This window comes from Phragmites australis, chromosome 21, assembly GCF_958298935.1.
Source record: "Phragmites australis chromosome 21, lpPhrAust1.1, whole genome shotgun sequence".
In the NCBI taxonomy this organism is placed as follows: Eukaryota; Viridiplantae; Streptophyta; class Magnoliopsida; order Poales; family Poaceae; genus Phragmites; species Phragmites australis.
In genome coordinates, this window is record NC_084941.1 from 3,583,148 (window position 1) to 3,655,236 (window position 72,089).

At 42.6% G+C, this 72,089-nt stretch overlaps 3 protein-coding genes and 1 pseudogene across 4 annotated transcripts; all 4 read left to right on the forward strand.

The window, feature by feature from the left end:
* The first annotated feature begins 8,095 nt into the window (after positions 1-8,095).
* On the forward strand, positions 8,096-21,522 carry LOC133903461 (kinesin-like protein KIN-7K, chloroplastic). 2 transcript variants are annotated; one of them, XM_062344847.1, is made up of 25 exons: positions 8,096-8,582; positions 8,686-8,783; positions 11,121-11,210; positions 11,501-11,553; positions 11,881-11,946; positions 12,629-12,682; positions 13,123-13,182; positions 13,757-13,835; positions 15,189-15,256; positions 15,444-15,500; positions 15,604-15,708; positions 16,072-16,176; positions 16,316-16,423; positions 16,510-16,641; positions 16,806-16,979; positions 17,091-17,255; positions 18,088-18,228; positions 18,533-18,652; positions 18,743-18,793; positions 18,900-18,947; positions 19,031-19,162; positions 19,685-20,365; positions 20,840-20,969; positions 21,063-21,163; positions 21,252-21,522. In XM_062344847.1, the coding sequence occupies exons 1-24, from the start codon at positions 8,245-8,247 to the stop codon at positions 21,143-21,145; spliced, it is 3,138 nt and encodes a 1,045-aa protein (XP_062200831.1). In that variant the 5' UTR covers positions 8,096-8,244; the 3' UTR covers positions 21,146-21,163; positions 21,252-21,522. The 2 variants fall into 2 exon arrangements, with proteins under 2 accessions (XP_062200831.1, XP_062200832.1); XM_062344848.1 differs by having other exon boundaries at positions 20,840-20,914.
* A 13,131-nt stretch (positions 21,523-34,653) lies between these two features.
* LOC133904037 (uncharacterized) lies at positions 34,654-36,924 on the forward strand (annotated as a pseudogene).
* A 4,411-nt stretch (positions 36,925-41,335) lies between these two features.
* On the forward strand, positions 41,336-45,358 carry LOC133903910 (SH3 domain-containing protein 2-like). Its single transcript, XM_062345395.1, has 10 exons — positions 41,336-41,663; positions 41,863-41,979; positions 42,072-42,141; positions 42,243-42,394; positions 43,093-43,194; positions 43,999-44,199; positions 44,303-44,365; positions 44,481-44,636; positions 44,733-44,807; positions 45,014-45,358. Exons 1-10 carry the CDS (start codon positions 41,604-41,606, stop codon positions 45,128-45,130), a joined length of 1,113 nt encoding a protein of 370 aa, XP_062201379.1. The 5' UTR covers positions 41,336-41,603; the 3' UTR covers positions 45,131-45,358.
* Positions 45,359-45,725: 367 nt separating this feature from the next.
* On the forward strand, positions 45,726-59,115 carry LOC133903950 (uncharacterized). The gene is made up of 3 exons (XM_062345448.1): positions 45,726-45,886; positions 53,980-54,326; positions 58,798-59,115. Exons 1-3 carry the CDS (start codon positions 45,799-45,801, stop codon positions 59,101-59,103), a joined length of 741 nt encoding a protein of 246 aa, XP_062201432.1. The 5' UTR covers positions 45,726-45,798; the 3' UTR covers positions 59,104-59,115.
* Positions 59,116-72,089: the final 12,974 nt, after the last annotated feature.

Consider the following 72,089-nt stretch of genomic DNA (forward strand, 5'->3'; position numbering starts at 1 on the left):
TACTAACATGGTGATGATGTGGCAACTGACTAGGATGACACGTTAGCAGATCTGCTAATGTGGCGCTGAGGTGCATGATGGCGTGTGCAGACACGTGGCTGATGAGGTGGCATGGATGATATGACACTGGGTTGGATTTTTGGACTAAATTGGTGCTGATGTGGAGACCATGTGGGATGTGCTGACAAGGTTGGTGGATTGGATCTGGACAACCGGATTTGGATCTAATAACTCCAAATCATGGATCGGGTTCATAGTGATGGTAGTTCGGCGGTGGGCTTGGCTCACGGTTGCACCACGGACCAGAGACGGTGGCACAAAATAGAGGCGGTGGAGAGAGCCTGAGCACGACGAAGGATTCGCTAGAGTTGGCCGGAACGGCACTCCGATGTTCAAGGAGCGACGACGAGCGACGGAGAAGAGAGTGGAGAGCACGACAAGCTCATCGAGGGTCTCAGGGAGCTCGGAGAGGCGACAAGACGTGCTAGCACCGAGAGGAGGTGGCAGCGGAGCTCAAGCGTTGATGAAATGGGTGCTTCGGTGGTGGAGAGTCGACGAGAAGCGGTAGAACTGATTCCTCATGAACTTGCGGTGCCGAAGGGCTACTCAGAAGGGTGGATATGGCTTGGGCACGGTAGATTGGAAAGCTCAGCCACGGCATCAATGGCGGGCGGCAGCGGCTAAGGTTTTTTACATCTCGGCAAATCAGGGCACAGGAGGCGATGACTTTTAGCGAGATGGGACCGAGGTGCATCGGTTGCCCTATATAGGCAGCGGACCGTGGAATCCGTAGCGTGCATGCCAAGAAAGGGGAGAGAGGTGGCAGTCAGAGGACTCGACTTGGACATGACGACGAAAGAGTCTGTGGAGACGACGAAGGGTGTGGGTCCGAATGCAACAAGAGGTGAGGGCGCCTTCGGTGCAGACTAAGGCAACGGTAGCTAGGCCAGCGGTCGCGTGTGGGTAGGGCGAGGGAGAGGAGAGGGAGAATAGGCCAGCTTGGGCTGGGCTGAAAAGAGAGGGGAGGGATTAGGCCGGGTTGGGCCGGACTTTAGGGAATAGGTTAGGACTTCTATTTTGTTTTAGAGTTTCTAAAAGAGAATAAAATCCAAATAAAATATTAAATAAATCCTAAAAAATTCTAAGAAATTTCAACAATCTTTTGAAAACATTTAGAAGTAATAAAAAATATTTTCAATCATTAAAACATTTTGGTATTTTGAAAATTAAATATAACTCTAATAAATTCAAATAAATCCCAAATAAGATTAAATAAAACCAAGAAAAAACAGATAAACTCAACAACTCCAAAATAAAACCTAAATGCCTATTTTCAGCATGAATGCATACAAACATTTATAACTAATTCAAATTTCAATTTGAATTTAGAAAATAGGCCTTTTCTCCTATTTTAATTGTTTAATCTATAATCTCATCTTGAAAAATTTTAAAAATTAAAAAAATCAGGGTGTGACATAAAAGCACCTTGCAAAGACGTAATTAACGAGCGTCTGTGGGTTTTGTTCAGTGGTGCTCCATTGCGTCAGGATCGCCTCCTGTCTCTTCTTGTAGTACTCTCTAAGGTGACCACTAACATTGTCTAAGTCGACCTTCATTATTCACTCGTCTTGATCATTTACTCGGACATATGCCTCCAGACGCTTGACCAAAATCTGCTCCTTCTTCAACTCCACTATAACCTTCTTTGTTTCACTGAACTCAGCAAGGTGAGTTGCATACATCTCATCCGACACGGTAGGCAAAGACGTACTGGATGCTGATTTTTTAGCACGAACCGCTTTAGCTGCCTCCCTTCCAATGGGCCTAGGAAGCTCAGTAGATGCATTTGATGCTGTCGTTCGTCACCTCATTGCACGCTGCTACGCTGGACTATGCGTCGGCTCTCTCTTGCATCTTGTGCGCCTTCGCGGACTCATGCACATGCCACTTGGGGTGGTCAGCAAGCTTGACCTAGCAGTGCACATATGCAAATGGCTTCTCCTCAATCCCCTTATACGTCGTGCAAGCTCGAGCCATCTGCAAAACAAGGAAAACAGGAGTGAGTCGAAAATGTATGATAGGTCCTTTGTGATATGTGATGCTATGTAAAGAGCAAAATAGACTTGTCCAGTATCGTCAATATGCCAAAAACTTAACAGAAAAAGAAAAGTGCAACAAGGAACAAAATATTGGCAACCTAAATATAAATATTTTTGAGTTTGTCCAGAGTTGTTCCATTCTAGAAATTTATTGCAAGGTTCCTAAGAAATAATCTAACTCAAGTAGTGTAATTTAAAACGATGTATTCAATGAATTGTGCAGGGTTTAGAAGAAATATGTGTCGCTCTGGCAATATGGCTATTGGAAGAAAGGGCTAGAGGGACTTAAAAGTACTGGTATAAGCCTTAAGATCTTTAGGAGCATTTTTTGGATCATTCAAAGTTGCATATTACGAGACATTGCAAACCGTAGTGAGCTAATGTTTGAGAATCTCTCAGGCTACAACTCAGTTAAGTACAAACACTAGAAATTATTTAAGAATCTACAACTAATATTGCTTACTAAACTAGAAAACTACGAAAAATATATAACTGACTATTGTGGTTACACGCTTCATAGGGTAATGTCATGGTACAATTTTTGTAAACATCTAAATAGTTGGGGTTTTCAATCTTTGTGGCATCATATATTCACAAAATTAAAGTGCAAGGTACCATCATGTTCTTGCAGATCAAACAAATCAAACAAAAAGGGACAGACTGCGGAACCTTTTAAAGGTCTATCTGACCTCTCTATGGGAACGCAATCTGGACAATATTGTATAAGAAACAGCAAAGTGCAACACCAGAGTTTAATCTACTAAACTATGAACATATTATGTGTTAGTTAGCTTGAAGTTGTTCTGTCTATGTTAACAAGAAAAGCTTAATTCAAACATATATCCTGAAAGAAATTAGTTAAGTATACAATAGATCCAACTCTCTGTTATTGTTCTCAATGTTAGCTACTGGCGGTGAAAGCTTGACGTAGCAATCATATTAGTGATTCCTAGATCTCTCACTCACCACATGACATCATATCTTCTTTAGTGGTCAACATTAATAATAAGTGCATACCTTGTCACGCTCGTTGGTCCTGCTAGGATTGAGCTACTCCACCTTCCTCATGTGTATTGCAAACTTACTAACTGCATCCGTGACAAGCTTCATGTGGTTGATCAAAGCCTTGTTTGACCTTGGCATCATAGACGGCTTCCTATACATGTTGAAGTACTTGGCAATCCTGCCCCAATACGTCTCCGCCTTCTTCTTCCTCTTGGAGGTGGTCACCTTCTTCCTTCCCTTGTCATCACTACCCATGTTGAACTACCCCAGGTCCTCATCGGGTATGGGGTGCAAGACAGGAGTATCCGTAAACATGAAGTGGCCCATCTCCATCGTAGGTGCAACAGTGGATGGTCCCCCTGCATATGTGGTTCCGACCATGTCATTAATTTCTCTAAAATGGATCCATGAAGCAATTGCACAGCACAAGACATGCATCAAATACCTGGAAAGAGTAATGCAAGGGTGAGATATAAATCCCAGCAAGCAAACTTGTTTTGACAAGTTATTTAAACCACAAGTTGATTAAGCATCGATTTAATACAGTTTTCTCAAGACATAAGACATGTCAGGATATTATTAACAACATTAAAGAATAACTTCAAATAAAGATCACAACCACATGTGTAACTTCATATCTACAATGACATATAAATGTTATTAATTTCTAAGAATGTATATGAATGCAATGATATGTCTTCTTTTACATCGCATCCCTACTCGGGCAACGTACGAAACGTACCGGTACAGTCGTGATCTTTACAACATAACTTCCAATGCATATGTAAATGCAAGTGCACATGGTAGAAATATGCTACAATTGCATTAAAGTATACTACCAATAATACTTCAACTTCATCCTCACGTCAAATAACAATATAGCTCACAGGAATTGTAGCAACGTAAGGATAGATATAAGTCAAAGATTAAACATGCTTAAACATAAAGCATAACCTAAAATTCAGATCACAGTTAAATTGTCATGGTTCTGAAATAAAGGTGTAGGTGATGAAAATAACAAGTCAAAACGGTAGCAACAACATAGCTACTTTTACTTGCCTTCTACCGACGATAATAGCTAACTTCAAGTGTGAGACGAAGAACCACCACCTAAATATAACCATAACTCAGCACCAACACTCCTCATAACATGCAAATACATAAAACAAAGCGCTCCTACGCCTGAAACCCTCAATCAAGACATATCGACCAAAAACAGCACACACACATTAGTTTGACAGGAGCAGCAGTACTTATCTTTTTTATATCTATTTTTCTACCACATATATAATAGCAAATGAATACATTTTCAGAAACTACAGAACAATGGCTACAACTTTCGTTGTGACAACACAATTTTCTCATGCCTCTAAGGTCTCCTAAATGGCATAGCAAAACAGCTCTAGAAACCTGTTGTCAATTTCATACAGCAGCCACCCAAACCTGTTTATCTCCAGAAATACGCAACGAAAAATTCTAAAATTTTGTGGACATGTAGATCATAACACAATATTCAACTTTTGTATCATTCGGATCTACATAAAACATCTCTAACAAGGCCTAATCAAGTTCTGAACTTCGACAACGAAATACGTCAACCATTAATTACAGAAAAGTTCAGAACAGCATAACTAGAGCTACAACAATGAAAAATTGCATTGTTTACACCATTGGAAATCTTAATAAATCCTCTACAACCTTCTAGCATTCTGAAAAATTAGCTCGGCAACTAAGATACTCAAAAACAGAATAGATCCAACACTGACAGAAATATCTCCTAAACCACATGGACAAAAAATCTGAAATTTCACTGGTAGCTAGTTTTCGACGTTAGCTACAACTTTCTAGTTGACCACTTCTACAGGAAAAATCATCTAGGTCACCGAAATATCAAGAACACGCACATTGTTCAATCTGCCTGCGCGCAGAACACTCAGTTCGACCCCAAATCACAAATTCCCCTAACCAAAACCTCTTAAACCAAGATGTACCGGCCATAATCATCAATCAAAATATGAAAAACAGCAGGAGAATTGTTACCTTAGGGTACCACAACAAGAAAACCCTAAAATCCCTAGCTCCAAACCCCCTTTTCCCCTCTTCTTCTTGCTTTCCTTGCTGCCCTTCCCTTCCCCTTCTTCTCCTCTTCTTGGCCAAATCCCAGAGGCAGCAGCCACCTTCAGCAGGGCAGAGCAGGGAGCAGGGGCGCCACCAAGGGGAGGGAGAGGGGCGGCACAAGGGAGAAGGCAAGCTAGGGCTGCCGGGTGGAGGCAAAAAAAAAAAAAACAGATCGGGTGGAGGGTCTTTGGCTGGTTGGAGGAGGAAGAGGGAAGGAAAAGAAAAAAAAGGGCGCATGGACCTAGGGGAAGGGGTTGGGCTGACCGGCCCAAGCCTAGGTTGGCTCAGCCTACTTCCTGGTTAAAGCTTCTCTATTTTAAAAGAAATACACTGCTGCAATTTGCTTCAATTTTCTTCTCTTTTTTCTTTCCCGACGAGAGCGATTCAATACCCAAAAAACCGGAAACGACGACTTCTAATTTCTTTCCAAAATTTTAGGGCATTACAGGAGTTTACATATTTTATTTTCAATTGCATAGTTTCCACCTTGTTACCAGCGAATCGATCCCGTGTGGGTGGCTTTCTTGCCCTGCCTCCCACTGATGTGAACTCGTCCATTTGGTTATTTGGATTTATTTTAATGAAAATAGGAACCCTATTTCTCGATCAAGTATTTTAGACTCCTCTATTACTTGATTTTTGGGCCATCTGATGTGCATCCCAATTCATTCTTAGGTGAGTCTTCATGTAGTTAGGGTTCAAGGCTTTGGGCTTCGGTGAGCTCCCCTAGTTCTAAGGCTTAAAGAGATGTCTAAGGAAGTAGACTAGCACAACAGTGATGACAAACACGAGGGTGGGGTGGCGAGGACACGTGGCGGACACAGGATGCGGAGGATCACAGGTTGGGTAGTGCTGTGGGGGGAGTGTTACGGTAATAACTCAGTGAAGCTGAGTTAGTGCGAAGATGGAAGATGGTGACGGATCCAACGTCACCAAAGATGGAAGCAGGAGGACAGGCTAGAGCGTCATGCAATGAAGATGCTTGTTGGCGAGCAAATCGAGGGGAGAAAGAAGTTGTAGGAAGAAGAATAGAGGAAGATGACAATCTCATGGCCATCGGATTTGGATCTGACGGTGGAAAATCGAGTGTGGGGTGGAAAAGAAATGTTTGAGAGAGCTATAGACTGACCCCAATAAAAATTATTTTCCCACAAGAATTGAACCTGACCGGGTGGCTTGGTAGCCTTGACCTTTACCATTGACTACTCATACTTTTCATTATTTGTTACAAATTAGTGAACGCCTTTCTATACAAGTCTATGAGCAGTAGTGACTATGAGCGTGATGGAGCTAGATTGAGAAAGCTAGCACCAACAATTTCTGCTTCCAAATATCTCTAAACACAAGTTCGACGGCCTGATGTAATATGTTATGTACTTTCTCGGATCCAAAATATAAATTATTTTAGATTTCTTCATTATTTGTTAAATATAAATCGTTACACTTTTGAGCAGCGATGGATCCAGAGGGTTGGATGGGCTCAAACCTCCCCTACTGCTGCCCCATTGGAAAGAAGGAGTACAGTAGAAGAAGGAAGCGGAGGCATATTTTCATCTTGTTTTTCCCATTTTACTCTTACTTAATTGTCATTGATTGAAGACAGTGCACAAGACTTGCATTAAAATAACTAGCATATCATTAACTGAAGGTAACATGATCATCTTAATTCTTCCTTAATTCTTGTGACAAAGCACACAACAACTTATATTTTGAATAAGAGGGAGTATAAAGAATCTAGTACTTGTATCTTGTGATCTTGTCTTTGTTCTCAGTTTAAATAATCTAGTCCTCCATCTGTTTGAAATAACTATCATTTTGATATTGATATGTTTCCTAAAATATAATTTTGACTACTACTTTTTATTATAATATATTGATAAAAAATAACAAAAATATTATTATAAAAATATTTTTGTGATAAATCTACATGTATTATTTTTAAATATCCAAACTCAATATATAAAAAATAATTTATATTAAAAATTTAAAACAGTTGATTGCACGTGACACAAAATGACATTTATTTTGACTAGAGAGAGTACCCGATAAGCACAGCTCTCTGTCATTATCACGAATTCAAATTCACATTTCAAACCACATCGAAAACCACAACACATTAATCAAATAAAACAATGCCATAAATAAGCCAAGCGAAAGCTGGTGCGGCATGCCACCAGCACGAACGGCAGGATCGCTTGTTTCCCTGAAAAGCCGCAGCGGGCCAGCGGCACGGCGAGCTCGTGTTTACGGTTTACCCATCCACTTTTTCGTTTTTTCACCGCAACCCCTTGCCGCCTCCCGCTTCACTGGCTTCTGGACCCCACGGGCCCCGCGCTTCACTTTTCCCTGTGAAAATTTTAAAATTTCCGCAAGAAACTAGACACACCGCAGTTATTCCCGCCCACCACGCGCGCCCCCCACCCCACCCCGTCCTCCGATTCAAATTACCGAGACCCACCGGCCGCGCCTGGCGCGTGGGCCCCGCGAGAGAATGGCCCCGCGCGTCAGTGAGGCTGCGCTCACCACATGTTCTTCGCAGTTCCCACCTTCGCGCAACCCCTGTGGTACTATAGTAACTGCACATAATACAGTATATAACAATTTTAAAAAGTACAGGAGATAAATAATAAGAAATTAAATATATTTTAGAATATCTAGAAGTTAAAAATTGAATGTCTAAAAAAGTACAGGAGATAAATAATAAGAAATTAAATATATTTTAGAATATCTAGAAGTTAGAAATTGAATGTCCAGTTATATTTTGGAAGATTAAATATATTTTTAAGGAAAAACAAAGTCTAGCTTTAGATGAACACTACAGTGTCGCCTCCCACCGCCTGTGCGCTGCGCTGTGGTCGCTTTAAAAACTCGCGACGCCGTGGCCGCTCGCCTCTTTTGGAGCAGGCCATGTGAAGCCTCTGACCTCCCGATACCTTCCCTTCCGCTCGCCTCGTCCTCGGCTCCTCCCCTGCTGCAGCAGGGCCACCGCCACCGCCACCGCCGCGTGGAGGAAGGTTCCACGATGTCGTCGCGGATGTCGTCGTCGTCGCGGCGGAGCAGCTCGCCGTTCTCGGCGGGGAACCGGCGCCCTCCCACCGCGTCGTCGTCGTCCTCCTCCAGCTCCTACCTCAGTGCGGGCCGCCTCGTCCCGCGCTCGTCCCCGTGCTCCGTCAGCTCCCATTTCTACGGCGGTGGGGGCAGTGGGGGCTCGAGGTCCACCACCCCCGGCCGCCGGGGCAGCTCCGCAGTGGCCCTGCCCCCGGAGCCGGTGCCGTTCCCCGACGCGGACGAGCTCGTCATCGAGGATACCTCCCGATCCGGCGACAGCATCTCCGTCACCATCCGCTTCCGGCCGCTCAGGTGGGGATCTCGGAGGGGGTTGCGCGGATCTGCTTGTGAGGGGCTGTGGGTAAAGTTTGCGAGTGCTTGAAGTGGTTTTGAGCTGGATTTGGTGTGGTTGCAGCGAGCGGGAGTTCCAGCGCGGCGACGAGATCTCGTGGTATCCGGATGGGGATCGGCTTGTGCGGTGCGAGTATAACCCGGCGACGGCTTATGCTTATGGTGAGTAGCCTTGCTTCAATTCCGTCTTCGGTCAATTGGGCAATGCAGGTTGTGGGATGGGCGGTTTGGGTCAGTTAGGCATTGGCATAGTACTCTTGACCTTTGTGTGAAACTGTGAATTTGGGGCTTCAAAAAATAATTATGGACTCGGACAATTTAATGTATTAGTTCGTTTGTTGGAAGCAATGTTTATGGCATGCTTATGGATATGGCTCATGACTATGAATTTATGAGGATATGCGATGCACTGCTGAAACTGGTGCTCGTAGACACACATAAATGCATAGGAGCTTCGACGGGGCTTGCTGATGAAAACCAAAATGTAGGTTCCTGTCTGCATTCTTGGGAGATTCTGAAAGACGCTTGTTACTGTGGAAATCTGGAGTTAATATCTAGTCATTGTTGATGAGGTTTACACTGTTTTATTGCCGCTTCAAGCTGACAGTAGACGACTGCTTGCTGCTGGTTCTTGATTGGTTAATTTTACAGTATCCTACGAGTTTCTGTTATTCAGACTCCCTGGGATGACGAATCAAGCTTTCTGTTGGCAGCATTAGTTCATCTGCAGCCACCCAATTTGTTTCAGGACCAGTAGGTGTTTGAAAGCTTGGTCGGAGAAGTAATCATAAAACTAGCTGGAAAGGGGGCATTTTTGTGTTCATATCTTGAGGAACAATTTAAGAGATGGCACCTATAAAATTGTCAGGCTGATTAAGATCATAGATAGCAGTTTGTGGTGCATGCAAAATTGTTGTCGGTACTGCATGCATGCACACTATCAATAAGAAAAATGGTTCAACTCTCTCTGTGTCATTTACTAATGTAGTATGCATCATTTGAAGTATAAACTCATCCATGTCAGAAAGTTCTGTTCATAGATGAGATGCACGTATGTTGTTTTCATGGTGAACTAGGACAGTAGGACGTTGTCCTAATTTTTTGCTTGCAAAGGAACATCATTTGTATATCGATACTTTGACCTTATCTTTGTTGACTGTGACTTAATTTAACTAGTGTTGAGTACAGTGAATAGTCTGGAGTATATTTCCTGATCAATGTCAACATGAATTGAGTATTTGAGTCAGCACTACAACTGCACATATGAGTAATGACTGTTGGTTTTAAAATTCGTCCCAAAGAAGTCATTCTTCAAAGTTGCACATAACTTAGAAAGCATTGGACTCAGATGGGGTTGGTCGGATCCTTCTTTTGCTTACTAGAATGTGTAGGTATGAACCCATAACGAATATTATTCACAGGCAAAGGTGCATTTTCCCTTGAGATGTGGATATGCCAAAGTAGGTACTGCAGATCCCCAAAATTTCTCAAAAGTCTGATACACTGATTTGTGGCATCATGCGGACATAGTTGCAGTTCAAACTTTCAAGGTCCTGTTGATGTGCTAGTATGGAAATTGGTGCTTCTGCAATCATAGTTTCTTTTAGGAAGTATGCTCATAGGTATACAGAAAGTTTTGCACTCTGCAGTAGTCTTTAGGTACTGGTGGATTTGATCCTGCGAGAGATGGGTCATATGAACACACACGCGAGCACACACTGTTAGTTAAAAACACCCAAAAGCCTATAACTGCTAACAGTATCTAAGATATAGGAGTTTTCTCGTTATCAGCAGCTTCTGATGTTTATTCAAACACCCAAAAGCCTATGGCTGCTAGCCTCTAATTGGATTGAAACTCATCCAAAGATGTACTGAGGCTCTAAAGCTTTTCTCTTACTATTAACCGGAGGGGAGGGGGGGGTGCAGCCCAATATATAGGCATAGCAACCGTCCTACGGTTGCTACAGTGCAACCGACCTACTGGGCTGACTCTAACAGGTAAGGTCACCTTCTGGGCTGTAGAAACCTTCAAAATCGAGTTGGAAGGTGCTACAGATATATCTTTTTGCAAAAACTTGTGGTTCACTGGCAAGATGCATAACAAATTGGTAAGAATCCACAAGGCTTTATGTGCTCTTCTATGGCTCTGTGATTCTCCGCTAACATGAACTGCGGGAGATGGATGGGCCTGAGGCCTTGAGGTGCAATCTTCACAAATGGAAGGTTTATGCATGAGCTGAATAAAAGGAGATAAAAAAAACTGTCATAGTGGAATTGATAGCAGTATTTTGGATAAGTTCAATTGCTACTTCCTGCATCTGTTACTAAACATTTGCTCTGATGTTTTCGGTTCATTGTAATTTATGTTCCTGATCACAATCAATCAATCTGATCCGAGTCCACGACACGTTGCACTGTTTATATTTTCTTCATCTGTTATATCAACCTGGCATCTATTTGATAATTAATGGCCGTTTTTCCCTTGTTTATTTTTTGTAGATAGAGTTTTTGGGCCTTCGACGACCACTGAGGCTGTTTATGATGTTGCAGCCCGTCCTGTAGTGAAAGGTGCTATGGAAGGCATAAATGGTATGTCACTTTTGGCTTATTCAGATCATCTTACACATTTTTTATGATGTTATGCCACTTTGGCCTATTAAACTGAACACATTTTCTATGATGAGTTTTAGAATCATGTCCACGCGTAATATTACTCTCATCATGATGAACTGATGGCGTACAGTATATTCCTAACTACATTCATTTTCTACCCTTGATTGCAGCACTGGCATTTATTTCTTATAGAACTTATGTTTTACCTTCTATATTGAACTGTTAACTTATCAAAGTAATTGTATTTCCTTTGCACTAACCTGTAGGGACAGTTTTTGCGTATGGTGTCACAAGCAGTGGGAAGACCCACACAATGCACGTAAGTTCTTATATCCAAAATCTGTTGGAATAATTAACAAGATATTTTCCTAGGAAAGCTGTACCTATACGAGCCTGTGGTTAGTTTATCCAGGTTCCAGCTGAGGTCCTGAATCCTCCTTCTAGCACATTCCTTCCAATGCAGTTCTACTTTCAAGATATTTTCTAGAACTGTTACTGCCAGTGATAGCAACTATTACTTAAGAGTGTTGACATGTTCATGTTCATGGATATTGTTGTTAAATATTTGTTCCTGCTTGATTTCCGAAGGCAGGATCAATATTTATTTAATTATACTGATCCATTTATTTTTGCTGATCTTTTGCAGGGTGACCATAATTGTCCTGGAATAATTCCACTAGCCATCAAGGATGTCTTCAGCATGATCCAAGATGTATGACAGTAAATACTTTAGTTACATAATATTAAAAAATCATACTTTTATGATTTTTTCGACTCATAGAGTTTTTGTTTCACATATATATTTCTTAAATGTTTAAATGGAGGAACACTTTACTTTGGCTTCTAGTCAATAAAGAATACCTCCTAATACCTCCTAAATCTGCACTGATGTCCTCTTGGTCACTCGTGGCAATCCTGTGAGTGTATCGATAATACCGAACGACATTGTTTAGAACACTGTGTATTACAGAAGCAAGCCATGTTTATGCAACTTAGGCGTGTGTTTTCTTGTAGCCGAATAATCTCCATTGCTAGACCTTCAACTATTGGTCTGTTTAATTGTGTGGTGCCTTTTTTTTTTTTGGAAAACTAGCTGCCTGCAACATTCTGAATTTAGGAGAGTTTACTGGTTGTTGGTTTTATGCAAGAGACAACCCTTGCTTAGTTCTTATTCAACCTGGGGGGGGGGGTGCTCATTTGAGAGCCTGAGTGGGAAGACTGACATCTCCCAGAAGTTGTGGTCATAAAGTTCAATACGTCCCAGTTTCTTGTAAATCTTACTGTTTTGTCAACTGTACCGGGTGCTCTTTTATGCTCAATGCTATCCCATATCTCATCATCTACTCTGTTTATCACTTAACTTTAACCCTTGCTTTTCCTATCTTTATCGACAGACTCCTGGAAGGGAATTTTTGCTCCGTGTGTCATATCTTGAAATCTATAATGAGGTATACTACCTCATCCAGTTTGAGAAATGTTTCATTTTCATAAATTTCTTGCAAGGCATGCATTTGTTCTTACTTTATTTGTTTAGTTGACAACAGCTTTCCTTAACTCACCTTATATTTTTATCTTGATTGGCCCTTCACAAAAAGGGTTCTTGCTTGATAAAGCTACCCGGAATGCGCACCCACTTTGTGTAGTTATATATCCTTTTTTGTTTTGCTGGCCACAAATATATCTAGTTATGCAGAATTTATACCTGTTCCAATAGTAACTCCTATGATGTACAAATACTGGCCAAGTGCTACTATAATCTATGGGCATATTAAAAAATTTGAGTCTCCTTTTCATTTCTTGGAGGCCTAAGAAAAATTTTGGATGTCATATTCTATTGGAAAGTTACATGTACTATATGGATATATTCAATATGTATATCTCATTGCAGGTGATAAATGATCTACTTGATCCTACTGGCCAAAATTTGCGTGTGAGGGAGGATGCACAGGTTTAAATCTTGACAACTTTTGGACTCTCTTATGACATGCTGTTGAATCTATGCTGTTAATTCCTGTCTGTTTCACATCTCTTCCTGAATTGTTAGTCATATACTCATATCTTTGGTGCATTCTTCTATTGATTTTGTTCTGACCAATTATCGCCCCTGGATTTTGTTGTATTAGCATGATATAATTAACTGACTAATAGTTCTAACAGAGTGTTTTAGTTGCAAGCTATGAAAATGAATGATCTGATTTGTGTTATTACTTGCGCATAATGTATCTAAGTCTTTGCCCCAGAATTAATGCCTGGATGCAATTTTGCCTTGCATGGTTAATGAAATTGTCAAGTCAACAAGTTCACTATTTCTGTTGAGAGCCATTTGGTTCTGAGAGTGATTAACATGATATGATTTTATTTGTCTTAATCACTGAATAAAACAATATTTTCATATGTAACCTTCCTAAGTTGTTTCTTATTCATTTACTACCCATAGTATGTGCGAATATAGCTTTATCGTTGCAGTGACTATTTTGCGTATGAGCTTACCTAATAACTGCCCTTTTTTTTTCTCTCTGTAGGGAACCTATGTAGAAGGAATAAAAGAAGAAGTTGTTTTGTCTCCAGGACATGCTCTTTCTTTTATTGCAGCTGGCGAAGGTGATTACATTATTGCTTTCCCCGTTATTAGTATGTTACTAGCACCAGATTTCTGGGGGCATGTTTTACGCTATGTCGTGTTTACTGAAGACAATTCTTCTTGTTGTGGTCGTTAGAGGTGACAATAAGTCTTGGGTATTATCTCATAAGATAGTCTGATACTTCCTGTTTCATTCTTTTTACTGTTTCTTCCAACATTTTTATCAACCTGTCCACTTATTGGTTTCCGTGGGCACCAGAAATGTGTTGTTTTAATGAGGCATGTGCTATTAGTCATTCAACTTATGTTTTCTCTAAATTTGTAGTCTGAGTGTGAAGCATATGATTTTCTTCTCTGGTTGGTTTTTGGTCCTTGATTTTCTATGATAGCTTTTGTTTAGATATCATGTTAAAATCCAAGTTCTAGCACTTCACACACAAGTTATTTAGGATTACACAGTTACAGTATCCCTTATTAATTCCTGTCTTAATATATTGTCAACCATGACTACTCTCATACTCTGTTCCCAACCACAATGTATGTGTTGTGACAGCCAAGGATCAACCAGGGTAAGATCGCTGAGATGAACATAACTCTTTTTGTTTGGCTGGCTCTGATCTGATTTAGGGCAAAGTACTTTCTTTTATAGATTCTCGCTTCCCTTTTAACTCAATCTGACTGCCTTTATATATAGGCACTTACATTATTGGCAAAATTAGGTGGATACCATTACAAAAGTGTCTATATTGGAAAATACCATCGGCTGTGAGGATGACATATGGGCCTATCCTCACACTGATAGTATTTTTCAACTATTGCGATTTTTGCGATGATACCTAACAAATTGCCCTACATTATTTATGGAAGGGAAAAAACTAAGGAAGCTCTCAAGCTAACTATATAAATAACAGCTAAGGAAAGTATTGATTTCTTAAACTTATCTCATGTGGCTGTATCAGCCGCAGATTTCCTTGCTCTGCGCCTATACACAACACTAAAACGCCCGCCCATAACAGTATGGTTAATACTGGGTATGCTTGGAAAAACACAATTATTTTACTTTGAAAGCCTAAAATTTTGTCAATTTTGTGACAGAAGTATATGCTTAAACATAACCTGTTTCTTGTGCTGCTTTGTTAGATTCTCAATCATCACTGTATGAAATTAACCACTCATGAGTTACGCTTTTTCATACTTGTTATCATTAATCTGGTCAACTAAATCTTTTTGATAATTCAGGACTCCAATGATTTTAACTACATGAAACTTGTATTCGTTTATCCGAAACTTATGATGTAATTTTAGTCATACCAAAAACTGGAATGACTTTAGTCATTTTGTGGTATCGATACTAATGCTACTTAACATGACAGAACATCGGCATGTTGGTTCTAACAACTTCAACTTATTTAGCAGCCGAAGTCATACTATTTTCACAATGGTGAGTTCATAAATCCCTTCAGCATTTAATGATTAATGCTGTTCTGCAAAATGTTTCCCTTTTGTTCTTGTTTATATTGTTACTATTTCTGGGTCCCTGGATTCACCCGTATCATATTTCTTAAACACATTTGTGGTATGCTGTATACCTTTATTTGACTCAATGGTATTTTTGTGGTCTTCTTCAGATGATTGAAAGCAGTTCCCATAGTGATGAGTATGACGGGGTCATGTACTCACAGCTCGTATGTTGTTTTTCTTATAAGCAACATCGTGTTTCTACTTCCCACTTGCTCCGGCTTTCTAATCTTCCCACTTTTTTTTTTTTATCATTTTGTATTTTTGTAGAATTTGATTGATCTAGCAGGCTCTGAGAGCTCTAAGACAGAGACTACAGGGATACGAAGAAAGGAAGGGTCATATATCAACAAGAGTCTTTTAACTCTTGGAACAGTAAGTTCTCGCTGCCAGTTGCCCGTGACAACTCAGGATTGCTGTTATATCATCAATACCTTAAGCTCAGCTTCTTGAGAAGTTGACCCTGTCTTGTAACAACTTATACCAAAATGAAACCTTACATTGTGATGGACATTATCTGGTAGACGCTTGTTGTGTTGGTAGTAGTTTGTTATTGCAGTTTGAATATATTGCAATATAATATGCTTGGCTTGATTCTATGCAAAAAAAAAGAAATGTCATGCCTGACCAAAAAAACCTTATCAACAGTATTTCCTTTTTTTTAGGGGGAGGGGGGTTATTCTTAATCTAAAAACCATTTACTACTTCTATTGACTGGAATATTTGTTCAATTCAAAGGTTATCGGCAAGCTCAGTGAAGGGAGGGCAACACATATACCCTACCGTGATTCTAAGTTGACTCGTCTGCTGCAGTCATCATTGAGTGGCCATGGTCATGTCTCAGTAAGTGTTAACCTTTTGTTTGTCTCTTGGAGTCCTTTTGGAACTCACTCCATTGTTCAAGTTGAGGCATTGAAGTGAACCATTGAAATCTATTTCTGAACTTGTCAGCTGATACACTATCTTTTTTTTTTTCATGCAGCTAATTTGCACAATTACTCCAGCATCAAGTAACATGGAAGAAACACATAACACACTGAAATTTGCAAGCAGAGCAAAGCGTGTTGAAATTTACGCCTCTCGTAACCGGGTAAATGTTTTAGGCATACAAAACTCATTTCCTATGCCATAATTCTAGAGAATGAACTAACATATATAATGATTTTTACTGACCAGATGATTGATGAGAAGTCTTTGATCAAGAAGTATCAGAGAGAAATATCCTCTCTAAAGCAAGAACTCGACCAGCTACGGAGAGGAATGATTGGCGGTGCTAGTCAGGAAGAAATTATGATTTTACGTCAGAAGGTCTGTTCCATTCGATTACTGTGGATAGAACTGCGGAATAAAGCTGTAGTTATGTTGTTCTGTGCTCCTTGAAAATTGACTCAACTCTTTAAGGATACCTATAGAATATTTTTTGCGTTGGTAAGTTGATAAATGCTTGAAACATACTTCTTTCTTTTCTTTAGTTGGAGGAGGGGCAGGTAAAGATGCAGTCTCGTCTGGAGGAGGAAGAGGAAGCAAAAGCTGCTCTAATGAGCAGGATACAACGCTTGACCAAGTTAATACTTGTTTCCACCAAGAACAATATTCCTGCCTTGACAGATAGTCATCAGCGACACAATTCTGTCAATGAGGAAGATGTAAGTGGTCATTATTGAACAACTGTGCATTTGTATATATTTTACCTTTATGTTTCTGTTGTTACTCATGTTTTTTTAACAGGCAACATGAATCAATTATGTATATTTCAGAAGTTAAGCACTTCGCAAGATAGTTCTACACTTGTTCAAAACGAAGGCACCACAAAAGACTCTCCATCATCTGCTTTGACAGACCCATTGGATGAGATCAGTCATTTAAGATCTGCCAGTGGGGAGCATTCTTCGGTTACTGGTTCGGCATCAGATTCAATGCAGGTCGGTCACCTGCTCATTCTGCTGATTTGAAATGAAATATTCTTATTCGTAAGGTGTTCTCCATTGTTATTGGGCTTGGTGGCGTGGAATAGGGGTAGGAGAGGGTGTGCAACTCATTTATAGGGCTAGGGGCGGCTGGTTGAGGTGGAGTCCAAGCGGAACACGAATCGGATTCGAGTTCGAGTCGGTTACGGTTTCCTTTTTCGCAGCTCTCTATTCCGAGGATGATATCTCCATCGTCCAGACTACAAATTGGACGTTTCTTGACTCACGTTAGTAGTTCATAACGGGGCGGGATAACCACTGTGCAGTAGGGGGGGGGGGGCATATGGCATGGCTTGAAGGGGATTGGGATTCTGAAAGGAGCTAGACTCTAGATTGAGATGAAGAGAACTTTTGGGAGAGACATCAATTCATTCTTGTTTAGTTAACAATTGATAGTTTGATACAATGGTATCCCTTTTATAGGCCAACTTGACTCAACTCTTGAGAGACAATTCCTAAGTGAAAGAGACTTACCTATTTTTCAACTCTGACTACTTAATTTTTAATATACATCACATGGTTGTTATTTAAAAATTATGAACAAATACCTGCTCCATATGCACCTTCTTTCGTTACAAATTTGTTCTGTGCTGGCTGATGGACCATATGGTCCATATCCAGTAGCCTCTATTAAAACTTGGCCGCGCCTTTCAACTGTATATGCTTTCATGAGAGACATTGAGTAGGCAGAACACTATTTATGAATTATTATTGGATTTTATTCTACTGTGAGCAGGCTAATTTGTGAATTATTATTGGTTATAATTAACTGTGCTTGGCATATCAGGCAGGATTCACGGCATCAGATCAAATGGATCTACTGATCGAGCAAGTTAAGATGCTTGCTGGGGAGGTTGCATTTGGTACAAGTTCGCTGAAAAGACTAATCGAACAATCAATAGATGACCCTGAAGGGACAAAGGACCAAGTATTCCCCTTACTCTATAGCACTTTTCGTTTTTACCTTTTGCTCAGTGTCCAATCTTGTTCCATTTGAAGAAGCAGTCGTTATTAATGGCACAATACGATTTACTTCTGGAAAGAAAGTACCAACTGAACAAATAGCAAAGGTTGCAAAACTTGGAAGTAGCGAGCTGATATAAAGCATGAGAATTAGCCTTTTCTGCTCACATGCATGGCAGGCAAAATAATATTCCACATAGCTTGGTTCTGCATTCTATTCTGATACTTGTAGTATCATTTGTCATTAATGTCCATATACTTTATAACAGATTGAGAATTTAGAGCGTGAGATCCAGCAAAAGAGAAGGCACATGCGAGCTCTGGAACAACAAATCATGGCAAGTGGTGAGGCATCAGTTGCTAATGCTTCCATGGTGGATATGCAGCAGGTGATCTGTCCAGTATATGGATGCACCTCTTAATAGTTTCTGCACTTTTTTGTTGCTTCAATAGTAACATGTTTAGTTTTGTGTAAACAGACTATTGCAAAACTGACAGCTCAATGCAGTGAGAAGACTTTTGAGTTGGAGGTGATCTTCTTAAACTTCCACTGCGATTTTCATCAAACTAAATTACCCCAAAAATGCTTTTTCCTTTCTAAAATAAGTCTAAGAGTTTGTGTTTTTTATGGGACAGTTAAAATCAGCTGATAATCGTGTCCTTCAGGAGCAGCTACAACTGAAGGTTCTCCCTCTCCATTTATTATTTTCAGTTTAAAATGTCTGTAAGTTGGCAAAACTTTAATACAAAAGTTCTATTAATTGCAGAATGTGGAAATCAATGATTTACAAGAAAAAGTTCTCCGCCTTGAGCAGCAACTCTCAGTAAAAGTCGACATATCCCCTGAGCAATGCACACAGCAGGAGATTATTGATCTGAAATATAAACTTCAGTCCAAGGTTCTTTTACTGATCCTTTTGTTGCCTGTGTTCTTTTCATCTCAATTTCTCCCAAGCATTTTAAATAACTCGACTAGGGGGAGAGACGTCTACCCTAGCATTAATATGTAGGAGGTGAGAATCAAACCCAGGTTGGCTGGGTGACAACCATCCTCAGTAGCCAATATATCTCAGGGAGATTCTCTTCAAAGCATTTCAGTGATCCCTTTTTGTAGTTTCATTCATTTTGTATATTTCACTCCCTTAGTCCCTTGTGCAGTATATCTATCTGTACAATGTTTATGGCATACTCTTCAATATAGAATGCCTATGATTTATGGAATGATTTGGTTTCCTGACCTTTAGAACATTGCTTGACCTTTTGCCAAATTTCGTGCTGCATTTTTGCTGTAAGTGTAGTTGATAAAAATTGTATACGTGTTCATTAGATGATTGTGTGCAAGTAATTACTGTTTTATGCTTGTCTTATGAGCGATTCATCATTCAAGCCAACCAACTTTGCTGATGGATGCGCTTTGACAGGAAGCTGAAAGTGAAAATCTGAAATACGAGCATCTGAAAGTTATTGAGGAACATTGTAACTTGGTCAATCAGAACCACAAATTAAGTGAGGAAACTGCATATGCAAAAGAATTGGCATCTTCCGCTGCTGTTGAACTTAAGAATTTAGCTGAAGAAGTTACAAAACTATCCATACAAAATGCGAAGCAGGCAAAGGAGTTATTAATTGCTCAGGAGATGGCACATCCAAGGGTTCATGGTAGAAAGGGCTGCACAAACCGTAGGGGCAGGGAAGAGGTTGGGACTTGGAGTCTCGATTTAGAGGATATGAAGATGGAGCTACAGGCCAGAAGACAGAGGGAGGCTGCTTTGGAAGCTGCTTTGGCAGAGAAGGAGCATCTCGAAGAGGAGTACAAGACAAAGTTTGACGAGGCAAAGAAAAAGGAACTATCTTTAGAAAATGATCTAGCGGGCATGTGGGTTCTTGTTGCTAAGTTGAAGAGAGGGGCTTTGGGCATATCTGATTTGAATGTTGATGATCGAACAGTGAACCTAGCTGATATAACTAATGGCACAAAGGAAAACAAAGGTGACAAGAATTTTGCTCTAATTGAGAAACAAGTTTCAGATGATACTGTGAAGTCATTGACTGCAGAAGAACATAGAAGTCCGGAGTTTGAACCACTTCTTGTTCGTCTGAAGGTATATGCATTTGTTTATTCATATTATAGTAGTCTTTTGAAATGGTTACATAGTCCATGCTGTTAACTTCCTGTAACCTTAGTTCGTCATGCAGAGCTTGCTTTGGAAGTAGATTGTGGGACCAGTAGAGGTGCCTTTGTAGTTAATAAACATATGCAAAACTTGGTCTACAGAAGGGAGTAAATGTAGCCTCCTTATTGCCAAATTGTATAGCCTGCATGGAACCTAAGTTTAGCTAGGTAGATGGCTTCTAATTGGTAGAGACATCTTCACAAATAGGCTAAGTGGTGGCACACAGTTCATGCTGGCAGATACAGACTAGTAGATCTGTCTGAAACACTAGTTGGATTTGCCCCATCACTGAAAACAAAGAGGTTGTTGGTTCAACTATTCAACTGATTAAATCAAGTGACAGTTGCTGCTGCATCGCTGATACGTGCCACCTGTGAATCTAATAAATTCTTCTGCGTGCAGGCTAAAATTCTAGAGATGAAGGAAAAGGATACTGACCCCTTGAGCGATAAAGATGTAAATTCACATGTCTGCAAAGTATGTTTCGAATCTTCAACTGCTGCAGTATTGCTTCCTTGCCGGCATTTTTGCTGTAAGCAACTGCCTCCTAAGTTGACGAATTGTGTTCATGTGCTGAATTAGCTGATATTTCTTTTTTTGCAAACTGCATGGTTCTCCTTTACAGTATGCAAGCCTTGCTCGCTTGCCTGTTCAGAGTGCCCTCTGTGCCGCACAAGAATTTCAGACAGGATAATCACCTTCACATGAATTACATGCTAGCTGAAGGTGCCAAACACTTCATTCATTACCTGCAACTGACGATGTTTACGCTAACCTCTGAAAAATTCCTAACGACGTGCTGTGTATCTGCCAGGTGGTTCCGAAGCACCGGTTCTCTTGTAAAATCGTCAGCGATATATGTTTCTTTTTTTTCCCTTGTAGCAAAGAAGGTGCCTTTTATGTTCCTTCTGTGTTGTATTGCCATTCTTTTGATTCCCCTATAGCTTCACCCTTGCTTCTTTGTTGTATCGGGAAGTTACAAGTGATGACTTCTCGCTCTGCAAATATGTATAGTTATGCTGACTCAACATTGTAAGACATTCTGAGAAGTAAAACAGAGTACAACCTGATATCCTGTTCAGAAACTGCACCTTGTCTTCATTTTGATTCGTCTGCATAGTTCTGCCTCTAATCGTACGAAAATTGGAAGTGTTGGATCAGCAGTTCCTTGTCTTTTTTTTCGTGGAGGAAATCAGCAGTTCCTTGTCTGGATGGGCGCAGATGGCTTTGGACCATGGCCCAATTAAACGAGACATAACTGTTGTGTCCAACCCGCTATGCTAGAAATCACCTCCTGGGAGAGTGCCGTGTGACGTCTGCATGATGTGAGCTGTGCTCTCCAGTTCGTTTGCGGCGTCTGAATAATACGCCCCTATGAAAAGAAGAAGAAACAAAGGAAAAGAACAACGAAAAACTAAAGTACCAAGGACATGATTCTCATCGTTGTTCGCGCCGTGATCTTTTGGATAGCCAAGTGGTGCGTCGTCGCCAAGGTTCACGTTATCGATCGGAGCTCGGTTACCGAGCTCCGGCGGTAACCAAAATCTCGCGGTAACCTCGGTTACCGGTCAAAAATTCAAAAAGATTCGAAGAAAATTTATTTGGCAAAATTTGAATTTTTGCGAACAAATCGTGTTTTTGCCCTCTCGGTAACCGCTCGGTTTTGGTCGGTTACCGAGTGGTTTGGGTCGGTTACCGAGCGATTTTCTCGCATTTTTGATTTGGTCGGTTACCGAGCGGTTTGGGTTGGTAACCGCTTGGTTTTCTCGATTTATCGAGCGGTTTTATCGAATTTCAGCGCAGTTTAACAAAAAACCTAAAAAAGGGCTCAATCTTGTAAAATCAATAACTAATTCATCCGAGCTTCAAATCAAGTGAAACAAATTTTGTTGGCTTCCTTGTAACATGATCTACATGATAAAAGTATTTATACTCATAAAAAAGTTCAAAATTTTCTGTGAGAAATTTTATTTGTTAAACCAAGTTAAATGCATAGTTTACTCTTTGCTAATCCAAAAATCATGAAACTAATTTTGTTAGTCTTCTTACATGATCCTATATCTTTTAAAAATACATGAACTCATGAATTAGTTATTGTAACATGCATGATTGTGTAAATGTATTGCGACTAGATTAATTCATAACTGACCCATCACACCTCAAAAATTAGTGAAACCACTTTCATTAGCTTATTTATACTATTATTTACGTAGAAAAAATAATAGTAGACATGAAAAAGTTAATTACAGTGCTGTTTCTTAACATATTCACTTTATGCTTGTGAACTTTGTAAAAATCATAGAGAATTTAATAAAACTCTAAATAAAGTGAAATCAATTTTAAAGATTCTCTTAAAATACGTTTTATACAAGAAAAATATGTGTTTGCATGTTACACTTTTCCTTAACGTGAGTTAATAACTGAGCCGCATGCGGCAATTTTTTTTCATTTTTTTCAAACTTTCTCCCTATAGAATATGATGCAAACGACATTATTTTTGAAACATTTTTTCACAGAAGGTCTTAGAATTGTGTCTAGTTTTTTTTTAAGATTTTGTTTGAATTTTTTTATTTTTTTCAAATTTTTTGAATTCAAATTTCGGTTACCGTTCGGTTTCTGAAACCGGACCAGACCGAGAAGGTCGGTAACCGTGATTTTTGAGCGGTTACCGACAGTTTTTTGAACCTTGGTCATCGCTCGTACATTTTTGAGTCGTGTCATGTAAGTGGTATTTTGGATAGTTATTGGTTTTTTTTTCTCGAATACGTACGAGAACGATATGTTATTGTATTAAGTAGAAAGAATGATCTAGTTTATAAGATAAACTGAGTCTAAAAATCTAAATAAGCACTGCAATACATCTCGTAGAGTCCAGCTCACGCGCAAGACAAAGTAGAAAGAAAGAAACCCCAAACCCTACATAACAACCGGACGACGAATGTACAGAAAGTAGCTACAACCCAGCAACCACACAACAAATAGCATCCACATCAAACAATGCTACCTTGCAAGCAACTATACCCTGCTAGCATCTCGACCAGGACAACGTGACAACTCAATAGGCGAAGCCCTGCTCCCACGCCTGACTACCCAATTCGATCAGTGGCTCTCACGCCAAACCGCAAGCTCAAAGATGGGGTCTGGGACATCGGAACATAGCTACTGCCACGAAGCGCCAAAAGGTGTAGGGAGCCCCATTGACCAGGAGAACGAAGGGGCAGAAATATCAATGGAGGATGGTATACCCTGCAAGGAGTGCTGCTAATTGTAGCACCAAATAACAAAGGGATTCTCTGAAATGACGCCTCCAGGAAAATAGGGGTGAATGAATTACTGTCGCTCGTCTGGGAAGCCGAACAAGATTTTCATCCGGAGAGATCCCAGCGGAAGCTTCGTCACGATGCCTCCAGGGAGGTTATGACGCCGACGAGCGTCACTATCGTCGACAAGGCATGGAGCCTGTCAGGGCTCTCACCCTTAGTTCCTCCTTCCACAACACAACCCCTGAAGCTAGAGGCACGACGGAACGACCAAACCAAAGCAAGAGATCAACCAGCGGCACTAGAGCACAAAGCATCCGTCAAGAAGAGATGACCGTGGGTGAAACCCTAGCCCGCAACGACGCATAACATGACCGTCAGGGTAGAACCAACGTAGTCTTCAATAGCGGTCGACCACTGCAAGGAGCACTAGGGGTCAGCACCCACCAGCGAGAGATGGAGTATGGCGCACTAGGGCCATAGACGACCAGCAGCCGACCAAAAGCAACACGGACAACCACCACCTCTAGCCCGGCCACCGCGATGACACACCACGGCAGCAACAACCGTCGCTAACCACTACCAAGATGCCACCGACCCAAACTGACCAGGAATACCAGATGGATAGTTAGCCGCCAGCATAGCTGGATCTCCACATCTGCAGGCCACTGCACGACGCGGAGGGTGGACCGCCCAAGGAACAACAACAAGCTGGATGTGCCCGCCGGATCATTTGTCCACGCCCGACCTGAAGCTCGCGGACGAGGCAACGCCTTGCAAATTGGAGGTCGGCTCACCCCACAACGGGGCGGATCTGACTGCCAAAGGGGCATATCTGACCACCCACATGTGAGATTTGGCCAAGGTGGGGAGGAAACGGTCGAAGAACGGCGCCAGACGCGGTGATGATCGGGGCACGGGGAGGGAGGGAGGGGCGGGAAGAGTGTGAGGAACCATCCAAACAGTATTCTAATTAATCATTAAGTCAGTCATTTCTTAATCACGACTTCAACGATTAATCAGAATACCTCTTCGGTAGTCCCAGAACGTGTTTTGTATCTAAGATCGGAACACATGACTTTCTAACATGGAACATCATAGCAAAGTTTAAGAAAGAGTGAGTAATTAACATTATATTACAAGTTCTTAAGCATGCACCAAGTTAGTACAATTTACAGCAAAAGAGAGCTAGGAGGAGACTAAAATCTGCTCAACTCCTAACAAAAAAAGAAACTATGCAGCGAAAACAAAAGCTAAAGATAGCAAAAGATGGATGAAGCCATATGCCCTTAGACTTCACCCCGAACGCGCGACCTCTAAGAGTAGGATGCACTACTCATTCTCGCCACTCGCATCAGTAGACGTGAAGTAGAAAAAAAACTCCTCATCACCTGCAAAACCTGTAGAGCAGCTGAGTACGAAGGTACTCGTAAGACTTAATCTATAATGAGCATTTATAAATAGCCCAACTTCAAGGATTATGCATTGAGATATTAGCAAGAATACGGCCACATAGTTAAGTAAATTCATATGCGAAAGTAAATTTGACATAAACATATGTGAGCATCTATACTTGATAAAAGTAACAAACTAGCCCATAAACATCAACTGAACATAATATAAAAGGAATCATAGTAGTAACATCTATGACGAACCATCTTAATATTTCAACCATACCAAACCATATTCGTAACTCTACGACTGCTGCAAATGGACAAAAGCATGCTCATGACCGAGAGCGTGATATTTTGAAATGTTTTTACACCCTGCAAGGGTACTCCTTTACCTACATGACTTGAGGATCCATAGGGCTTGCATGACCACACATGTCTATACAAAGGGTACTCATGTCAACATTTTCCACTAAGCTCCGACCGTTTGATCATGGGCTGATAGGTGCGTGGGTCATCCAAAACTACTCCCGAAGAAAACTGGATACCCCAACCGGCCTCATACCGGACACCATCGACCCGCATACTAAAAAGACACAGCTACAAAGGTAATCGACTTATCGTTCTCATATACAATATGTAGTAAGCATGAAAAGTGCTAAAGGCAACTGCAATAATGATCGGTGCTTAAACGATACAAGCCGTCTACGGTGTCTAGGTCTCTCTCCCGACCTACCCAGGAGAACTCCACATTCAGGCAGGACAAAAACCTCTAACACAGCCCACATCTCGCCTCATCCACCTCACTCATCCAACTGTCACCATCAACCCATTATTATGATCATTGTACAAGTAATTAAAACCTATACTTACGAACAATGAAATATTTCATCGCTCCACTTCTACCGAGGACCTAAGCACTTGCTAAGCATCACGAATAATATTTTAAGTTAGACAACATCATATTAAACCTAGGCTACAAAGATACGAATCAACAATTATTCAAGATAGGAGAATTAGTGCATCAACATAGGTTTTACCCATCATAAACCCGGTATCGACTCGAACTCATGCATAACATACTTAAAACATATTTATCACATCATATCATACGAGATCCAAAGTATTGAGAGAAATATGCTTAGATGCTTGCCTTGCTGCTCAGGTGTTTACTTTATGCTACTCGCGTAACACTCGCAAAACTCCAGCAAACTGGCGTCGTCTTCCACCACGGTTGCAATATGCTCTGGTTCTTCGTTCACTAAAGAAGAACATATGCAATGATGAGTATGAATAAAATGAACAATATATGCTACAATATGCATAACAATAAGCTAAAGGTGTAAGACATACGGAGGAATAACGAAACTTGCAATCTAAACAACACCAGAAAAGTAACAGGAGGCTGGAAACTCTAGGTGAGGATCCAAGTGGGGTTCTCGGCTAAATCTAAATTGAATTTACCTGGACCCTTCGGGTTTAACTTGAACTATCTTGGTTGAGCGGACTATTCGGGTGAGGCTCCGGGTAAGGTGCTCGGTTAAAAGCACCACGAACTACCCGGATCCTCCGGGCGGCACCCGGAGTATCCGGGTGAGGCAGACTTAAACCTCTCGATGATTTTTGTCGATTGATTTGATTCACATGCTAAATCTATTTCACCAAAATATGGATATACACTATACAAAGGATTCTAGACTCAAATTGCACCCTAAATCACTATAGTTCCCGAGGACAATTCAATGAGATTTCTCCAAGTTTACTCGGAGTATCCGGGTCAATCCAGATTATCCGGGTTGTCCAGAGAGGTTGCTTCGAGGGGGAAATCTCGGTCGATTTGATTTGCGAGCCTCTCCAAATAAAAAGGAACATGTTTGAGATAGTTCATAGAGTTTAGAACTCACTCACCAACTTAGCAACACGATTCCTAACTCAAATCTCACCTAAATCCTCATTTTAGCTCCAAAGCTTAAGAACTCAAGCACTTTGCAACCGAAGGTTCAAACTCGGGATTCATCTAACCAAAACGTGCATCTGTGCCATGTGAGCCTAGGAGATTCACCTAAGATGTTTTGCCGAACTTGAAAACCGTCAAATTTGGTACATCATGCATGCTGCCATGATTTGTGTGATATGATTAGTTCTTCCTTCAGTTTTTCATGTCTCCAGGCTGTATGCATGATTGTGTCACATGGAAACCATATACGACTTGTTCTGTCAGTGGAATTACCTTAGACATTCGTATTTATTATCTGATTAGCTCAAGTCTTATAATATAGCTGAATAATTTAAGCTGCAGATGCTGCCACAAGCTTGGCCGCAACCATTGTTTTTTATAGGTTCTACTCATATAGAATTCTGAAATACTGGCTTCCTGGTGTACTGTGTTCAATTTTGTGTCATTTTTCCTCTCAAGTGGCTATTCTAAAAAACAAAACACCTTTTTGGTGACCATATGCCATATTAGAAGGGAAAACTGAGCAGACATACTAAGGATCCATTACCTCCTCTTTATGAAATTATTCACAAACTGCAATTTCTCAAAAAATCTTGTGTTCTTTTTACAACAATGTCTTCAAGATTTTGCCCCTGTGGTTTCAGTTCATATAAAGAGGCAATGAAAGTAGTCACTGTATTTTAGGATGTGCTCTTTGTTACAGCCGGAGATCAAAGATAAAAAATGAAATTAGATGGATGTCTTAACCATTCAATTACCAGGTAACAAAGACAGGTGCACCCCTGAACCATTTTCTTTTCAAATAAGCAGCTGGACATGGTCGACATCTTTGATAGTGTGCTTGGCTCCCACATCACCTCATGTGACTGATTAATCCCAAGCCATGCCCCTCTCTTTTCAACAGGTAATAAGTGTTAAAATTCTGAAATATAGCTTGCTGCTGCCTTTTGTTCCGTGCTCTGCACATTTTCATCTCAAGAACATCTTTTGAAAAACGAAACAATTTTTCAGTTGTCTTCTTGCCAATGTTACACGGGAAAAATTAGTAAGCTTTGTATTTCTCTTTAGACAAGCATCAATGTTCTTCATGTGAGCATCACTTCTAGCTTCCTCTGGTTTCCTGACTCTTTTGTGCCAACCTTATAACAAACTAAGAAAAGTCCCATGGTAAGCCTACTAAGATTTTTAAGCAGTAATATCTGTTTTATATAGCTAATTAATATATAGGGTGTGGAGCTTTTGTAAGAAGTTTAGAAAGGAAAAGAACAAATTGCTATCTGCTTCCTATTATGCAAATATGCAACTCGAGAGCTTATTCCCTGTAGCTGGCAAATGAGGACTTCTTATTATTTGTTTTTCTTAACCTCTTTGAGCCAAGTATAGATACCTTCACGAGGCATGGGAACTCTATAACCAGCTCTTCTGATAATTTTCTTTTGTTTTTTAGGTGCATGTGAAGTCCCATGTAAGCGCTGTCTATATGCTGCTCTACATTTATTTGGTTCATGGTTTGCTAAGAACCTTTCTGCATCAGTGCTTTGTTGAGGACAACATCAGTCAGGCCAGCTATGTGAGTCGATGCAGAAACTAATTCATGTGATTTTTTGATGTTTAGGCTAAAGAGGCAAGCACGCATGTGCTGTTGTGCACGATCGTTTGTAATAGCTCTGTTGCTTAACGTGTGTTTTTAATATGAAAGTAGCACATTGCTTCCCTGGACAATTGTTATGTCTGATGTTTCATGTATTAAATGGGTGGTGCTAACTTTGTACTAATTACCAAAAAAAAAAATCCTTTGTTTCTTCCTTAGTTGTCAGCTGAAGCTTTCATTCCCTTGCACACAAGATTTTTATGCTATATGTGGCTCTTCGTCAATGTTATGGAGACTTCAGCTAGGATCACTTTCCTTTTTTCTGCTTATTGTGGTAACTCAATGCTACTTCTGTCGACATTGGGCCAACATGTATATCAAATTGCACATCCCGACATTGATTTTTTGTTTTTTCCCCAAGAGATTTTGGTCACTGCAGGTTCAAAAGCACATTAATGAAATTTGCTTACAGTTTGATGAAGGAACAGCTGACAGATTCCTTTTCCTTCCCTGCTCAATTTAACAGTGTCTCTACTCCATTAATATTCATTTACTTTTCTCAGTTCTAGGTTTAGGGCAGCAAGTAAAAGAAAAGGAAACAATACTGCAGTAGGAGGCTTTGGAGATAAGTGATACAAAACGTAAGGCTGGAGTGCTAAGACCATAATTTGTGTTCTTTACTGTGTCCAGAGATTTTATGCTCCCATTTATGATTATCCGATTTTCCATTAATAAGCTCACTCATGACGCTCGACTGTCTCGCTGGTAACAAAGTCCTCATATGTTCGCCCTTTGTTTTGGAGAGAGTAAGGTGCGGACCCCTAGGTTGCTAGGGTTACAGTCCTAAAGAAGCCCAACTTTCATGCATACTACAACCAGAAAGAAAAGGCCGATGCGTGTCGAAGACCACAACCATACTATCCCAGACTCCTAGTGGGCATTGTAGTCTACCGTTCTACCCCTGATGGAATCCAACATGGAGCAGTCACTTATCACAGCCATCTAGCATTAGAGAATAACATTGAAGACCTTGCATATGATCTATACCAAATATCCACGAGCACGGCATGGAGAGCAACGACGACGATGACATGATATATCTACCTAATCCATCAAACAACAATCCATTCTCCCCGTTTCTCCATCGCTAGCAAACCACCCTAGGTAGCACTTTATGAACAAACACCACCAGTCAAGGATCCACCCCAATAAAGACTCCACTCCATTGAAGGCTCCACTGCAGCTTTCATCCCTAGCAAGTTCTCTACGATTACATACAGTATCGGTGAAGCTGTTCATCTTTTCCCATTTATAATCATGTATAATATATACGAGCAACTGCTGATCCTATTTCTTACCCCTGTATAACATATATAGACATATTTATTATGTTCTCTATGCTACATAAGAGTGCCAAAACAAATAGATGCTACTACAGTGCAGCACACATAAGCATTGCCTATTTTTTCAAAGCCCCCTCTACAAGTGGCAAGCGAGAGCGCGCCGGTCTCCACTAGTATATATAAACCACGTCGGTTTCTCACTCGTCCTTGAGTTACGTCAGCAAAAAAACGTGGTCCGTCGGGTGAAGCCAGCGAGGGAGGAGAGCCGTCCGATCGTAGACTGTGAGCCATCTTCGTGAGTCCTCACAGAGCACACGCCAGAGATCATTTATGGCTGGCTGTCTAAGTGCGGTGGGATCCCGCACCCTCAGTGCTGCCGCTCACTCCGCCGCATCCACCCTCTGTCATGGGCCTCCCTGTTGGCAAGCATATCGTCCACGACCCGCCCGTACGTGCTCGCTCCCTCAACTGTTAACCCCACCCCTCCTATGGACTCGAGGATCTCTCACCAAGGTAGTAATTTTGCGGTTTTGGGGTGGTTGTTCTTGGGCAATAGCTTTTTTGCCATCCAACTGGATGGCGCTCGCCCAAATGTCACCATACCATTTTTTTTTTTGTCACGCACAATAACTTTTCCATTGTGAACAGTAACCATGAGCTAAAAAATACCACAAAAAATGTGTCAATTTTTGTACATACTCTATAATTTATAAGCAACCCATTTTAACTAGATTCACCTAAAAATCTTGTGTAGAATTCAAACTAAAATTCTTCAAAATGTACTATTTTTGTAACTTCTAGTAATTTTTAAGTCCTCACAAAAATTCCAAAAAATCTGAGAAAATTCACTAATATTCCTCTAATAAGATGCAATAATTTATAAAATTATCTCCCACCTTAGATTATGAGGTGAAAAAGTGACTTATTAGTATTACAAAGTAAGTCACTTTTTCACCTCATAATCTAGGGTGGGAGATAATTTTATAAATTATTAAATCACATTATAGGAATATTAGTGAATTTTTTCAGATTGTTTGGAATTTTTTTGAGGACTTAAAAATTACTATAAGTTGCAAAAGTAGCATCTTTCAAAGAATTTTAGTTTGAATTATACACAATATTTTTAGTGAATCTAGTTAAAATGGTTACTTATGAATTATAGAGCATGTACAAAAATTGACACATTTTTTATGTCTTTTTTTAGCTTATAATTACTGTTTACAACCGAAAAATTATTGTGCGTAACAGAAACTTGGTTTCAACACTATTTTGATGGCAAATGAGCAAGAAAATTTGTTAGGATCGCATTTGGGCTAGCGCTATCCGTAGGATGGCAAAAGAAGCTATTGCCCTAGTTGTTCTTGGGGGATTCAGAACGGGAGGAAATTGGTTGTTTATATGAGGGGATTTTGTTGGTTCACCTTCAATCACGTTTGTGGATTCATTAGGTGCGAATCCTTGTGAGAGTAGAGGAGTGAGTAAGGATTATCAGTAGACCAATTGCGGATTAGATGGTTTTGATGTTTGTTGGGATGATTTCTTCGTGCTATTGGTGCTTATCCATTGTTCTTCTTTGAGTTGCAGCTTTCTTGCAGGTATCCTAGAGTCGTAGAGTTCGCGTTGACATTGGAAGGGGTAGGAGCCAAATTGAAGCAGCAGGGATCATGGCACCACGTATAGGAGCAAAAACCAAATTAGGTGCATACATTTTGCCGCATCAGTTGTTCATGTGTTCTCTGAATTCCTCTAGACGGTTTCATCCGAATTTTCTTGCGTAGATCGAGAAGAAGAGCAACAGGACTCAAGGCACCAAATCATCAAGTATAGGAGAAGAGCAGTACAACTGTAAGTAAATAAATCATGATTTTTGGGTTCATTTATTGATCTGCCAATGCGTTTCTTGGGTTTTTGCATCATTGATGTGCTATAAACCTTTTGCATCACTAAGGAGTGCCAGCAGGCCCGTGCTTGCCGATGTCTGTAGTGATGGGTTAGGCGCCATCAAGCTGCTGGCTCGACGGGCCTGGACACCGCTGAGCAACAAGGAGAATGTGCCACTAGCATGGGCTGTGAGGGCTGCACCGAAGAGGAGTCCCTTACCTGATTGGTATACCCAAGGACCCCACTCCGTGACATCACATCAATCGTCAAGGTGGTGACTATTTCCTTACTGTTTGTGTGATGTTCTCTTAATTCTGTAAATGCTGTAACCATTTATGCTAATATTAGAGTTATCTGATTATGTTGTAACTTGCATTTTGTGCATAATGTGTTCTTTAGGATATATTATAATGTAGACATTGTTGTTGTTGATGATCTAGAACTGTGGTAGAGTCTTGTATTCAAAATGTCCCTTCTTACAAAAGTATGTTCTGGAGTAGAGTTGCCAAGTTAGTATTCCAAATGTAACATTTAGGCTTGCTGGTGTCCCTACTCTTGCTGGTGTAGTATAATTTTTTTGTGTATTACAACAAGATCTATCAATTCACTTAGCTAGTGTCTTGATGACTGAAAAATGGGAACATACAAGCAACAAGATTTTTCAGTCGCTATTCAAGAAGGATGAGATAGGATTGGTGTTCATATTATACAAATAAATGGGTTACTCCATCTACTTGAGTTGTGCCTATGTTATTTCAGCTTTGTTGCATCTTTGAGATCATAGAATATATTTTTTGCATGGATGATGTTTCAAATTCAAGTGTGTGAATATAATTCATACAACTTTATCAGAACATAGTTTCTATCATCATATCTGCTGATGCCGCTAACTATTATCATCATCTAAATATCGTATCTTAATTACCTTAGTAATTTGAATTTAAAATTTAGAGGGCTTTGCACCTTAGGAGCCGTTTCTTTTTATGTGACATGAATTTTTAGGAAATTATAAGCTAATCGTTAATTCAAATTACTATTTGAACTGTCAAATTTATTATTGAGATACAATTTCTCTAGAGAATTTAATAGCTGAAAGTCCTGGCTATGCAATCCAAATTACTTGGACATAATCTGATTTTTCTTTGTACATAGAAAAGAGTCTACCAAGCACAATGTGCTTATTATACTTAGGGAGTACAATCACAAATGCAATGGAGCTATGCATTCACCTACATGGATTCATATATGATGACTTTTCAGATATACTTGATTGAGATATTATTTTTGGATATGGAATGAATATTCATCAGGGTTTACAACTTGTCTGAACTGGAACTCACTAGCTTCTCGCAATATTGGACTACCAGATACTCATGATTGTAATTGTTTAATGGGTTACTCCATCTACTTGAGCTGTGCCTAAGTTATTTGAGCTTTGTTGCAGCTTTGAGATCATAGAATATATTCTTCTACATGGATGACATTTTAACTTCAAGTGTGTGAATATAATTCATACAACTTTATAAGAACATAGTTTCTATCATCACATCTATTGATGGTGCTAACTATTATCATCCAAATATTGTATCTTAATTACCGTAGTAATCTGAATTTAAAATTTAGAGGGATTTGCACCTTAGGAGTCCTTTCTTTTTTATGCGACATGAATTTGTAGGAAATTATAAGCTAATCATTAATTCAAGTTACTATTTGAACTGTCAAATTTATTGTCAAGATACAATTTTGCTAGAAAATTTAATAGCTGATGGACCTGGCTATGCAATCCAAATTACTTGTACATAATCTGATTTTTCTTTGCACATTGAAAAAAGTCTACCAAGCACAATATGCTTATTATACTTGGGAGTACAATCACAAATGCAATGGATCTGTGCATTCACCTACATAGATTCATATATGATGACTTTTTAGGTATACTGGACTGAGATATTGTTTTTGGATATGGAATGAATATTCATCAGGGTTTACAACTTGTCTGAACTGGAACTCACTAGATTCCTCACAATACTGGACTACTAGTACTCATGATTGCAATTGTTTGTTTTATATGTGCAGTGTATAAAATTAGTACATGATCTATCTTAGTACAATTCTAAGCAATAAGCAATCATGGTGAGATTCACTACACAATATGCGTGGAAGTGTGAATGGTATGGGAATTAGTCCTCTCCATATTAATCTTCTGCTTTTTACTACCACAAATTGGCCTCATACCTTAGATGAATAAGTACAACAACCTTTATTAATAACTCAATTTATTTATATATGGCTATTTCGCTCACATGACAAAATAGATAACTTTGATATCCAAACAAGTTCTTCAATTTCAGAACAAGGCTATGTATGTTGTGGTCATTGGATTTAGCTGCTAAAATTTGTTTCAGACCTTACTAATGATGCAACATGCCCATCTTTCTTTGTGCTCAATATTTTCATTTTCTTTTGACCTTAAGTTCTGCTCTTGCTGGACTGAAACTTGTATGAACCCTGCAATTGAGGCACTTATTGTTGGGGTAAGTGCTTAAGTAGTATGTCGAATTAATAATTTCTATTTGTTTTATTATTTTTTAAAGCTCACAATGTGCATACTAACTATGTTGTGTTCTAGATATAGTAACAAAGAGACTAATTGGGCTTTTTATATGAAATATATGCTTGCTGGGTGTTGTAGCCTGATAGAAGGTACCTCCATTGTTAACTCAGCAACTGAATTTGTATGTCAACGAAAACTCTCTCACGACAACTCCATGCTTGATACACTCTCCCTACCAAATGAAATTTTCATCATTTAGGAACCTAAAAATCTCCATCCCAGAGAGGAATTTCACCTCTCCACCCAACATGATTCTTATTCGCTCTTTTGATGTGAACAAACCTGGTTCACAAGTTAATGAAATCAAGGGTGGTGTAGCAGGTGGCAGTATCCTCAAGGTGATCTCAAAACATTACCATCTTTCAGAAAACCATGTTTGCATATGTATCATGCAATATTCTTATTCTGTGGAATTAAATTTTGAATTCCTATCTGCGGGAAGTCCTGAAGGTGAACCAGAGAATCAAAGTTTACCCAGTCTTTGTGATGAAGGATGAGAGTGGCAATATTAAGTGTACCCCTATCTTGAGGATTGTGTCTGTCGGAGGATTAACTCCTATAGCAGGGATCCCGAGAGACCCCCTTTTTAGAGATTCGGCCGGAGGGATGATCCTGAATAAGTTCGTCGGAGAAATGAATGAGAGTAAATGCAATGACCGGTGGTGGGGGAGGATGATCGACCCAGTGCAAAAAGAAGTAAATGCACCGGAATTTAGACAGGTTCGGGCCGCACGGGGGCGTAATACCCTACTCCTGTATGGATGCGATAACTGTCCTGAGAAAGTCCCTCAAGGATGTTGCTGGTTACAAGAATATTGGCCTAACTAAGAGCTTGAGGCTCCTTGTTCTTCGGCAGGGACTGTCCCTTGTGCCTTGTGTTCGTCTATGGTTCGGTTCTTGATGCTTGGGTGCTTGAGGATTCTTGTTGGATGCTGGGATGCTTCGATTTATTTCTCTTCTGTGTTGCCGGCTCTTTTTGTACTCGCCGGCTGAGACATGCCCCGAACGGGAAGGAGGGGGGCACAAGTTCCAAGACGCCATGACTGGGAAAGACGTCATCATTTCTTCTGGATAAAGTGACCGGGGGTGGAAAAAACGCCGCACGCCCGGTCACCTGTCACCATAAACGCCCTGGCAACAGGCGCCGTGGAGAGGGCCCACCGGGCAGTCGCAGAGCAACCCGGCGTGCCCGCCCTGTCTTGTTCCTCTACCACAGCAGGGCGGCAGACGAAACGCCTTGATCCTTGCGATGTTATCCCGAGACAAGCCGGATGATACGGGACGGGACCCGTGCAATTAATAGCCCCACGCCTCTCTGCCAAAACATGGCAGGAACTGACACCGCGGCGGGAGCAGTTGGAGATGTCAGGCCACGCACGCTCATTAAATGCGGCCTCAGACCTCTGACTGATTGACACCTCATCGGCGGGCCCCTCGGAGGCCTTTCTGGGTCGTCGGGGCACCGAGTGCTCGGGGCTACTGTTCACCTCCCCGAGCACTCTCTCCCGAGAATGCCTGTCCTTGTCCTCGGGGTACCGGGTGCTCGGGGGTACTGTTCACCTCCCCGAGCACTCTCTCCCGAGCACTTTTGCTCGATCCTTCGGGGAACCGAGTGCTCGGGGGCTGCCACGTGCAGCCCCGAGCACTCTCTCCTGAGCACTCTTACGCGGATCCTCGGGGAACCGAGCGCTCAGGAGTTGCCACACGCAGTCCCGAGCACTCTCTCCCGGAACTTAGCTCTTCTGATCATAGGGGGACTAGGGTGCTCGGGGGTGACCGGGCACCTCCCCGAGCACTTTCTTCCCGGCACTTAGACTCTGTGGATCATCGGGGAATTAGGGTGCTCGGGGACTAGTGACTGTGGCCCCGAGCACTTTCTTCCCGGGACTTGAACTTTTCTCATCCTTTAGGAGGGACCTCGTGGGATGGTGCCATGTGGCGGATGGCTGGCCGGGCCTCGGGACTCAGGGACCCCCGGTTCCTGATACACCGACAGTGTCCCTACATGCTGAGCATAATGAACTCCAGTTTGCTGTTCCTGGAGGGCTTATTGGAGTTGGAACAACCATGGACCCAACATTGACTCATGCTGATATGCTGGTCGGTCAAGTCCTTTGTGAAGTTAGATCGTTTCTTGATATTTACATTGAGCTAGAGATCAGTAATATATTTGCTGCTTAAACCCCCCAAAGTGTAAAACATAAGTTGCTATTTCTGATACTTTTGCTTGTAGGTGAACTTCGTCCTCCACAGGAGGCTGTTGGGGGTGAGATCCTGATGCTTTACATTGGGTATATGTCTACTGGAGCCCGTGTGGTCACTGTCAAGAATGATCCTAAGAAAGGAGAGAAGCTGGTCCTTAGCAGACGCATCGAGAAGCATTGGCATCTCATTGGTTGGGGCACGATCCAGGCCGGCACTACCTCGACGTCCCACCCTGCCCACTCTGAATCAAATACTACCCTTTGGATGCGAATAGAGTTTGAAAGAGAAGAGTTGATATGTGGTAAGGCAGAGAGCTATTAGGAATAGTTTTTGTGCCAGCCACTTGGCAATATTTTGTGTGTGTGCAGTTTTGCATTGTTATTTGATGCTCCACTATTTTGCATCTTTTGTTTCTTTCTTGCCTCTCATTGTTGTCGTATGTTGCCTCGTCGCATGTATCACCATGTTGTAGAACCTTTTAAATCTGCACTTACCAATCATCGGAATAGTTTAATTTAGTAGTAGTTATATGTTTTGTAATCTTATAATTTAGTAGTAGTTATACCTTTTGGATCATCATCCAAAACTCTCTACTACCAAAGCCCACATATTAAGATAAGATCATGTTAATATGTACTATCACCTATATCGAAGATATCGAGCTCACCTCCTTCATTGCCAACGCGAGCCGCAGTGGCCTTGATGTCGCAAGGCACCGAAGGGAATTTTCTTAAATAATATTATTCTATTGAAAAATTATAAAAATATTATTCAAAATTAGATATTTACACAAAATAGATATCTGTCGGCACGCGGTGTGCTGATTATGGACCTGTCGACACCCCACGTTGAAAGGACAATGATGTTACTGGAGGTGCATATGTGTTTTTGAAAACTTCATCCCCTTGTTCCATAGTTGGCCTAAGTTTGCAGAAAAATAAACTAATAGATTTTTCACAAGTGAAAAATTTAAATATGTTAGATTCAACTAGTGCACAAATACCCTAAATAAATGTGATGTTGCAATCATAAGGTGATAAAGATGATTAAATTCTAGAAAGATATGCAAGAAACTCTAATCGGAAGATCTAACACTATTAATTGGATGTTCTGAACTGTTCATCGAATATTTTGATACTATTTATCTGATGTTCTGAACTGTTCATCAGATGTTACGGACTATGTAAATTACCAAGTTTTTAGAAATCTAAAGAACAAATTAGATGTTTTAATCTCAGGATCAAATATTCCGATATATATAAAAACCTAAATTTTACAACATCTTGAAACTATATCGGATGTTCTGACCCATGGGATTAGATGTTACAGGAATTGAATCTAAGTCTATTTTTATCTTTTGGATGCCTTTGATTTTTAAGCAATTCATCTAGAGTGGTCTTTCCTTTGAAGCATATGGTCAAATCTTTATTTGAAGAGTTGATTTGATCATTGAGCTCCTTAAATCCCTTTACAAGATTAAACTCACAAGTGAAACTAGTGGGCACATTAGTGTTACAACAATAAGGAATAAATGATAATTCATCATTGGATATAAAATTCATAATAGATAAATTGCTAATACTAGCACATGCTAAATCTATATTATATAAAGAATATATGCTATTGTTCACACGAGGTTCATATGATTTTCCTGTTGTGAGAATAACCTTGTAAGCTACTTCTAGCTTGGTATGTGAAGCTACAAGATTTTTATGAGTATTAAAAAACTCGTTATGATTTTTTTATAGTTTCACATACTTGCTAATTAACTTTTCAAGTTGAGCATTTAGTTTAACATTGAATATCATGAAATTAATTCAATGCACATATAAATAAGCATACAATCAATTAAATAAATTTAATATACAAGAGTAAGGAAATACAAAGACAAATAATTTGTTACTGAACTTTAGATATCTACTGGTATCCTACGTCTCCATTAAGGAAGCTCGATCACACTTAAGTTGTGTCTCTTTTAACCATTTTCTTCACGAGCTTGCATACATGCACTCATCGTCTCCACTGTGGTCAACTCTTCCTTCCCTCAAGAGATGGTGAATTCCGCTACCACTTTTAGGTCTCCTCATAATCTTCACTTGAGGAGATCATCAGCAATCCACCATCGAGCTATCTAGGAGATGATGGTCTCCAAGAGTAACAAACTCCCGAACTCGCACATGATCAATATCGATTGCTCAAACACACACAACTAATACGCCAACTGTGGGCTGCCAAAGGATCATACCTCTCTCTCTACTCACTAAGTCACAAAGGTCTTGGATATTTCAAAGCAATCCTAGAAAGAGAAAGTGAGCACTCTAAGGTGAAACACCAAGTTCTAACACCTCTCAAGCATTTGCAAACACTAGAAAACACCTTCAAATCCCTCCAAAGACTTTTTCCCATGCAAGGAGGCAAATGTGTATTTATATCCTATTTTAAAAAACTAGCCATTAGACAGACTCTGCCTTGATAAGAACATTCGATCATTCGAATCCCAACGGTCAGATCTGATAAAAATAACATAGCAGAACTTTTGATGTATGGATCTAAACATCTAATCCAGAAACCAAATCAAACCCGAGAACCCCATGTTTATGAAAATGGGAGGTTTCGATAAATCGGAACTTCCGAAATCATCACAGTTGACCATCTGAAAAACGCTGATAACTTTTGAACCCGATGTCCAATTTTGATGATCTCAGATTCTACGGAAAGCTTACTCAGAGGTCTACACATCCTTACTGATTTTATGATCTCAAACATATTAGATCAAAACTAGAAACATTCTACGGAAAGCTTATTCAGAGGTCTACACATCCTTACTGATTTCATGATCTCAAACATATTAGATTAAAACTAGAAACACTCCAAAAGCCGATTCATACACTTTCACTAATTGTACAAAACTTATTTCTCTAAGATTAAACTAGGTATCATATGGAACATGTCAAAATACCACTAAAGCTTGACTACAACCACTTTTCGCCACTAAAACCAAGAACAATAAAAAGTTACATCTAAAACACCTTTTAGATACTTCGGACTTGTAAAACAAACTCTCAACAAAAATCCATCCCGCACTAAACACATGGTTTGAGCCCTCGACATAACAACCGAGTAACGTTTTTGGCAACATCTCTTGATAGTACGACCATCGATTCTATAATCTGGTCTCCCACCAAACTACTTATGATTGGTAAAACTAGAAAACTTATTCTAGTTATACCTTTACCTTGAATAATCTCATCGAACTTAACAAACACATCATCTAAACCCTGACCCTTCTCATAACTTTTTAAAGATCATCATCAACTCCTCTTCTCATGATGACGACGATCATCCTCGTTTCTATCTTGATCTTAACTCGATCTTCGTAAGCTTAATTAAGCTCCATTGATAGCTTTCCATGCATCAAGCATAGAAAACTTCACTCTTTATATCATCTTTATTTAGTTTACCACCAAAACATAAACAACAAGCAAGTATATGATTTATCCACTAAGGTTATTTTGATCTTATTCTTCCAATTTAACATATTAAATATCTCAATTCAACTCATACTTTTTTATAAAATCTAATTTTAACTCATTCTTAAACACAAAACACATAAATTAGTATATAAAAATATAATTGACAACTTTATATTTAAATCCACATGTGATTTAACTTCCACAAGTGCCGGTTGGGGGCGAGTAGGCTGGAGCATCGGCTAGGACAGGATCTGCACCGTGGACTCCCCTCCCCCTTCCTTGTTATGAATCGGATCCAATCCAGGGCCTGCACTGGTTTCTACTCTCACTTGTAAGTGATCTAGCTTGCTTGCTTGCTTTGATGGATTGATTTTCCCAGAAGAAAAAATAGCCACGGTGCTGCAGCTGCACGTCACGCAACCGGTAGCCTCCTGAGACATCCTGTTGTTCCTCGGGGCAGGAGGAGATCGAGACGGTGGTGCTCGGAGCTTCTGATCCCAAACCCTCGGCTTCCTCCCGCGCGTCATGCTACGCTGGCTCCGTCTGTGCCAGTTCCTTCTTTGCCTTGGCTCTGCTGACCGCGACGAGCGCGTGCGCTGCCTGTGGTGTTGACACTGAACCAAGGAACAAGGAAAGAGAAAGAAAGTAGAAGACAGGGGTATTTAGGTCTTTTCGTGCCTCTGTTAGGGCTTGACCACTCAACAATGTCAAATACGGGTAATGTTTGTAGACCTAATGGCAAAGACAGGATAATTCGATTTGCAATGATACAATTCAGATGGGAGACATTTGTAGTGATACATAAAAAAAAGTCCATATGAAACATCAACAGTATAGGTTAATGTTTGTAGACCTAATAGAATAGACCGGATAAGTCGATTTGCGATGACATATTTTGGATGAGAGGTATTTGCAATGACAAATAAAAAATAGTAAATTTTAAAAATCTACAATTATTTTGATATATATTAAAAAAACTACAACTTCTATTGCTTATTTTAAAAATATATAACTATTTTTACACATGTTGAAAAAATTATAATTTTCTCATCATGTACATACCTGTTATCTTTTAACAATAGATAGGCTCATAATTAATACTTCTATTACATATCATAGATGATAACAGATAATTTATGGTGAGAAAGTTATAATTTTAATTTGCAACGTTGACACGGTCACACGGTACCGACTCCGTCACCGCCTCACCGGAGGAGAGGACTCCTCCCGGTCATCTCAACCGTCCCTCGAAGCCAACAAAAAAAGAAAGCGAAAGGGGAGAGAAGCGGGCGGAGCGGGAGCCTGACGCGACGCCAGCTCCTCCTTCCTCCGCCCCGATTCAGATCTCGCCTCGTCTCCCACCCGTCAGCGTCGGCTCCCCTCCATTCCTCCCCACCTCCGTCTCCCACTGACCACTCCCTCTCCATCGGCGGCAGCGTGCGCGACGGGCAATGGAGGCCATCCGGAAGCAGGCCTCCAAGCTCCGGGAGCAGGTCGCTCGGCAGCAGCAGGTGAGCACACCACACCACACCGCCCCGCCTCGCCCCGCCTTTCCCCGATCCATTCCTCGGCGCCCCGCCACGGGGTCGCATCATCCGTCCTCCCTCGACGCGGTTCCCGCGGCCGTGGCGCCGCCCAGATCCCGCGACCTTCGCTAGCCTGTTCGACGACTGACGCCTCCGTGCTCGTGGTCCCGTGCTGTTTCCGCAGGCCGTCATGAAGCAGTTCGGGGGAGGGTACGGTGCGGACGGCGCGTTCTCGGACGAGGCCGAGATGCAGCAGCACTCCAAGCTCGAGAAACTTTACATCTCCACCCGCGCCGCAAAGGTGATGGGATGATCCCTTCACGGTCCTCGCTTTGTTCTTAGCTCCGTCTAGGTTCTTCTTACTAAATACGTTGCCTTTTCGTTTCCTTCCAGCACTTCCAAAGGGATGTCGTTCGCGGCGTTGAGGGCTACATCGTCACCGGGTCGAAGCAAGTCGAAATCGGTAAACAGCTGCATTCGTGTTCCTCGATGATATATGCGTGCTTTACTGGGCACCGGAATTTGAATTTTGGAATGGAGTGTAATGCGCTTGGTGGTTTGTAGGGAATAAGTTATGCGAGGATGGCAAGAAGTACGGTACTGAGAACACTTGTACCAGTGGGAATACGTTGTCAAAGGCGGCGTTGAGTTTCGCGAAGGCACGGTCCATCATGGAGAAGGAGCGTGGGAACTTGCTGAAAGCCCTGGGCACACAGGTATTGCTCGTTTAGTGGGTTTCTTTCCTGTAACGCACATATGCATGCGGTTATGTAAGATGAGTTATCGATGTGTTGTCCATTATGATCGGAATAGTTCTACACTTATTTAAGTAGAACCGTGTGGCATGAGGATTTGGTGAGTGCCGCTTTTTATTGAACTAGCTTGTCGGTTAGCGTAAAACAAAATGTTAGCATTTCTGTTTGCTTAATCTGTTTTGTGTCATCGTGTCGTACTGATAGTATATCAACATATGTTAGGCTAATTTGTGCTAATTGAATACCTTGTAAATGACTCATCTTATATGTAAGAACTAGAACTTGCAACGGTTGATACTTGAAGTGGATTGAATCTGCCAGTTTCAGATTTTCCTAATTTCTTATTCTTCTGTTTAAATAAAAACCCAAAAGTAGAAGATAGGATCATAGGAACTAGTGGAAACCTGCTGCACACAGGTCTGGGTGATTGATTCGTTACCAATAGTAGTGGCTTGTGAAGTTGCTTTTTTGACTTCTGTGTTTCCTATTGATGTTCTTTTTCGAACTTCACATCTGTCATCTGACTAAATTATTAATTCCCTCCCGCAAGCTGTTAACTTCCTTATTTTCCATGAGTGCCATAATATCATTGCATATTGTGTGCACTTTTTTAATAAACTTGGACAAAGCTTTGTGTAAGTAACATGAACTATAATCAGGTTGCAGAACCACTGAGGGCTATGGTTATGGGAGCTCCTTTGGAGGATGCTCGCCACCTTGCCCAAAGATACGACAGAGTGCGTCAAGAAGCTGAAGCACAGGTAATTTCACTATGATCTACATAATATATTTACCTTTTTATTTTGTCTACGAATCTCTCCAACAAGAAACAACATCCATAGTGACCTTTGCTTCTGGTACATTAATTCTTACTAATTGAAAGGTACATGGTAAAATGTCATAACAAAAACTATTTTAGTAAACCTTGGATTTCTCATAATGAAGTGATAGAACTTTTAGAATCAAGGCATATCATTTTTATGATTTTGACAACTGTCATCCTTCATGCATCAAGTGCATTATTGTTTTATGAGGAACATACTTTCGGAACTTCTGTCCACAATTCGATCTCAGGTTAAATCATGTAAGCCATTAATAGAACTTTTTTTTAGCCAGATGGGCACATTATTATGTCACTTTCTGTATGCTGTGCTAGAACTTAATGATAAGTTCAAATTGAGCAGTTCCCTTTTCAGTTGAGTTGTGAGGTTATGTCACATTGAGGCCGGAGGAAATAGTTGAGAACTTGAGGTGCATAACTAAATTGAGCAATCATGTAACAAATAGGGATATTGACAACTTTCGAGGTATTATTTTTTTGATTTGGTTGACATGTTCAGTGATATAGTGAACCAGACAAACCCCTATGAAATTGCATTGTTCAGAATTCTCCTTTATTTCCCCCTTATTCTGCTTTTCAACTGTTGCTCGGCCATTTGCATTCCCTATTTTTTTCACAGCTCTGTTTAATTATTGTACTCTAGTTTGAAATCACTTAGGCATGTTGTACTATTATTTTTGTTGTCCCTGTAAGAAACTTAGAAATGTGTTTATGAGTTCTGCAGGCTATTGAAGTTTCGAAGCGCCAAATGAAATTAAGAGAGACCTCTGGAAATAGTGATATGATTTCAAGGCTAGAGGCAGCTGAGTCAAAGCTCCATGAGTTGAAATCAAATATGGGGGTTTTGGGCAAAGAAGCTGTTGCAGCAATGACTGCTGTTGAAGCCCAACAGCAAAGGCTGACAATGCAACGACTTATTGCATTGGTACATTCTTTGTTTAGTTGGGTGACTTGGGTCACTTGAATATTTTCTTGTTTGTCTTGAACTTTACTATTGTGTCACATAACACTTGTTGACTTAATTGAAGGTTGAATCTGAGAGAAATTACCACCAAAGGGTTCTACAAATTCTTGATCAACTTGAAAGAGAGGTACTGATAGTTTTGCATCGCATCCTTACCACACTTGTATTAAAGAAACTCTACATCTTCGACAAAAAATCTGGTTGGTTCTGGTATCCTGATTGAGCATTCATATTTTTTCTAGATGGTATCTGAGCGCCAAAGAATTGATGGTGCACCTCCTCCGGTGGTTGAGAGTTCCATGCCACCACCACCTGCATATGAAGAAGTCAACGGTATATTCATGAGGAGTCCAACAGTTGCAGAGTTGGTCGAGACTGTGGAGTACTTCTTGGCTGAGGTAACTTACTTCATCACAATGCACAAGTTTGTAGCCTGCTAGTTCTTTATTTTGCCCTCGATAATCTTGCTATGTATGGTCATTTTTCTTTGGCAGGCCATCCAGTCATATCGGGCTGAGAGTGAAACCGAGCTCAACCTTTCAGCTGGTGACTACATAGTGGTCCGAAAGGTAGTAGTTGTTTATTAGCAATCCCACATCAACACTGCTACCAACAGCTTAAAACCGATGGCTTGCTGAATGTTTCTTAGCGTGTGTCCAGATGCAACATGTCTGCTGCAACCAGCTTCAAATTGATTGCTTGCTCAATTTCATCACTTTATCGAACAAAATATACACAAATTGGATTACTGAACTTCTGTCGATAACTTAATCAGGTGTCGAACAATGGATGGGCGGAAGGTGAATGCAGGGGGAAAGCTGGCTGGTTCCCTTACGACTACATCGAAAAACGGGAACGTGTACTTGCAAGTAAAGTTGCTCAAGTCTTCTAAGACGTTCACTGAGCCATACATATACCGGGTGCTGTACACTGTATTTTGTTCTTCATCTTCAGAATGTGATCAGAGAAGATCTGTTCTATTCTTTTTGTCAAACCTGCCTGTTGGATGGCTTGTTCTTGCATGCCCATCTGCATTGTTCAGATTTACATGGCAGGAATTGCGCACTAATGTTTATCTGCAATTTTCTCTTCAATATATAACTATACCTTTTTTTTTCAATTATACAAAATCGAAAAATCAAGCCGTGCAAAAACTATACAGGAATTTGTTTCTTATACGATTGATAATGTTTCAATTTGTGCAAAAACTATAGCCGTGCTTTTGGTTGCCCTCGAATGGCCAAAATTTGTCATGACATTGCACTTGGAAGCCAGTAAAAACATTTTTTTTTTTACTAAATCTTGGTAGAAAATCAAATGCAAGCTCCCTCCAAAGTTTTAGTGTTTTCCAATTGAAAAAAAACAGTAAATCCTTTTTTTTTTATATTTTCTGGCAGCTGAGTTTTGAACTGGTAAGAAATATAGATTCTATTAGTCAATGGCAGGTGGGGCCATAGTTATTAATTTCTTATCCCCTCTCTGCTACTGCAGTTGTGGGCAAGGCTATCCCCTGCTTATCCCCTCCCAAACTTGTCTCCTTAGCATATTCCGTTGAGCACTATGGCGGCCGTGACCATCCTTCGCCTTCCTCTCGCCCGTCTCTCCTCCCACCTCAGATCCGTCCCTGTCAAGACCCGAGCTTCTGAAGGTAAGGCTTAAGTCACATGGACGGTGGAGATGCGTGCATACCACTTCGGAAGCCATCAACGGACATCGCTGCTTCCTCTTTACAGCGCTAGCCGCTGTAATTGCCAGACAAAACACAGTTAGACAACTAAGTTGTTGTCATTACTATTGTTAATTAGTTAAAGTGCATTTAATTACTGTAAGGACATGTAATTCCGGACTGGGGTTTATAACCAGCTGATGAGGCCTCTGTCAGGTTATTCGAGAACTTGTTATTTCTATTACTATCTAATAGAATACGGTAGCTACGGTAGCAACTTTTCCCAATTCCACCTCCAGTTTACTTCGGATCTCAAATTGTTCATCCACGATCATCGAATTTGACTTGATTTGGTCTCTGTGTTCGCGTGATCATGTCAATTGGTATAAAAGCCAATCAAATCTCGGCCAATTAGCAATGGAATGGATCACCGGTGATGGTTGCTCGGTGGCTATTCGAGCGTGAAATCCTAGGAATCGGAGATCGATTCAGAATCGTGGTGGTGACAGTGGGGATCAGATTTAGTGCGAGGGTTGCGTTGCAAGTCCGCGCGTAAAATTCCTTAGTGTCATGACCTGAAGATACCAGTTGGGCACGGGTTAATGAGAGACGCTCATCTCCAATTGGACGGCAGTGGAACATTCAAGTTTTGGAAGTTAAAAGCTTTTGTTAATTTCAGTTGTTTGTTAGTTGTCAGACAGTTACAGTACCTAATTTCACTTTTACCGCGTTGTAATTCAGACTGAGGTAATTAGCCTGGGATATTTCCGAAGGGAGGTAGACAATGAGAATCATCCAACCATTTTGCTTGTAACAGAACCACTAAAACTATGGATGGGGAATGAATTCGTCACTGGGTTCTTCCTTCCTTCCTCTGTTCTTCATCTGATTTTTCTGTTCTTCGTTGGGTTCTTTCTCCAGTGATGCGTGATTCTCTTTTGGTTGAGCTCGAGTTCGATCGGGTTTGACAAATTGGTACCAGAGCCTTGCGATTCTCGGACCTTAGCAACCGAGTTCGATTTGCTTGCAGTGAGGAAGGAGGTGAGTTGGATTCAGACTTGGGTTGCCTGGTTCTCCCGGGTAGTAAAATCCCTCGGTCGATCTCCAGCTCCGGCGGCGGTAGAATCGTGGTGCAGATCTGAGTTAGGGAGGAACAATCCGAACCGCATCTGCTCCATACTGACAACATGACACGTACCACCAAGACGGCGGTAGCAGCATCTGCAGCTTCGGCAGCAGCGGGTGGGGCTTCATCATCTGCAGTGATTGTTAATCCTAAGGATTTAGTGACGCTGGATGGCTCTAGCATTGGCTTCGTGGAAACCATGCATGATGAGGTACTCGATTTGAAATCCCGGCTTGGAAATGTTGAGATCCATCTCTCAGATATGCGTGAAATGATCCACAATATCCAGACAACTATGTTAGATAGGCCACACGGTTCTAAGGATGATGTTGATCAAGTGGGGGTTAGAGATTCTGAGCTTGAGGAAGTCGTTGAGGTTTTGACCAAGGATAAGGGGCTGAAGAACACTGGCAACAGCAGTCAGACCTTGCCTGAATCTGTTGTTAACCCACACCACCCACCCCAAGGCTATGTATACACTGAAATTCCACTTAAATCTGCTCCACTTGTCACAGACCATGAGTTTGAGCATGACAGGACCACTCAATTGCATCATCCACAAATGAATCGTCCAAGCCACACTTCATATATACCTCCTCATACTAGAGGCCTTGAATTTCAGAAACAAAGTCAGGGTTACCAAACTGACAAGTATAGTCAGAAACTCACTGACAACACATTCAGTCTTTCTATCTCTAGGCCCAAGATTGATTTTCCTTCTTTCAATGGTGATAACCCGGTGGGGTGGACTAGACAGTGTGAGAGGTATTTTGATTTAGCATCTGTTCCTCAGGAATTATGGGTGTCACTTGCAACATTACACTGTTCTGGAAGGGCTGAGCACTGGTGGCATAGTTTGAGGATGTTAGCAAAACACATGAGATGGATTCAGTTCTGCTCACTTGTTTGCAATCGTTTCTCTGAACACAGTATGTTTGATATAGTAGAGGTGTTTCATTCACTCACAACAAACAAGTGTATCTGCCTATATAGATAAATTTGAAGAGCTGATGGCAGTAATGCAGAGGCAACATCCTGGACTTCAAGAGGATTATTACATTAGATGCTTTATTAAAGGGCTTAAAGATCAGATTAAACATTACCTGAAGCCTCACAAGCCACATAGTATGATTGATGCTTATGGAACTGCAAGAGATTTGGAAAGTGCTGTTCTGAGTAGGAAATCTGGTGTGGGTACTCACTCTAGTAGCAAACCCTCATTCACTCCCTCATTGAGCCAGAGAAATATTGTACCAGCAGCAAAATTGGAGGTGGTCCAAAAACCTGATAAGCTTCCAGCTATCAATACTAGGCCTAAGGAGCCAGGAACATGCTGGAAATGTTCTGCCCCTTGGACACCAAAACATAAACTGAAATGCAAGTTTTACCAATCCTCTACTCATGCTATAATTATGGGGCCAGATGAAATTCAACAACAAGTGGAAGAATTGGAGGAGGGCCAAGCCTATGATCAGGAATTGCAGCAGCAAACCAATCCTGAATTGATGCAAATCTCCAAGCATGCAGTGTCTGGTGCTAAAACTGTAGCCACATTCTGTCTACCATTGACTGTGAGGGGCAAAAGAGCCATAGTATTGGTAGATAGTGGGAGTACTCACAGCTTCATGGATGTAACTTTTGCAAGTAAGGCTGGATGCCAAATTTAGCATACACAATTACAAGCAGTCACTGTTGTTGGTGGAGGTGAATTACATTCTGGAGGGCACATTCCTCATTGCTTCTATCTGATCTACAAGGAAAAAATTTCTAGCTCCTTTCAATTGCTTGAGCTTAAAGCTATGATATCATTTTAGGATGTGATTGGATATACAGTCATAATCCTATTGATATTGATCTCAAGGAAAGACTTCTAACAATTATTAAGGAAGGGAGAAAAAAGATGTGTTTCACTGATTGTTATAAAGATGGGTGTGGCAGTGAACTACCAGCTCAAAAATTTGGCAAGCTGTTGTGCAAGGGAGTCGTGGGATATGTGTTCCATATCAAGATGGACAATGCCAGTAATACAGTAGAAGGCATACACAAAAGGGAACTTGATGAGATCCTGGAAAAATTCAGCAAAGTGTTTGCTGAACTTGAGGGGTTACCATCTGATAGGAAATGTGTTCATTCAATCCCTTTGAAATCAAGCAGTCAACCACCAAGCTTGAGACCATATAGGATGCCTCACCATCAAAAGGATGAGGTAGAGAAACAAGTGAAACAGATGATAGAACAAGGGATTATCAGACCTAGTGAGAGCCCATATTCTTCTCCCTCTATTTTGGCTAGGAAAAAAGATGGATCATGGAGGTTTTGTGTTGACTACAGGCAGCTAAATGATCTGACAATAAAGAACAGATTCCCTATACCTGTAATAGATGATCTATTTGATGAATTGCATAGGGCCAAATACTTTTCAAAGCTAGATCTCAGATCAGGGTTTCATCAGATTCCTATGAAGGAAGAGGACATCCATAAAACAACATTTAGAACACACTTTGGACACTTCAAGTTTTTGGTAATGCCATTTGGGCTTACAAATGCTTCAGCCACTTTCCAGGCCATGATGAACACTATCTTTGCTGACCTACTCAGGAAGTTTGTACTCATATTCTTTGATGACATCTTGGTGTATAGTCAAAATTGGGAGGCACACAAGAAACATCTGAATATTGTGCTGCAAGTACTGATGGAAAATAGGCTGTCAGCAAAGAAGAGCAAGTGTATTTTCGGGGTGCAACAAATTGAGTACTTGGGTCATGTAATTCATGAGGGAGGACTCTCTACAGATCAAACAAAAATAGAAGCTGTTGAAAAGTGGCCAATTCCAAAGAATGTGACTGAACTCAGAGGGTTCCTTGGTTTGGCTGGGTACTACAAGAGATTTGTCAAGGGTTTTGGAGAAATATGTAGGCCAATGCATGACATGTTAAAAAAGAATTCCTTCCAGTGGAGTGCTGAGCAAACACAAGCCTTTGAGGAGGTGAAAAGAAGGCTAGTTACTGCTCCAGTTCTTGCCTTGCCAAATTTTAACATATCGTTTATTTTGGAGGCTGATGCTAGTGGGAGTGGTATTGGGGCAGTGCTGATGCAAGAGGGCAGACCAATTGCATACTTCAGTAGAGCTCTAAGCCCAAGATCAGCTGCCATGTCTACTTATGATAAGGAGGCCTTAGCAATCTTGGAGTCAGTTAAAAAATGGAAGCATTATTTCCTGGGATCACGGCTCATAATCAGAACTGACCAAAGGAGTCTAAAATTCATCACTGAGCAGAAAATTTCTGAGGGAATCCAGCACAAATTGATGTTTAAACATTTGCAATTGGACTATTCCATTGAGTACAAGAAAGGCAAGGAGAATAAAGCTGCTGATGCTTTATCTAGAATTGACCACCAATGCATGGCTATCACTGTGATTCAACCTTTGTGGATTCAGGAAGTGACTAACAGCTATACTACTGATACTCACTGCCAGCAACTTCTGGCACAACTTGCTTTAGCACCTGATGTTGAATCTGGATATACTCTCAATTCTGGAGTCATTCGGTACAAGGGCAGGATTCACATTGGCAAAAATGCTGTTGTACAAGGTAATATTATCAAGGCATTACACACATCTGCAATTGGAGGACACTCTGGTATTGCAGCCACTTACCAAACGGTAAAAAGAATCTTTCATTGGGTTAGGCTCAAAAAGTCAGTTGAGGAATACGTTACAACATGCCCTATATGTCAAAGAGCCAAAAGTGAGCATTGTCACTACCCTGGGCTGCTTGAGCCACTACAGCTGCCTAACATGGCTTGGACACACATTACCATGGACTTCGTAGAAGGGTTACCTAAATTTAGTGGCAAGGATGTGATTTTGGTTGTGGTGGATAGGTTTACAAAATATTCACACTTCATTCCATTGACACATCCATTCACAGCTCTCACTGTTGCCCCAGCTATTTGTAGATAACATTTTCAAACTCCATGGCATGCCCACTTGTATTGTGTCCGACAGGGACATAATTTTCTTGAGTGATTTATGGCAGTCAATGTTCAAGGCCTTGAATATATCATTGAGATTCAGTTCTGCCTATCATCCCCAAAGTGATGGACAAACAGAAAGGGTGAATCAATGCTTGGAGAGCTATTTGAGATGCATGACCTTCACTGAGCCTAGAAGATGGTGTAGCTGGTTGCCATTGTCAGAATGGTGGTACAACACCAATTACCACACATCTCTGAAGTGCACTCCATTTCAAGCACTCTATGGTTACCCTCCTCCCCTCATAAGTGAAGTTGCAATCCCAGGTCCTGAAGCTCCTGCAAGGGATTTCTTGGCTGAAAAACAACACTTGATTCAATAGCTCAAAGAGAACTTGGCACAAGCTCAAGCTAGAATGAAGAAGTATGCTGATTTGAGGCGTACTGAAAGGGAATTCAATGTTGGAGATATGGTTTATCTCAATATGCAACCCTATAGACAAACAACATTTGGATTGCGAGGTTCACTGAAATTGGCAACTAAATACTATGGTCCCTTCTTATTCTTGCAAAGAATTGGTAAAGTGGCTTATAAGCTCCAACTTCCTTCAACTGTACAAATTCATCCTGTTTTTCATGTCAGCCAGCTTAAAAGGCATTTGGGAGAACGAGCTGTTCCTAGTGAGGATTTACCGCTTGTGGATGCACATGGGCGTATTAAGATTGCACCAGTTGCTGTCCTGGACACAAGAGCCATTCCAAGGAATGAAGAACCTGTCACGCAATGGTTGATTCAGTGGGAAAATATGCCTCCTGAAGATGCTACTTGGGAGGACAAAACATTCATCAAGAGTTCCTTCCCAGCATTTTATTGCCGCACAATCAAGACATGGTGGCCGGACGTCCAAATTCCGGACCATGCTACTGAAGCTTGAGGATAAGCTGTTTCTTCAGAGGGAGGCATTGTCATGACCTGAAGATACCAGTTGGGCGCGGGTTAATGAGAGACGCTCATCTCCAATTGGACGGCAGTGAAACATTCAAGTTTTGGAAGTTAAAAGCTTCTGTTAATTTCAGTTGTTTGTTAGTTGTCAGATAGTTACAATACCTAATTTCACTTTTACCGCGTTGTAATTCAGACTGAAGTAATTAGCCTGGGATATTTCCGGAGGGAGGTAGACAATGAGAATCATCCAACCATTTTGCTTGTAACAGAACCACGAAAACTATGGATGGGGAATGAATTCGTCGCTGGGTTCTTCCTTCCTTCCTCTGTTCTTCGTCTGATTTTCTCTGTTCTTCGTTGGGTTCTTTCTCCAGTGATGCGTGATTCTCTTTTGGTTGAGCTCGAGTTCGATCGGGTTTGACACTTAGCCAATATCTGATCCAGGTGGCGGTATACCTTCTAGGTGGATCTGTGCGAGGAGGAACTCAATTCTGAACTGATCCAGTCAGACGACGAGGTGTGACATGAACCATGAAGACGACAGCGGCTACTTCAAGACCACATGTATCACCAGTGATGAGCTAGATGGTTCTAGTTTGGGGTTTGCTGAGAACATGCAGAATGAGATGCTTGAATTGAAATCTAGAGTGGGAAATATCGAGCTCCTCATGACCCATATGCAGAATCAGTTAGACTCCTTGGTTGAAATGGCCAAGAATCCCAAACCATCAAGTGTTCATGGAGTGGTTAGGGTTTCTAGCTTTAGGGACGACAAGATCTCTGATGAGGGGGCTAAGGAATTAGGCAAGGTCTCTATGGAGGAGAAGTTGGGAAAGTTGCCTGAAGAACACAATGTTGATATATCTGCTTGCACTAAGAATGGTCAGGCACCTGGTATTGTTTACATTGAAAATCCTGTAAGGTTTCCTTCTCAATTCTAGGAGAATGAACTGAGTTTTGATCACCAGTTCTATGTGCAAAACCAGCATCCTCCTAGATTTCCCACCCAAACTAACTATATCCCACCCCATGCTTGACCTCCTGATTCTACCAGACCAATTCCTTGGACACACCAATACAAATGGGGATACAAACACCAAGAAAACTCCTTCAATCTATCCATTTCCAGACCTAAATTGGACTTTCTAATGTTTCAGGGTGATAATCCAATTGGATGGACAAGACAATGCGAAAAATACTTCGATTTGGCTGATGTTCCACTAGACATGTGGGTGTCTATGACTACCCTGGATTGCTTAGGACGTGTTGAACATTGGTGGTCAGGCCTTCGACTCCTCCCTAGACAAGTTAGGTGGCTCCAATTTTGCACCATGGTCTGCAATCGTTTTGCCAAACACATCGTTTATGATGTTGTGGAATAGTTCCATTCCCTCATGCAGAAGACCACGATATCTTTATACACTGATCAGTTTGAGTAACTCATGGTCGGGATGCAGCGGCAACACCTAGGCCTCCAAGAGGAATACTACATCAGATGCTATGTAAGGGGTCTCAAAGACCAGATCAAACATTACTTGAAACCTCACATGCCCAGTTCATTGGAAGAGGCTTATGTTATTTCAAGAGACCTAGAGAGGGCAGCTTTAAGCAGAAAGTATAGTACCTCTGCATCTACTTATTCAACAAAGACGTATTCAGGTGCCACCTTTCCCTCCAAAGCCTCCACAACACTCCAAGGCACTCAGAAGTTGGACAATACTTAGAAGGGTGACAAACTACCAAACCTCACTATAACGACAAGAGAACCTGTCACATGCTAGAAGTGTTCAGCTCTCTGGACAGCAAAACACAAACAAAAGTGTAGATTCTACCAAGGTACAACTCATGTTATGACCCTTGAACCTGAAGAAGTGCTTGCTTCTGATGGGGAACAAGACCACATCCACATTGAACCTGATACTGAACAGCCTCCATATTCCACCTCTAGTTCGCTTCCATCTCAAGTTGTTCATCCACGATCATCGAATTCGACTCGATTTGGTCTCTGCGTTCGCGTGGTCATGTCAGTCCCTTCCCCTCGCCTCCACACCTTCACCTCCCACCGCCTCCTCTCCTCCCTGGTCCACGGCCCCACCTCCGTGGCCGTGGCTGAGGCGGCGGAGGAGCTGGTCGATGCAACGAAAGAGAGCCACGAGGAAACGGAAGTGGCCGAGGCGGAGGCGCCCCGGCTGTTCGTGCTCCCGCTGTTGCCGCGGCCGAAGCTGAGCGTGAAGGAGCGGAAGGAGCTGGCCTCGTACGCGCATGGCCTGGGGAAGAAGCTCAAGTCGCAGCAGGTCGGTAAGGCTGGCGTCACGCCCTCCCTTGTCTCCGCCTTCACCGACAACCTTGAGTCCAATGAGCTCCTCAAGGAAATTGCGTGTGGTTTTTAAAATGGACATGACTAAATACTGGCCGTGCATGCTATAAGCGGATAGCATGCACATCCTTAATTAGAAAAATACTTAATTAATTATTTTTCTAATCAGGATAAATTGGCATCCGCACGCAGAGCGCGCCTGTGACAACACCTGAGAAAAGGCGAATTTCTGTGTCCGTAGGCAAAAATTCTATGCATTGAAAAAAGCATTTTATATACTATGGAAAAACATTTCATATGCTGTGAAAAAGCATTTCATCTGACCATCTTTTTCATTTTTAATAATCCTAACAAAGACTAGCAGGACAATGCAGCAAAGAAGAGAGGCGCATCCAAGCAGTCCAGAAAATCCAAAAAGCAAATTGTTTCAATTTGCAAAACTCAAATCCGTGTAAACTCATAAAAAACATATTGATTCCAAATTACAAGCAATTCATATGAACCTAGAAAAGCATATTATGTGAATTTGAAAAGCAAGATTAGTATAATTGGGTACAGATTTGAGAAACACATATCGACGAATAAGCAATTTTTTAAAGTCATGAGCAAGTTTTTAAAAAATTGTAAGCAAATTATAATACACACAGAAGCATTTTTTTATATGAAGTTGATGTTAAAAAAAATATCATCAAAATATACTGAACTGGGGTCTAGTTTTGAAGCTCTTATCGCATGAAACACAATGATGCAATCGGATTTTAATTTAGATGCTCGGTTTGGAAAATATGGTTTTTTAAAGTTTTGAAATGGAGTTGCATATGAATTATGTCACCAATTTTGTCATCTTTCTCTACTCCATACATGCAACAGCACACGAGCCAATAACATCTGGTGCTCAATGAACGGCTGATACGAACGTGCATGCCGCACGACAAGAGCATGCACGCTCGGAATTTAGTCTTTAGGTTTTAAAATTACAATATAATATATCCATTGGAAAATTTTTGAACTAGGGCATTGCAGCTTTTTTTTTCGTTAGTTATTAGTTGCATTACAACAAAGGCTCATACAATCCAGCCCTTTAGTTTTCAGGAGACCGGACCTATTACGATCCAGTTTACTGCTCCCTTTTCCTCGTGGATCCAGCCTTTCTTCCTTCTTAACAATCTTCTTAAGCAAGACACATGCTCGAATCCATTCTTGTACACAGACCTGTGAGACTGACGGTACGGATGTTTTAAGCATTAACCCTTATGCCTCTATCAGTTCCTATCGTTGTCCACTATGCATAGCCTTGTCTTAGATATATCCTTGTTTTACTATAAAGTGTTGTCAACACTATGGATCGATTAAATTCACGGTTTAGTTGGGATGAGGTGGGAACAAACCAACGGCATTGGGTGCAGTTAGACCTTATCATCGGAGAATCAGATGGCTGTCAAGGAGCACACTAATGCCTTATGATCACTCATGCATGTGATACGAGAAGATTATCTCTTCCAATAATTATATGTTCCACTGATTCATCAATAGTAGACTTGGGATTTGATTTTGCTAACCGTGAGTTATTAGGTAGGCCAGTCCAAGTTTGGAACCTCTGTTAGTGCTTCGTTGGTGTTGAGTGGGTAAAAATGGGCTGCAGGTTGAAATGGTGTGGTGGTGGACTATGCGTTATTGTTTCGATAACCTCCGTCGGGCTGCATTTTGAATAACCAAAAGAGATTTCCGCTGCGCTGATTTCAGTTTGCATTTGGATCTTGATCTTTTGGAACTTCCTAGTCACTGAAGAATTTTATTCCAAGATTGAAAAAAGCAAGAATTTTATTCCAAAACTAACTTTCAAGAAGCATACTTGTGCAGTAATCTGACCACTATAGTTAAATATAATCGATAAATTAAAATATTCAAGTTTTTCATGAAAATCATAGCTTAAGATAAACTCTAGAATCCAGTATTCTGACCTGCCCAAGTTGGGAGCGCATTCCTGTGTTGGAATTAGGTAGTTCTGTGCTTGTTTATGTCTAATGTCAATAGTATATCTAGGAGGCCCATGTATCTAGGTCCATATTGGCCCATATGCTGTATATATATTGATGTCAAGACTAATGGAAATGATCATCTTCCCACAAATCATCTTGAGGTAACATCTAACGCCTACTACAGAACATGTCATAAGTAGCGTCTCATCAGTGTCGGTTCGAACGCAACCGGTATTGTTAACGTATCAATGCCGGTTCTTAAACTCTTGTGCGCGAACCACGATTAAGACGTCAAGAACCGGCACTGATAGATACTATCAGTACCGGTTTTTGGTTGGAACCGACATTGATAGTCGGTTCTTGGAGTCTCAATTATTGCTCACGCGCCTATAAGTGACTAGTGTCGGTACAAACTAGAACCGACACTGATTCCTATTATATTTATATCTAGCACTTAGCCACTCTCCTCGTTTGCTCCATTCACCCTGACGTCGCTCCTCCTCCCCGACCGCCGCCTCCTTCCCGTTCGCAGCCTCCTCGTCGCGCGTTGGCTCGTCGCCTCCTCGTCCTCGTCCTCGTCATGCGTCGGCCCACCGCCTCCTCCTCCTCATCACGCGCCGATCGTTGCCTCCTCGTCCTCGTTGCACGCCGGCCCACCGTCGCCTCCTCGATGTCCCCATGGCGAGCAGCAGCGACAGTGGAGGTGGATGGCGTAGATCTAGGCAGTGTGGAGGTGGCTGTTCCATCCTATCCGGCTGCCCGGGTCCGGATGACAACCCTCGTACTCCCGGTCTCCAGATCCTCAATGTCGTATCCCCTTCCTACCCGGAAGGGCTACGAAACACCTAGTTTAGTTCTCAAATTCAAGTTAGCAAACTGTATTTAGTAAATTATAGTTAGCAAATCATAGTTAGCAAATTGTAGTTAGCAAGTTATAGTTAGCAATTATAGTTAGCCAATTTAGATTATGAAATTAGATATGTATTTTAGTTCAAAATATGTTAGCTTATTATTATATGTGTATGTCATGATATTTTAGATGTTACCATCATTTCCCAGTGAGTAACTAGTTTGGTACTATCTTGTTCTGCAATTGATAACTTGACATAATTGCGAGATTATCCATATGTGCCGATTGATATGGTATTGACGTTTTTTTTCTCTGGGTATGTAGACGTACCTATAACTTGTTTTAGGTGCATCTGCATGCTCATAGATGAAAATCCCTTTGCTATAAATTATAAGAAGGTCAGTTAATATTGTAATTTGCGGTTAACAAATTTAGAAACTATGCCGATTGATGTAGGTGCTTCCTCATCTACAATGGCTACATGATATTATTGCGGATCTTGGTGGCACACCACCTGTGGTGACGATCACATTGGCTGATAACAATAAAATGAAGATCACTATCTCTTTTAGCATTGCTTTTCCCAAAAAAGGATATATCACTTTAACAACATTAAGCTCCGAAACAGACCAAAGACTTATGGCTGAAAGATCTACTGTCCATGCACTTCTACAATCAGTTAACCTACAGCTTGGATACATGTTTCTGGACTACAGCTATTTCAAATTGAAAGTGCTTGAATAGAATGAGGATGTGCTTGCAATGACTCCTAGGCTCTCGCGGTTACATGCAGCTTAAACGGTTGGTGATATGAACCTGTAGTTTATAGCTAGGATTATTTCAATAATATTAAAATTTTTCTCTATATTGTTGCTCTTTGTCTGTAGGATATTTATTGGAACACTCGGATGCGGATGGATCGTATATTGACTTTAATCTTACGTCTTCTTACCCAGCAGTGGAGGTAAATATTACTTGGTCCTCGATGCAGGAAGGTCCGGGAAGGAAAGCAACAGTTACACCTTAAGTTTCAGTATGACAATAATAGTTTTGTTATTTACGGAAGTCCAATGGAACTTCTGTTTGAAGCAATAGCTAGTGCACTCATTTATTCACTGAATCATTTTGATGTAATATTTGGAGTTGAAATTTTAGATATTAACTATGTATGTAATGGTATTTGATGTAATTTTAGAAATATCTGCAGTTTGAATTAATGTATTAAGTGTTTATCGTGACTTAAACATTAGAAGAATGGATGCATGTGCATGTGATGCATTTTGGATTGTGTAATTATTTTTGGCTGCGGAATATCTATCAGTGTGGTTCTATTTTAGAACCGACACTGATAATCAGTATCATTGACGGTTCCTAACAGGGAACCGACACTGACAATTCATTATCAATGCCGGTTCTATACCCGGCACTGATAGTCACTGACTATCAGTGCCGAGTAATCAGTATCGGTTTAAAACCCGTTACGGATGGCTATTTTGAACTGACACTGATGAGGTATTCTGTAGTAGTGGCTTCTGATAGCTTACACATAAAATTTCCTTCTTTAAATACATGAGCAAGAAGACCGGTAAAACTGCAAGATTTAGTGTATCTCTGACCCTTTCTTGCTTAGTGTTCCTTTTTTTTCAGCACTCTTCTCAAGGCTATTAGGTTTTCTCACCAACATTCCCATGCTATAACAGCTAAAGATTCACGGGAACTGCCCCTTGGAGCTACCTGATGTGATACTGCAACTTGAGGAGTCAACAGGATCCATCGCTGTCGATCAAATCGGCCGCTCCGTTATTCTATATAGGCCTAGCACCAGCAAGATGAAAAAGAAGCAAGAAGTTGCTAAAAATACTAGAAGATTTGTAAAATCTGAAGCATTGGAAGAACGTCCTAGATACAGCTCAAGCAAAAGATTTATTAAACCTGGATCAACATTTAGGCCTCAACAGAAGAGAAGACAAATGACATCCAAGGGATTGTCATACAGCCGAGGATAGCTGCAACATAAAATCATATACGCATGTTTTTCTTGTTGTCCGGGGAAATCATGTAATTTTAGACAAACCAATTGGGTAATGGGTGTGTTTTCTTTTTGCCAGCAGGCTATGGTTCCAGCTCTCATCAACTACGTCAATAAAATAGGCTCATAATACTTTACTGTAACACACTACTACAAAATCAGTCTTATATATCGGCATATTACTGCTGGTTACTATTGGACCGACAGTGATGTGACATCATTACCGGTTCATAAACTGTACAAGAAGAATCAGCCATCGTGACTTATGAACCGACAGTGATAAGTCTCGTCACTGTCGGTCGATAGATTGAGCCGGTAGTGATGCTCTGCTCCCTTATCACTGTCGGGTTAATCCACCAACCGGCAGTGATAGCATAGCATCACTGCCAGGTTAATCCACCAACCAGCAGTGATAGCATAACATCACTGACGGTTGGTTAAATGAGTCAATAATGATGCCTCTCTTCCCCCAACTTCTTCAAGCTCGAGCTAACAGAAAGTTCGATCAGAACTTTCTCTCCCTCTCACAAACTCTCATATGGCAGCATCCACTTCATTCCCTCTCCCTCTTTGATTCCCCCACCACTCAAGCTCATTTTTGGTCAAGAAAAAAAAAAGTCTAGATGAGCTCTCTCTAGCTATCCAAACAAAATCCCTTTTTTTTTCTCTCCATTTGCTCATTTTCCTTTTCTTCATTTTAGACAAGTGAACCCTAGATTTTTCCTAAACAGTTTCTAGGAGACTTTTGAGCTCAAGTAAGTTGAAATCTCCAAGTTAAATCCTATATTTAGCATTTTAACTCAAAATGTTATCTTAAAAATCAAAGTTGATCTTATCCCTTATTTGATTTTTAATGAATTAAATTTTTTTTCCATGATATTTAGGTATGTAGCAAGATCCAATTGTATTTTTGATATTTTATTTAATTAGCAAGCTATAATATAAAAACTTTATGTATGAGCGTATTTATTTTTTATGTTTTCTTAATGAGTCATAGATGAGGGGTTGAATAATAAAGAAAATTTTTAGGGATGACATCAACAACTACTCATCGGAAGCGGACGCGAAAGCATGCAAAAGACGGCTCCTCTAATCCGGGATGACGAGATAATTTATTTGTTAGTGATCGCAATAATTATGAATTTGGATTTACAATAATGATATAATTGTAGATGGACAGAAGATGGATGTACGATGCCGAGCCGTGTGAGCGTAGAGTACAAGAACAGCGTAGATTGTTTCCTGGTACAAGTCGCGGCACACAAATCAAATGCATATTCTCAATATATGTGTTATCCATGCGTTGATTGCAAGGACAAGAAATAATTTTTCACCATCCAGCAGATACATTCTCACTTGATACCAAGGGGCTTTATGCCTGGCTATACTTGTTGGATCGAGCATGGTGAAGCTGAGATCGTACAGAAAGAGCAATACATTGGCAGAGAAGAGAAAGACTTGTGGACTGATATGCCAGCTGACGAATACATCGATATGCCGCCTGCCGGAGATACGTTGGTCGATGATGATCTAGAGGAGATATTGGTCGACGCTGACGCAGACGCCGATGATCTGGAGTAGATGTTGCGCGATAGGGAATAGAACTTCACGAATGAAAGAGAGTTTCGAAAGTTTTAATATTTGGTAGAGGACTCTAAAAGTTCATGGGCTGCAAAAAGGAGCACACAAAGTTACGTACTATACTTTCACTGCTATAATTAAAGGCAAACAACGGGTGATCTGATACAAGCTTCACAGAGTTGTTACTGTTCTTGGAGAAATTGCTTCCAAAGGGAAATGTGTTATCAGAAAATACGTATCGGGCCAAGCAGGTTGTGTGCCCACTGGGGTTGAAAGTGCAGAAAATACATGCATGTCCAAATGATTGTATGTTGTAGCGCGGAGAGCATGCAGACTTTGAAGCGTATTTCGTATGTGGTGCATCATGGTACAAGCGTGACCATGATGATATCGATGGTGAATAAAAGAATAAAATACCTCTCGTCAAGATGATGTAGTATTTTCCTATAGTCTCCCATTTGTTGCGTTTATTCGTGAACAAAAGGCATGCCAGACTGGTGCGGTGGCACACCGAGGAGCACAAGGATGATGGAATGCTAAGACACCCCGCTGATTCTACGCAGTGTAGAAACATTGATAGGAAATATAAGGAACCGTTTGCAGAAGATGTGAGAAATATAAGATTTAGGTTGAGTACGGATGAAATGAATCCATACGGCAACACGAGAAGTAGTCATATTACTTGGCTTGTGACTCTATGTATCTACAACATTCCTCCTTAGTTTTGTATGAAGCAGAAGTACATGATGATGCCGGTGTTGATACCAGGGCTAAGGCAACCTGAAAACGATATCGATGTCTACCTGAAACCATTAATGGAAGATCTTGTAATACTGTGAAACGATGGTATGCGGGTATGCGATGCATACAAACAAGAGAACTTCACCCTATGAGCAATCCTGTTTGTAACAATCTAGAATTGGCCAGCCCTTGGAAACCTATCAGGCCAGACTATCAAAGGCTACTTTGCGTATGTGCATTGTTTGGATGAAACAGAAAGCTTGTGGCTGAAGAATAGCTGAAAAATGGTGAACCTAGGTCATCGTCAATTTCTTCGCAAGGATCACCCGTACCACAGCAATAGGAGAGCTTTTAATGGGAAAGTTGAGACTTGATCACCTCTTGATCACCTCATAAGCATCGCACTGGGAGACATGTATATGATATGATAAAGTAACTTAGGGTTATCCTTGGAAAGGGACGCGTGAGTACACCGGTTCCGAAATCTAATCTTAGAGCTCCTATGTTTAAAAAGAAATATGCTTTTGTGACTTAGCTTATTGGCCGAATTCGGTGGTTCAACACGTAATCGATGTCATGCATATTGAGAAGAACGTGTGTGATAGCCTGATTGGTATGTTACTAGACATACCTAGAAAAACAAAGGATATACTCCAAGCGCGGAAGGACCTGCAATGTTTGAAACTTAAACAGGATCTATATCCTGAAGATATGGAAGAAGACGATAAATATCTTGATCCCACTAGCTACAGTCTAAGCAACGAGGAGAAAATTGCAATGTGCAAGTTCTTGCATGGAATCAAAGTTTCATCCGGTTATTCTGCCAACATAAAGAGACTAGTAAATATGAAAGATTTGTAATTAACTAGCATGAAGTCTCATGATTGTCATGTGATGATGACACAGATGCTTTCAATTGCAATTAGAGGTAATCTGCCACCAAAGGTCCAAAACCCAATCATAGAGCTGCATTCGTTCTTCAACACGATATCATAAAAGGCCATCGATCTGACCAAGCTAGATAAGCTACAGGAAGATTTGGTCGAGACTCTATCCCAGCTTGAGGCGTTGTTCCCTTCATTTTTTATATCATGGTGCATTTTCTTGTTCACATTGTGAAAGAGATACAGATTGTTAGCCCCGTGTTTCTGCATCATATGTACCCTTTCGAGAGGTTAATGGGAGTTCTGAAGAAATATGTTCATAACCGAAATTGGCTGGAAGGCTGCATGATCGAGGGCTGGGGAACTGTCGGTGTGTCAGGAATCGGGGGTCCCTGAGTCCCGAGGCCAGGCCAGCCGTCCGCCACGTGTCACCATCCTGCGAGGTCCCTCCTGCGGGATGAGGAAAATCTAAGTTCCGGGAGAAGGTGCTCGGGGCCACAGCCTCTGGTCCCCGAGCACCCCAGTTCCCCGATGACCAGCAGAATCTAAGTACCGGGAAGAAAGTGCTCGGGGAGGTGCCCGCTCGCCCCCGAGTACCCTAGTCCCCCGATGGTCAGAAGAGCTAAGTACCGGGAGAGAGCGCTCGGGGGACTATGTACGGCATCCCCCGAGCGCCCGGTTCCCCGAGGGTCAGTACAAAAATGCTCGGGAGAGAGTGCTCGGGGCTGCACATGGCAGCCCCCGAGCACTCGGTTCCCCGAAGGTTCATGCAGAGGTGCTCGGGAGAGGGTGCTTGGGGTTGCACGTGGCAGCCCTTGAGCACTTGGTTCCCCGAAGGTTCGAGCAAAGGTGCTCGGGAGAGGGTGCTCGGGGTTGCACGTGGCAGCCCCCGAGCATTCGGTTCCCCGAAGGTTCGTGCGAGAGCACCCGGTGCCCCGACGACCCAAAAGGGCACCCGAGGGGCCCGCCGACGAGGTGTCAACCATTCAGAGGTCCAAGGCCACATTTAATGGGCATGCGCGGCCTGACATCCTGACATCCCCAACTGCTCCCGCCGCAGTGTCAGTCCCTGCCATGCTTTGACAGAGAGGCGTGGGGCCATTAATTGCACGGGTCCCGTCCCGTACCATCCGGTGTATCTCGGGATAACGTTGCCAGGATCAAGACGTTCCGCCTGCCACCCTGCCCTGGCAGAGGAACAAGACAGGGTGGGCGCGCCGGGCGCCTCTGTGGCTGCTCGGTGGGCCCTCTCAATGGCGCCCGGCACCAGGGCGTCCACAGTGGCAGGTGATCGGACGCGCGCCGTGTTTTTCCACCGCCCCTGTCACTTCGCCCAGAGGAAATGATGACGCCTTTCTCAGTCGTGGCATCTTGGAACTCGTGCCCCTTCTTTCCCGTTTGGGGTATGTCGTGGCCGGCGAGTGCATAAAAGGATGGGCGTACAGAAAGAAGAAGAAGGGCGGACGAAGACACCGGATTGACTCGAAGCATCGTAGAAAAGAACAAGCCCAAGTAATCGACCGCGCCACACTTAGACGAAGAACACTACAAGCAAGCCTGAGCAGAGCTAGAACAAGGGAGCCTCAAGCTCTTAGTTAGACAATATAGTCTTGTAACCAGACATATCCCTGAGGGATCCCCCTCAGGGAAGGATATTGCATCCACATAGGAGTAGGGTATTACGCCCCCGTGCGGCCCGAACCTGTCTAAACTCCGGTGCATTTACTTCCCTTGCACTAGGTCGATCATCCCCCACCACCGGCCGCTGCATTTATTTCCACTTCCATTTATTTCTCCGACGAACTCATTCAGGATCATCCCCCGGCCGAATCTCTAAAAAGGGGTCTCTCGGGATCCCTGCGACAGGAGTTCACCCTCCGACAGCTGGCGCGCCAGGTAGGGAGGAACATCCCTGAATCTGTTCGTTTGTTTTCTTCCACAGGAAAAAATGGCCGGTGGGCACCGCCTCCAGTGTTCCGGCTCCACTTCCAGTGAGGAAATGCAGCCCCTCGCACTGGAGGTCCCAGCCGCTACTGCGTCCCAGCAGCAGCCGCAATCTGCACGTGCGGCTTTCCCCTCCCAAGGGGACCAAGGCGCTGGGTCCAGCAGGGCCGCCCTCGCCGCCGCCGGTGCCCCCTCCGACCCCCAGCAGGTGGGAGGGTCCCTTCACCGTGATCGGGGTCCCGCGAGAATGTTCTTTCAGGTTGGCGGCAGAAGACGGACGACCACTTCCCAACCCATGGAACATCGAGCACCTGCGCAGGTTCTACCCGTAGACAGCCATGTTCGCGGCTCAGGTCAACCAGGCCGGGGGCTTCCCCCCGCCCAAGTTGACCGGGGGCTATCACTCATTTGGTAAGTCGCCCAACCTTGTAAAATTTGTCAATTCAATGTAAATCTCAATGTGCAGTCGCATGTCAATTTCTTTTTTCTGGATTCCATATGTTTAATCTGTCTGGTGAGATGCTCGATTGTGCGAGAAAAAAGTTCGCTCTCTCATTTTCCCCGCTGATAAAAGAATCCCAATCGGTATGCACGCGGGCAGTTGCCGCTGACTTACGTCCGATGTGGTAGGCTGTGGTGTTCAGTGTCGTGATAGGCTCCCGGGCACTACCGAGTTCCTGGGCGCTCTGGGTAATCCTATCACTCGAGCTGCTCGAGTAGTCCGGAGCTCAGGCCCTAGGGGCGGGCTGTCGGTGCTCGGTCTGGTCTGTCATACCCGGGCGCCACCGAACCATAGGACCTCTGGGTTATGCCCTCTGCCTGCTCTTGTCCGCCGGTCTGGGTATTCAAGAGGTCTCAGGTAAAAAACGAGAGCAGTCTATAACAAGTACCGCACTAACAGAGCGCACCAAGCAAAGAAATTCCCTATCTTCTCTTAAGTCACAGGTCGACAATCAAGAGCAGCTCGACCGCGAGGGCCTCAATGCCTAGGTCACTAATCAGCCCCAAGGGTCCTCGGGTGGTCCTACCGCTTAGGCATGAGTGGTCGAGATCACCCGACCCCGGGATCCTCGCGTGCCCCTTGACACTCGGGCGCTCCGGCTGAAGGGACCAAGTCCCCGGGCGCCCCAAGCTCGGAAGCACACGCTCCTCATGGATCGGTTGGCCGGAAGGCCGACAGCTGTCCGGTGAGTGGTTAAATTCAGACAAATTTATGGTCAATAGTACTCTGTTCCCGAGTCATCCTCGGGGGCCCTCGTATTCTAATTTGCCCGGTGAGATGATCTCCTCGCGCACAAAACCCTACCGTGTGTTTACTTTTTCCTGGAACGACAGAACGGTTCGTAGAAAGGTGTACCGCACGTACGGTAATGTCCGACCAAAGCCCTTCGTGGTGGTCGTGGTGTTCGGTCCGCTTTTAAGGACCCCGAGCACTACCGAGTCCCTGGGTGCCCTGGGTAATCCTATCACTCGAGCCACTCGAGTAGTCCGGAGCCTAGGCCTCAGGGGCGGGCTGTCGGTGCTCGGTTCGGTCCGTCTTAAGCCCGGGCACCACCAAACCATGAGGACTCTTGGTCACATTTCCGCCCGCGCGCGTCTCTGGTCTACTGACTGAGTGGTCGCGAGGTGAAAAAGTATTCACCGGTCATGGCGTGTTCCGTGCTGGATCGATCCATCTCCCGAGCAAGGAAGTTCGTATCTTTCTCTTTTGACTTAGACGATGCGGACTCGCGAGGGCTCGGGGGCTGAACGCGCCAAGAACGGCGATCGGGATGACTTCGTTCTCGGGGACGGAAAGGTCGGGGACGGTCCGACTGAGTACTCCCCGGGGCTTCAAGGCAAAACATCGGAAGAAACACTAAGTACTCAAGAAAACTGGAGTTGCAAGCCCAAAGAAAAGCTCCCATTATATTCACAAGGAAAATACAAGCATTTCTGAGGGATCGCTCCCATACTTACATCCATCCAAGACAAAAACAAAAGAAAGGGAAACTACTACAAAAAGCCTAATCGACGGCAGAGTCGGCATTGGAGTCGTCTGGGCCATCCCCGGGGGCCGGCGACGGCGGCACTTCCCGCCTGAAGCCAGCCGCCACCTCGGCAGCGGTGCTCCGAACCGCTTCCCGGGCGGCCTCTCCCTCGGCTTCGACCACTCCTTCCCGCGCCGGCTCTAGCGGGAAGTTCGGGTCTCTGCTCCGATAGCAGGCCAGGACGTGCTCGGCCACCACGTGGGCCAAGCCGCGTCCTTCCCGGGCGGCGAGTTCCTGAACGGCCCAGGGCAGCGCCTCGAGGTGCTCGCAGACTTGTTGAAGCCCTAGGACTTGTCGTGCGGGGCTATTGCTCTTCTCGTCCGCGACGAGTCGCCCAAGGCCGGCCCTCTCCACGGCCCGCCGCATCCGCCGGAGTACGTCCTCCAACATTTGCTGCAGGTTGACCCGCGAGACAAAGGCAGTCTCGAGCTTCTCCTTCGCGGCCCGCAGCTGTGCCTCGAGTCCCTGGCCCCCGGTCGGGCCAGAAGAACCGCCGTCGGTTGCGGAGTCGGCGGCTTGCTTTATCTGCGCCACCAGTTCGGACAAGGCGCGCTCACGGGCGGTTAGCTCTGCCTCATGTTTTGCGTTCTCCTCCTCCCTGGTGGCAACGGCCGCTGTCGCCGCGGCAGCCTCCCCTTCTCGACGAGTCAGCTCCCCCTCCCAGCAGGTCAGCACGCCCTCCTGGTGGGCCAGCGAGTCCTCCCGGGCGCCCAGATCCGCCGCCGTGATCTCATTGTCGACCTCCCGGAGGGAGAGGTCCTCCTCCCACAAGCGGATATCTTCTTCAATCTTCTGGAGGTCTTTTTCCCAACGTTGGAGGCCGGCGCGCGTCTGATCGGCCTCGCCCTCTTGGCGGGTCAGTTCAGCCCGAAGCTCCTCCGCCGCCTTCTCGCGGATCGTGTCCGCTCGTCTCCCCGCTGGGCCGTACCCGAGGCCCGGGTCTAAAAGGCCACCTCTTGAAAGCCTGCCATGTAGCGTCCACGCCAGCCTCGGCCTCGTCCGCGACGAAGGGCCCATCCGCAGTCTCCGTGCCATCACCTACCAATGGGCCCTGGGGCTACTGTCGGTGTGTCAGGAATCGGGGGTCCTTGAGTCCCGAGGCCAGGCCAGCCATCCGCCACGTGTCACCATCCTGCGAGGTCCCTCCTGCGGGATGAGGAAAATCTAAGTTCCAGGAGAAGGTGCTCGGGGCCACAGCCTCTGGTCCCCGAGCACCCCAGTTCCCCGATGACCTGTAGAATCTAAGTATCGGGAAGAAAGTGCTCGGGGAGGTGCCCGCTCGCCCCCGAGTACCCTAGTCCCCCGATGGTCAGAAGAGCTAAGTACCGGGAGAGAGCGCTCGAGGGACTACGTACGGCATCCCCCGAGCGCCCGGTTCCCCGAGGGTCAGTACAAAAATGCTCGGGAGAGAGTGCTCGGGGCTGCACATGGCAGCCCCCGAGCACTTGGTTTCCTGAAGGTTCGTGCAGAGGTGCTCGGGAGAGGGTGCTCGGGGTTGCACGTGGTAGCCCCCGGGCACTCGGTTCCCCGAAGGTTCGAGCAAAGGTGCTCGGGAGAGGGTGCTCGGGGTTGCACGTGGCAGCCCCCGAGCACTCGGTTCCCCGAAGGTTCGTGCGAGAGCACCCGGTGCCCCGATGACCCAAAAGGGCCCCCGAGGGGCCCGCCGATGAGGTGTCAACCATTCAGAGGTCCAAGGCCTCATTTAGTGGGTATGCACGGCCTGACATCCTGACATCCCCAACTGCTCCCGCTGCAGTGTCAGTCCCTGCCATGCTTTGACAGAGAGGCGTGGGGCCATTAATTGCACGGGTCCCGTCCCGTACCATCCGGTGTATCTCGGGATAATGTTGCCAGGATCAAGGCATTCCGCCTGCCACCCTGCCCTGGCAGAGGAACAAGACAGGGTGGGCGCGCCGGGTGCCTCTGTGGCTGCTCGGTGGGCCCTCTCAATGGCGCCCGGCACCAGGGCGTCCACAGTGGCAGGTGGTCGGACACGCGCCGCGTTTTTCCACCGCCCCTGTCACTTCGCCCAGAGGAAATGATGACGCCTTTCTCAATCGTGGCGTCTTGGAACTCGTGCCCCTTCTTTCCCGTTTGGGGTATGTCGTGGCCGGCGAGTGCATAAAAGGATGGGCGTACAGAAAGAAGAAGAAGGGCGGACGAAGACACCGGATTGACTCGAAGCATCGTAGAAAAGAACAAGCCCAAGTAATCGACCGCGCCACACTTAGACGAAGAACACTACAAGCAAGCCTGAGCAGAGCTAGAACAAGGGAGCCTCAAGCTCTTAGTTAGACAATATAGTCTTGTAACCAGACATATCCCTTAGGGATCCCCCTCAGGGAAGGATATTGCATCCACACAGGAGTAGGGTATTACGCCCCCGTGCGCCCGAACCTGTCTAAACTCCGGTGCATTTACTTCCCTTGCACTAGGTCGATCATCCCCCACCACCGGCCGCTGCATTTATTTCCACTTCCATTTATTTCTCTGATGAACTCATTCAGGATCATCCCCCCGGCCGAATCTCTAAAAAGGGGTCTCTCGGGATCCCTGCGACAGGAGTTCACCCTCCGACAGGAACCGAGAAGATCATTAATTTCTGCATTGACTACATGAATCTGAAATCGATTGGTGTGCCTGTATCTTGCCATGAGGGGAGGCTACAGGGGAAAGGGGCGATAGGTGCAAACTCATTCCGCACTAACGACCTCGTTTCATTCACGCAAGCACATTTCGTAGTTCTGCAACAATCAGTTGTAGTGGACCCATATATCGAAGAACACCAGAAGATGCTACGCACTAGAAACCTAGGGAAGTCCGATGTTTGGATCGCGTGAGAGCACCGAGATCAATTTGGTGCTTGGTTACGTAGACAGGTGATGTATAAGCAGATAGACTGTGCTCAGTTGACCGTGTTGGCTCACGGGCAGTAAACTGCAACCCTCACATTCCAAGGATATGACATAAATGGCTATACATTTTATACAAGAGCTCAGGATAATAAGAGCGTCAACCAAAATAGCGGTGTCTGTATAAATGCCTACAACTGCAATGGAAATAGGAAGACCTATTACAAATTTGTAGAGGAGATCTAGGAGCTCGACTATGGAGTGTTAAAGTTTCCTTTTTTCCTATGCCAATGGGTCAGACTCCCAGAGGGTGTGAAGATCGACAAGTACGGTATGACTACAGTGGACCAAAAATTCGTTGGATACAGAGAAGAACCATTTGTACTTGCGAATAATGTTATGCAAGTCTTCTGCGTAAAGGACCTAGACCCGACTAACAAGGAGGAGCGCCACGTGATTCTTCAAGAAAAAAGAAGGATTGTCGGAGTGGAGAATGTTGTTGACGAGGAAGAGTACAATTAATTCAACGTGCTACCTCCTTTCGGAGGGGACGTCGACCTAGATCCCATGGAAGACACCGACGAACCTCCTTATATACGTCGTGATCATAATGCAGGGCAAATCGTTAAGACAAAGTAGCTAAATTATATTAATTACAATGTATGAATTTATTTTAGATGCAATTATACCTCACTTTTGTTATGAAAGCTTCAATTTATAGTTTATGGTGGAAGATTTCTTTATTATTGAGCATATTGATTTTTGATTTTTAATAATAATAGCACAAGCTAGCACTATTGCTATGTATTACTATTTTTTATTTTTAATTAATTACCTATAATTATGAGCATATTTATTTTAAATTTCTAATGATTTAAAATATTTATCGATGAATTAAGATATGTAGGAAGCTTCAATTATATTTTATAATTAATTATCAAGCCTTAATATAGTAACTTAGGTATGAACATATTTATTTTAGTTTTTTATTAAATTAGAAAATTGAACTAGGAAATTTATGTATATATAAAACTTAATTTTGGTATATAACAAGTTCAAATTTAAATAAATATGTATTAGGATTTTAGGTAAATATAATGTTAATAAATATAGATAGTACAAACTCAATCGAAATCACTTGAGTAGTGCAGCGGTTTGTTCGGTCTTACTTGGTGCAGATCGTAGGATCGAGTCTTAGTGCGTGCGCGAAGCTAAAATAATTTTTTTTCACCCCGCGGCACCAATAGTGAAAGGGGTTTCACTGTCGATGGATATATTAAGCTGGTAGTGAAACTACTTTCACTGTCGGTAGAATTATTGGGCCGGTGGACTTATTGGACTGGCAGTGAAAGTAGTTTCACTATTGGTAGTCCTCTTGAGCCAGCAGTGAAGGTACAATTTCACTAATTAGCAAGCCTCCATATAGAAACTTAGGTACGAACATATTTATTTTAATTTTTTATTGAATTAGAAAATTGAACTAGGAAATTTAGGTGTATACAAAACTTAATTTTGGTATATAGCAAGTTCAAATTTAAATAAATATGTATTAGGATTTTAGGTAAACAGAATATTAATAAATAAAGATAGTACAAACTCAATCGAAATAATTTGAGTAGCGTAGCGGTTTGTTCGCTCTTACTTGGTGCAGGTCATGGGTTTGAGTCTTAGCGCGTGTGCGAGGCTAAAACAAATTTTTTGCACCCCGCGGCACCAACAGTGAGAGGGGTTTCACTGCCAGTGGATATATTGGGCTGGCAGTGAAACTGCTTTTATTGTCGATGGACTTATTGGGCCAGTAGTGAAAGTTGTTTCACTGCCGGTAGTTCTATTGAGCCAGCAGTGAAGGTATTATTTCACTAATTAGTAAGCTCTAATATAGAAACTTAGGTATAAACATATTTATTTAAATTTTTATTGAATTATAAAATATAACCAGGAAATTTAGTTATATACAAAACTTAATTTTGGTACATAGCTGTCGGAGGATTAACTCCTGTCGCAGGGATCCCGAGAGACCCCCTTTTTAGAGATTCGGCCGGGGGGATGATCCTGAATAAGTTCGTCGGAGAAATAAATGGGAATGAATGCAACGGCCGGTGGTGGGGGATTTAGACAGGTTCGGGCCGCACGGGGGCGTAATACCCTACTCTTGTATGGATGCTATAACTGTCCTGAGGAGGTCCCTCAAGGATGTTGCTGGTTACAAGGATGTTGGCCTAACTAAAAGCTTGAGACTCCTTGTTCTTCGGCTGGAACTATGCTCAACCTTGCTCACAGTGTCTCTCGTTCTTCTTTGTTGACGTTGTTGGTCTTCTGTGTGTCCGTTGTGCGTATGTGCGTATGTGCGTCTTAGGATTTTCTCGGATCTTAGGATTGCTCTTCTTCTGTGCCGCCGGCTCTTTTAAGTACTCGCCGGCCGCGACATACCCCGAACGGAAAGGAGGGGGCTCGAGTTCCGAGATGCCATAAATGGAAAGGGCGTCATCATTTCCTCTGGGTGAAGTGACCAGAGGTGGAAAATGCGTCGCACGCCCGGTCGCCCGTCACCATAAATGCCCTGGCAACGGGCGCCGTGGAGAGGGCCCACCGGGCAGCCGCAGAGCAACCCGGCGTGCTCGCCCTGTCTTGTTCTCCTGCCACAGCAGCGCGGCAGACGGAACGCCTTGGTCCTCACGATGTTATCCCGAGACAAGCCGGATGGCACGGGACATGACCTGTGCAATTAATGACCCCACGTCTCTCTGCCAAAAAGTGGCAGGAACTGACGCTGAGCGCGGCGGGAGCAGTTGGAGATGTCAGGCCACGCACGCTCATTAAATGCGACCTCGGACCTCTGGCTGGCTGACACCTCATCGGCAGGCCCCTCGGGGGCCCTTCTGAGTCGTCGGGGTACCGAGTGCTCGGGGTACTGTTCACATCCCTGAGCAC

Bases quoted from the DNA above. Each gene is read 5' to 3' on its own strand.
- LOC133903461 (XM_062344847.1), top strand. From the start codon at position 8,245: ATGTCGTCGCGGATGTCGTCGTCGTCGCGGCGGAGCAGCTCGCCGTTC. The intron at 13,183-13,756 runs GTTTAAATCTTG...TTCTCTCTGTAG, and splicing joins GTGTGAGGGAGGATGCACAG to GGAACCTATGTAGAAGGAAT. The intron at 16,177-16,315 runs GTAAGTGTTAAC...TTTTTCATGCAG, and splicing joins GTGGCCATGGTCATGTCTCA to CTAATTTGCACAATTACTCC.
- LOC133903950 (XM_062345448.1), top strand. From the start codon at position 45,799: ATGGCGGCCGTGACCATCCTTCGCCTTCCTCTCGCCCGTCTCTCCTCC. The intron at 45,887-53,979 runs GTAAGGCTTAAG...TGGTCATGTCAG, and splicing joins CAAGACCCGAGCTTCTGAAG to TCCCTTCCCCTCGCCTCCAC. The intron at 54,327-58,797 runs GCGTGTGGTTTT...ATGCTATAACAG, and splicing joins ATGAGCTCCTCAAGGAAATT to CTAAAGATTCACGGGAACTG.
- LOC133903910 (XM_062345395.1), top strand. From the start codon at position 41,604: ATGGAGGCCATCCGGAAGCAGGCCTCCAAGCTCCGGGAGCAGGTCGCT. The intron at 41,980-42,071 runs GTGATGGGATGA...GTTTCCTTCCAG, and splicing joins TCTCCACCCGCGCCGCAAAG to CACTTCCAAAGGGATGTCGT. The intron at 44,637-44,732 runs GTAACTTACTTC...TTTCTTTGGCAG, and splicing joins TGGAGTACTTCTTGGCTGAG to GCCATCCAGTCATATCGGGC.